Source organism: Amblyomma mixtum, chromosome 9 (assembly GCF_055824585.1).
Source record: "Amblyomma mixtum isolate Tamu chromosome 9, ASM5582458v1, whole genome shotgun sequence".
NCBI lineage: Eukaryota > Metazoa > Arthropoda > Arachnida > Ixodida > Ixodidae > Amblyomma > Amblyomma mixtum.
Genome location: NC_143020.1, coordinates 122,011,702 through 122,083,790, shown reverse-complemented (window position 1 = coordinate 122,083,790; position 72,089 = coordinate 122,011,702). Strand labels below are relative to the sequence as shown.

At 49.1% G+C, this 72,089-nt stretch overlaps 1 protein-coding gene across 1 annotated transcript; it reads left to right on the top strand.

Moving 5' to 3' along the window:
- Positions 1–46,756: 46,756 nt before the first annotated feature.
- Positions 46,757–51,445, top strand: LOC149331043 (uncharacterized). Its single transcript, XM_089560956.1, has 2 exons — positions 46,757–49,025; positions 49,446–51,445. The coding sequence occupies exons 1-2, from the start codon at positions 46,757–46,759 to the stop codon at positions 51,443–51,445; spliced, it is 4,269 nt and encodes a 1,422-aa protein (XP_089417082.1).
- The last annotated feature ends 20,644 nt before the right edge of the window (positions 51,446–72,089 follow it).

Here is a 72,089-nt window from a genome sequence, read left to right as displayed (position 1 = left end):
CAAAGAGACAAACGAACATAGCTGACATAGGCCGAAGTAGGACGGGCTGAACAGGTAGGTGGCACGGGGGGAGGAAGGCTCTTCTCCAATCCCTGCGCGCACACCTGTCACGTCTCTGTCGCTAGCGGCTTTGCGCTGCTGGCTAGGAGCTCCCCGAGCTGGACCTAATCCTTTTTGTCAGGCTTCCATATTCTCGGAAAATCTCGTTTCCCTCTGGAGCCGCCAGCGAAAGCGACGTGGACACGTGGACGCTTCAGTTTGGACCTAAAGGGACGCGGAGACACTGGGCACTTGAATTGGAAACGCGCTACGAAGTACGACACAAATAAAGATTAGGGCGGAATAGTCATGAAAACGAGGCTGCAAACAGGCATGACAGCGTAAGACTTGAAAGCTTCCCGAGCTTCAGCTCCTTTACGTTTCTTATGTAGCCGCACCATGAAGACCCGACGGGAATTCTGCTGAAGTAATTTCAGTTGCCGGAACAAGTTTGAATTCATGCAGGTAAAAGCGGGGCAACGAGAAAACGTACCCCACTTGTTCGTGGGACGTATTTGAAACATTTACTCACCTGTTCAGGAACCCCCTTGCTATGCGGTGGCGCAGTGCTTTGAGGGCTTCTACGTCGCTGATGAATGTTTGGGCTTTTCCTGTTTGGTCTTTGCATTTTAACGGACAGCAACGTTCCAAAAGACAACCTGTGTGAGGTGGTCCTGTGGTTTTTGGTTGGTTTATGGGGTTTAACGTCCCAAAGCGACTCAGGCTATGAGGGACGCCGTAGTGGTGGGCTCCGGAAATTTCGACCACCTGGGGTTCTTTAACGTGCACAGACATCGCACAGTACACGGGCCTCTAGAATTTCTCCTCGAAAGAAATTCAACCGCCGCGGCCGGGATCGAACCCGCGTCTTTCGGGTCTGCAGCCGAGCACCATAACCACTGAGCCACCGCGGCGGCGGTCCTGTGGTTGTGCATTCCTATCCGGGCTTGTTCGCCTCAACATGAGGAGCTGTAGCTGCTCAGTATCCGAGTTTCGTTTCTTTTACGTTGGATGTTGAGGCTTTGATACAGCTTTCGGCCTCATGCGTTCAGCAATAACGTCTCGATTTCATACGTTTGGATAAATAAAGACTCGAGCAAGCCGTAGCGCGCCCTGGTTACAGGGAAATAAATCAGCTGTCATGTTGTCTGAGAAAATTCACAAGAGCAAGCCATGGGTAAACATTCTATAAGAGGCTCCAGGTTACGGCTGCTTACAAATAGCAACTTTCTTTGAAGAATAAAACCAACAACATGCGCGCATGACGGGTTAGTATGCCTTGTTTTAAATAGACCGAAAGCTCACATACAGCACCTGATGCTTTGAGCATTTATTTACATGGCACTGCAGACCTTTTTGGTCCAAGCAGGAAGGGCAAAAGCAAATTGTACAAGAAATGGTTACAGAGCATCTTACGTACATACAAATGTTTAAAATTCATACATGCAGATATAAAAGCACTTCGAGAGTAAAACTGTTCGATTACATTGATGTTTATGCGATGAGGAGCTCGACTTTCTAAGCGCCTTCTATAAGGAACAAGAATTGGCACGTAACACGTTCGCAAGAGCGTGTGTGTTTATGTGAACGTGAGGGAGGGAGGGAGGGAGTCGGAAAAAGAACTCAATGGCGTTCGCTTGGGCGACACGACGGGAATGCGTGAATGGTCGCCATTGAGAACTACGCTCATTGACTACACACCAATTTATTTTTAAGTTCTTTGCATTTTAACTCTTGGCGTCTTTGTTCTGGTCATAAATTTTCAACGCCCCGACATCGGTCATTCTCTGATTTACATTCATAGATCCACGGCAGTCCTCATACCCCTCCTGGCGCAGTGGTGAAGCGGTTAAGCGATGCGCCACTGCCCTGCGATGGCAGGTGCTGCCACCGGTGGGTCCTGTGACGCATCTCACTACCAATCCACTAATTTAACCGCCACCTACCATGGTGGGCAGAGCTTCACTCCTAGGGCTTCACCCTGTTTACTCATCCGCCGCTCTTTCCACGACATGTCCCCTATGCGCACGCATTAAAACAATATCATAAACCAAGCCAGGAAGAGAAATCACCGTCATCAGCCTGTCTACGCCCCCTGTTGGGCAAAAGTCCCTCCCATATCTCTCCAATCAACCCTGTCCTTTGACAGCTGCGACCACAGTATCCCCGCAAACTTCTTAATCTCATCCACCCACTTATCTTTCTTCCGCCCCCTGCTATGCTTGCCTTCTCATGGAATCCACTTCGTTACTCTTAAGGACCAGCGATTATCTTGCCTTCGCATTACGTGTCCTGCCCAAGCCCATTTCTTCCTCTTGATTTCAACTAGGATGTCATTAACCCGCGTTTGTTCCCGCACCCAATCTGGCCGCTTCCGATCTCTTAACGTTACACCTATCATTTTCTCTTTCCACGGCTCGCTGCGTTGTGCTTAACTCTTAACTTAAGCAGAGCCCTCTTCGTTAGCTTCCACGATTCGGACCCATATTTCTTGCGCAAGTTTCCAGCTATTACTCGTTGCTTGTGTTTTATTTTGTTCAATTGACTTTTTTTCTGCGGAAGGACTCCACGAAGATTCGGCCGTGGCAAGGCCTGAAATCCGCCCGTTTACCAGTAAGAATTTCAAGCTCTTAAGTATATGATCAGTAATATAGTTGCAGTGTTTTCCACAGTCATCATGCCGCAGGCGAAAATGAAAACTTCTAACAAGGGTGCATTTTGAAGGGAAAGAAAAAGTTTCACAGGTTCCAGTTTTGGAACATTGACAAGTAAAAGGTAAATAACCCGTCTTGAGCATTGTACACTGCCTTCGTAACTATAAAAATTATGAGAGCACTCATTTATGCACGGTGCCCTATCCCATGAACCTAGTTCTTGCTTCGTTTTTCCAGGCGACTTCCCTGAAGGCAATGACCTCCTATGCGTGGAACAGCATCGGCAACGGCGCTTTACAGCCGGCTGACGCAACGAGACTGCAAGCCCTGGAAGTGAGTTGCCATCAGGTTTCACGAGCACGCTCATTCGCGAAAGCTGCACGTTTAATGCTTCCTGAATGAGACTGCCGAGACGCGCTTCTAGCGCTCCTCAGTTTTTCTCCCGCACTGTTCGTCCTAAGTTCGTTCCCCGCCTGTACCAATTTCCCAGTGTTTTTTTATTCGTCCAGCTCAGAGCGCGGTTGTGTTCTCTCAGGTTTTCGTCATAAGATATCCCGTCAGCCTACCTTGAAACCGAGGATCATTTCACAGTTTTCCTGAGAACTTAAGTTCGAGTTTAAACTGTGGCTATAAAGATGCGAAGTGTTTGTTGTGTGCCCGTGACATCTTGAAATTTCTCGAAGGCCAGAAAGCGCCGTTGCTGCCTCAACGCATCTGAGGCGAGGCACAAAGAGCGTCTGCGCTGTGGCGAAGGTGGCGGCCGCTTAAAATATGCAAGCGAGAAGGATGTGAAGCACTTGTAACCGCTAAAGGAACTACGCCTCGCCTTATTGTGCCACGCGTGCACTCCTTTACTGCGAAGTCGGCTAAGATCGCCCTTTGTGAAGAAAATTGCCCTACATCGCCTTGGAACGAGCGACGTGAGTTCATCCGCCCCGCCGTAACACGTGGCTGAGAACCAAGTTGAGAAATGCGCGGCGCTCACGGCGACGCGACGCCGTATTCGTGGAAATTCAAAGGAAGGCACTTTTTGTGTGCTTGGCTGTGGAGCAATGAAAAAAAGACACGCATACGCGTGCACTGCACATCGCCCAATGCGTTCCTTCTCGCCTCAGCGAATATTTTATTGCGATGGCGTTTAGGATGTCTTCGTGCAAAAACCACTCGCTTTCTCTGCGACGAAATTCTCTGATTGGTTGAGAAGGTCGTGACGTCATCAGCGCCACCAAATTTGAAAATCTGATTAGAATATTCGAGTGCCGTCCATTGGATTATCATGTGGAGTTATACCAACCCGACCCACACATCCCCACTAGTCCGCTTTAATCCTCACAATAATCCCCTAAATCCAAATTAATCCGCCCACTAATCCATTCATATAACGCACTAATGCCCCTTAATACGGCTAGCTGCTTGGGCAAGTTGGTATACCATGACAAAAAATGCACCGCTCGAAACAGGAAAAAACGGAGAAGACACCACGTGCGCTGACTTTCAACTAATTTTTACTGGGGAACACATCACGAGCTATTTGGTTGATTGGTTTTGCAGCGCCTGTGTCTCGTCTCCCCTCTCTGCGTCCTTCGTGAAGTTTGCGCTGTTTTCGGTGTAATTTTTATTGAACGCATGTACAGGTTTTCGTGCTCTGCGAAAACGTGAACATACCTTCCTATAATCCATAAGATTCCCATAAGATTCTTCCATAAGTTATTCGTTTGAGTTTTTTGCCTAGACACTAACTCTACTGTCACGCTAAGCAATAACTGTCTAGGATCAAAACAACTGTCATGACTGTCTTGCTATCGGAAACTGGCCCTTAATTCTACCACGAAAGCGCGCTCGAAAGGCGTACTTTAAAAGCGTTTTTCGTGATAAGGCAGTTCGTTTCAGACGACAGTCTCTAAATCATTCTTGTCAACGCTCGTGCATTTCTACGGTTTTTCTGGCCTTTGTGGCTTCATGCTTTGTCTCAATGTAATTTTACAGTTGAGTAGAAGCCAATCTCCGGCAAGCGATTCAGGAGCCGAATAGCCGGGGGAATTTTCATTCTCGTGAAAAATAAACATCCTTCCTGGCCGTGCTCCTTCCGTGAGGGCTGCAGAAGAGAGAATTCCTTGCGACATGGTCAAAACAAAAGAAAAAAAATCTCTGCCTCTCCCGTAACCGAGAGTAGAGTAAGCATGAAATGTTTACGGGCCTAATGTCATCTCGGTGGACACCCGAACCGCACCGTACAGGAAGGGAGGAACGCCACCACCCGTTCAGCGCGATGCCTTGCCATTTGAACGCAAGGTTTTTTGAGGAAAGGAAATGGCGGAGTAATTCTCTGCCATCTCGGTGGACACCCGAACCGCACCGTACAGGAAGGGAGGAACGCCACCACCCGTTCGGCGCGATGCGTTGCCCTTTGAACGCAGCGCTTCTCCCCCGGGCCCCTGTCCGCCTGCGCGGCTTTGCTTCGATGCGCGAAGCCCCTAGGAGATCACGTACGACAACGAAGTGTATCGTGGCATTTATGTGCTTTTTGCACGCGTTATTAGAAATCGGAAATTATAATTCCGTGCATTATCAAACGCACAGCGACTGATATCTTGATAAACATTGAGAAGGCACTGGCAGCAGTTATTTTTTGTGACTCCTTTGGAGACCAACCGGCGCTTGCATGCCGGTCGCGTAGGAGGGCTTACAGAGTCTTGTTAATTCTCGTTAAGTCTCGTACGGTGCCCGGATGTTCTCGATTCAGAGCCCGGATGACTGGAATTCAGTGCCCGGATGAGTGGATCTCGGTCTCGGCGTGACGTCACCACACTGCCGACAACGGGGGCTAAAAGCATTTCATGCTTAAAAATTTCAGCGGGGCACTTTGTTGACCTAAACTGCGGTGAGGCGGAAGCCTTAAGCGCTCTGTTGCTGCTTGTGTCAATGATGCGTTGTTAAGATGTTAGGCTTCGCCTCTAAGAGTGAAACGCGAAAGCGTCTTGCAACGCTGCCAGGGAGTCCATAGAACGCCATCGCCCGTACGCCTTGCTCGTCGGTAAATTGGTTTTTAAGGAAAGGAAATGTATCAGTCTCGCATATCTCGGTGGACACCTGAACCTCGCCGTAACGGGAAGGGAGGAAGATGGGAGTGAACGAAGACACCGTATTCTCTAGACGCGCCTTTGTTCAGTCCAAACCATCGAGCTGGCATGGCGGAGTGGTGGCGTGCTCGTCTCGCACTCCAGAAACCGGGGTTCGATTCCCGAACTCGACCAATTTCCTACTCGGTGTATTTATTTATCTTGGCTGACTAGAAGGGTTAATTAGGCTAATTGGGTAATTAAGCAATTAACTAAACTCAGTCCCACTTACTCGGAGCAACACTATACGATCCCTTTTATTGGTTGTATGATTACTAGCCAGAGTATAATTGGCCCCGTTTTAAAATTCGCGCACTTTGACGTCACGACCGTTTCGACCAATTGAAAAGCGTGACATTTCTGTCGACAACTTCTGCTTACAACGATGAGGCATTAAAGGCTTCCGCCTTAAAAAATGAGGTTGAGAACCAGTAGTGAAATTTAGCATGGTTTGCCGAGTGCTGCTACCAGTGCAGTAATGGGCCCTCAGCGGCCAAGGCTCTGTGGTGTTTAGCCCGAGTGCAGGCATGAAATTAGCATTTTCATTGATCGTGGACTTGCCGCTTCAGAAAGTCGGCGCCCTGTACAAGACGGTCAGTCGTCTTTTTTGTAATGTCATGTATATTCTTATGTCGGCGGCCGGCATACAAGACCCTTATGATGAAAGAGCGGGCAGTAGCAGAACAGTTTTCCATCACCAGCACAGCGTCGATCCGTCCTCTACTTTTCGGTCTGCGACTGCTACACTAGACGTTAGCGCGACGGTTGCGCACAAAGCACTCTAAAGTCAGCGCTCGTAACAAACCGATCCGCATACAACGGACAGCCGGAGATAGCGGTCGCCATCAATGCTTATTTCTTATCCCCATGCTTTTGAAGTTTAGCGGGATTCGGTTCTAACGGACCCGGTTATGAAAGTCTACAGGCAACATCGGTCTAAGGCTTGGGCAAAAACTGGTCCAGTGTAACATCTGCGGCTAAACTATTCTGATGTGTTACAACTCCTCAGCAAAGCCTTTACAGGAAGGCCCTCTTCCCTGTCATGCGCGGAGCACAAAGTGAATGATGAACATCATCAAGGCAGCAATGGGCAGAAAACAACTCGTGGTTAAACTGAGCCCGAACGATGTCACTCAGCACATCGAATCAGGAATATACGATAGAGCCCACAGCAGAAAGACAACTAACTGCTCTGCTAAAGTTCTGCAGCTTTTACAAATGCAGTGAAAAGTCTTTGCAGGGTCGCTTAAACTATCGCAGCCATCCTTTACCTCGCAGGTTATGTCGCAAGGGACTCCTTTTTGTTCAACTAAGCTGACGAAACGTCATTCAGTGGAACGAGGCAATCAAGGCATACCTAGATCATCAAAACAACCGCTCTGCTGAAGTTCTGGAACTATGTATTCTAAATACAGGCAACGTTACTGCAGGTTCACTTAAGCTACCAATGCCGTCCTCCACTGAGCAGTTTTTTTTTTTAAGTTCAAATTTATTGAGTTCGCTTTGGAAAATACTGCTTTATTTTTGTTCCCCTTCGCAAGTTTCGCATAGAGCGTACTCCTGATAAAACGGACATTTTCTTCTGGACCATACAAGACTGTTGCAATGAGCTTCGACTGTATATTTCCTGGTTTCTTCAGAGCTCCATGACGCAACAGCCACCTGAGAGCATCCCGTCTTGGTGGCAGTCGGGATCGTCTTGTAGGCTGCGTTTCCGCGTCAAAGACGCAGAGTAGCCTGACGCAGCCTGCACGCATGCGCACTGCGGCGACTGTACTAAATAAATGTTTTCCACCACCACCACTGTACTCGGTGCGTTTTGTTCAGATCAGGTGCGAGAACACTGCCTGCAAACAAAATGTTATCTAGAAGATAAAATTGCGCTGCGCCATGGCGGTAATGGCTGATGTAAGTGCCCACGAAGCCAGACGTCGAACGCAACGCAAGAATGAAGAGCAGTAACAGCGCCCGTAGCGGTTGAAGTATTGCCCCCGCTAAAGCCTCCTTTGTTCAAGCAGCGCGCTTAATCGCGTCTGCTCTCGCTAATTAATTAAGACTAACAGGGAATCATTTCCCTTTTGTCTGCGAACGAGACGGGCCGCCGGACGTCGCAATTTCTAATGATTGCTCGCAGCAGCAGTTCTCGACGCCAGCGATCGTGTCTTAGTAACCGCAGCCGGAAGGACGGTCGCGAGGTGAAACTAATGGCGCTTAGCCGACATCGAAGACGGGAAGAGAAGGGAGGGAATACGGTGATGACATATCCATATTGGTTGCTACATGATTGGGTGGTGGTGGAAAATGTTTATTTGCTGTATTTTACAATTTTTTTTTTTGTGGCTTCAGATGGAGTCTTTCATCTTATCATCAGGGTGGGTTCCCCTATTCCAGGGCTCCGCTGAGGGTAGCTGCCCTGCGTGAACGCCTTACTAGTCCTTGTTGGACGTTCAGGATGTCGCTGGATAGCATCCTCTCCCACTGTTCCGCACTCGGGTTTTCAATTATGGGTAGCTTGTCTATTTTCTGGCATGCCCATGTGGTATGGTATAATGTTGGTTTGTCTCCACACCACGGGCACTCGCTCTTGTACTGTGTGGGGTAGATTTTGCTTAGGATGTTTAGGCAGGAGAATGTTCCCGTTTGTAACTCTCGCCATGCTACGGCGTTTTCTCTATTGAGTTGTTGGGGCTTACGCGAGGCTCACGCGAATCCATATTATTAGATTCGCTGCACGAAATACGCTTCTGAAAATTCTCGGCATGAAAGTCGGTAGCTCTGGGGAAATATTCCTGAAAGAGGGCAAGATTTAAAAAAAAATTACAATTCTACTATTATGATGACAATGGGCATGACAAAATCAACAGCTGATTCCATTCGTTTTCTTTATTTTTGTGCTTTTTGACTTAATGTAGCTGCAGTCAGCTTTGAGTAATGCCGCATACACTTCTAGTCATTGCATCTGCCTTTATGATGACGTCGTGGTTCTTTTCTTAATTTATTACATTAGAAAGTATGCTCCGATGATTCCGGTACGAATATTAGGCACAAAACTTAATTTTCTAACTGTGGGCCGCACAGGCATTCGCGTCAAGAACGTAGCATCGACGCTGCTGGCGATAGCTTGCGGTTAATAAGTGTTGCTGCACAAATAAAATTCGCGCTGTGCGCATGCCACACGTCCTGCGCACGGGAAATTTCAATCCAAGACATGTTTACGCAAAAAGCGTACTGGCGCTAAAAGACGAAAACAAAACACACAACACACAGGACTGGGGCCAACTTCCAACTGAGTTTATTCACGGAAAAAACCAGTCCCGTGTGTTATGTGTTTTGTCTTCGTCTTTTAGCGCCAGTACGCTTTTTGCGTAAACGTGACATGCTACAACCAACTAGATCGAATCAAAGTATTGCTCAATCCAAGACTCTGATGGTGTACAGCACTTTGCAGAGAAAGCATGCCGCTGTATGTCGCAAACACCGCGAGCAATGTTTAGAATTGTGCACGGATATAACGAATGGAAAACAATTGGGGTCCGATGGGGTGAGCCTGCACTTTGAATTTCTCTCTTCATTTTTTTTTTTTTTTGCCGGCCTGTATCTGCCACTTGCCCTTTCCTTTCTCGATGAACCGAAGAAGGGGCTTCATTCATTTTTCCTGATTAAGAACTGCAATTACGAGCCCGGCAATTTGAGGCAGAAATTGCGGACGGGGGGGGGGGGAGATGCAGTGGGCGTTTTCCTTTGCACCATTTGTTCTGATTTTCTCCCAAAGGGAATTTCGTTTCCCAGTCTTTCTGCCGCGAGAGCAGTTCACGCGGCGTCGAATCTCCATCTGGGCGGGACGCTCGCATTCACTCGGTGAAGTGTTTTCCTCTGCATGATTACGCCATTTCTCACCGCAGTGATGGATGCGATCGTGGCCCATGCGAAATGAATACTAAATAACCCGCTCTTTTGAGTTTCCCATTTCACTCATGAACATTTCAGTTATGCCTTTTTTTTCTCTTTCCTGCAACGGAAACTACCTTCTAAGGCGAGAGCATTACTAGTCCGATTATGAGAAAAGCCAGCGGTGCATGTTTGTGCGTGGTTGCTTGCAGATAGTACAGAAAATCCGAGCGATAGCAAGGAAAGCAGGATGACGTCATCAAGTGGCTGTATGACGCACACGGCAAGTTGAACGCCATTAATTATCCAGTCCTATACATTTCGTTCATGTATTTATACTCGTCTCTTGGCCCCCGACATGTGGCGCAAGTTTTCCTTACATTCGTGCCAAAACTGTGACGCAACCGTTTGTCGTACAGCGTTTCGGGTGGGGCCATGCGCGCGTGTATGTGTGTGGGCGTCCCAAACATCCGCCTATGTCTTGACGAGCAGCGTGTGTCTGCACGTCTTGCCGTGTCTTGCCTTCATCGCCGTGCAGCGTGAGGGTCCGAACTTTTGCGGTCTGGTACCAATACGCAATACGCAACCAATACGCAAAATATAAAGTCATGAAAAGAACTTTATTGCGTGCATGTGCAAAAATTACGCGTAAACAAGGCAACCAGGGGCAGTATTGCTTTCGCATTTCCACACGTAAGCAGTCTTAAATGTCTCTGCTTAATTTTTCTTAATTAACTACATAATGCCGTATTGGATCACATCGGATGGCTTATCCTTGTTCAGCGAAAGATTAAATATCTTCGTGGTCGTATTCGGTTCATCGAGTTGTGTTAAGCTTTTGTCACTTACCCAAAGAGATTTTCTTCTCTCACTTTATTTGATGCTGTGTGCAGAGAACACATAGTAAAAGAGAAAGCTTGCACACGTAGAATAGAAACGAATGTTTTTCCTTTAAATACCAGAGAATAGTGATTTTTTTTTTTTTTGGGGGGGGGGGGGGGGAATTAGAGAGAAACGAAGAGCAGCGATCGGACGAACAAAGCACCAGCATGATCGAAAGCTTTTTTTTTTTTCGATCGACCTTTGCACAGCAGCAGGCTTCAGTAAATTAGGGGAATAGTTTCCCGCCATAAAGCTAGAACAACGTTATGTGTTATCTGGCATCGAATTCATTCGGAAACTAATACTAGCATAGGCAGCACTGAAAGGCAGCTTGCATGGTCTACCAGGGAAACAAAGCCATCGAAAGCGGTTTGAGTGGTTTTCGCAAAGTACTTTTTTCATGCGCGCTGTTTTTCCATGTGTTGTGCTTTCGTATCCCCTGTTTTTCCCGCCTCTCTCTTCCACCCGCGTTGAAGCTCCACCCAGCCGCGCACGAAACAAGAACTGCAGTCGCGCTCATTCTTTTTGCATCCACTGCTCACTGCCGCACACGCGTGAGAAATGAAAGCTTTAAGCGGAAAGGATGAGGGGAATCAAGAGGAATATGTCCGTAACGAGAGGAAGACAACGCGAAATGAGGGTATGACCGGTTCTGAAAAGGAATGGTAGGGGAAAGTCTGCACTGGGGAGAATTTCAGGAGAGTGCCGGAGTGGGTCCCACAGTAAAAGCTGTGTTTATATTCATAGAATTTTCATCCTATGTTTCTTTATTTTCTTGCTTCCCTCAGTGCAAACCTCTTCCGAGTGCTATGATAGTCAGTACGCGGCTTTCGTCTCCACCAAAGCGACATGTATAAATTGAAAAAAACAATGCACGAAATAAGTAAGGAAACCCGAACTTGGTACCGAGAGTGCGTCGTCGCGACCCTTCGAGCGACGGATCGAAAATTCATTTTCCCACCACGGTGAGGACGCGAGGGAGGACCTTTTCGTCCTCGCCCCGCCATCGCTTTCTACCCACGTGGCCCCCATCCGGCCCAATCTATATTTCATCATCGTGTGCGTCTCCTGTGTGGGCTGGGCTAGCACGGTGCGATAAATCTGGTGGTGTTTTTTTGCCCCCTGTGCTTCCGTATAACTGGAGAAAAATCAGTTACTGCGGTCGCCCCGGCTTTCTTCCCGTATGCCTCTATCTTCGCCTGGGACGCTCATCTGACTACCTCTAAGCTGTAACACTGGTTGGCTTTGTTGAATCAGGCACAGGAACTGCAGAGAATCTTAGTAATAGTCTTCTTTATAGACTACTCTCTCTTTAATCTGTTAACACGGGTAATAATTTTTGGGTCTACAGGAAATGTTAACGACAGGATATTCATTTTATTACCCTTCATATCAGTATCAGTTGAACCGAGGTTTAGGACGATTTCTACACCGGCTGAAATTGATTTCCTGTCTTACTCAGGGCTTCCCCGCACTGCATTATTAGAGCATCACTGTTTATGAATAACTGAAGCCTATGTTATTCAGTGATATCTTTTCACCCATTGTCGTCCTGCGTTGCAGGCTTCAAGCGCTTCCGTGTTGCTTGCTCCGTCTATTCTGCCATTCGTGGGTCTCAGAATTCGATGCCATTGCCGCTTTCACTCCGCTGTTGTGTGATAGTTCCAAAAGTGAAAGCCTTTCAAATTATCTTTTTTTCTGTTTTTTCTTAGCAGCCTACGTGTGTAGTACTTATTACATCCCTTTTGAGGCGTACGGTAAAAATCGAACAGCTTCCAGCTCAATCTTGGGCTTAGACAAGTGCTTAGACTTTCCTGTCTACAACGCGGTGCGCACAGATGAATTTCAAGGATGCGGCCGTTTCGTAGCCGTATCAAGGCTGATCATATCAGAGCTGCGGAACTGCGCAGCGCTCATAATTCGGCGCAAAATTTTCTTGCCACTCCTTTGGCAGGATGAACTTGCAAGCTGTCATTTCTCTCTGTTGTTTCATATTAATTGGGACTGCACACTGGCCGGATTGGGACTCATTTAAAGATAAAAACCTCCAAACAAGCCAAAAGCAACAACAATTTTAAGACAAGATGACCGTCGACGCCATTAAATCGTGCTACAACAGACTCTCTCATAATGCACAAAAGCCTCCATGTGTTTGCAAAATCGCTCCTAGATGTTAGAAAATTATCCACACTTGAGAACCACTTGCCTTGAGACGAAGAAGTTGAATTTTTTGGGTAATGGGTACGGTTTAGAAATATTGGTCGCCGTTTGTTAGTACAAGACGGAGTGGACTCTAGAACAATTTAATACTGCCAGGCAAGCATCACATTAATCTCAGTAGCACGCGCACTACAGATATATCATCCACAACAGGGGTCGTCAAATCATCGTGTTCTCTTTAAGTACGAAAGCGGTGTTAGATAACGAAAATTCCTAAACAGCAAACCGAGAAGGGCACTCTCTTAGAGAATTCATGCAAAATTGAACCTGAAAGTGCACCATTAAGGTGAGGGGGCGTTATCTGCACTTCTAATCGGGCTTCTTAATCTAAAATCGCTTCAAGTGGTCCGGTTTCGTCAAGCCATTTTGTGATACGGTATTGCTGCATCCGAAATGCGATTGCACAATAACGTCTTCTTTAGAGAAGAATTTCGAATTTTGTTAGATCGCAGTGCTCGTGCAACGAATTATGACGTCTTTTTTTCCGCTTTTTTTTTTTTTTTGACTCGCAGAGGAAGTCACGAAGGGTGTTTGGGTGACGGGTACAGAGCGCCACACATTACGTACTTTGCCCTCAACCTCAGGCCCCGATAGTTTGAAGAGTCACTTAACGTATAGTTGCCTTCTCAATATACTGCCATCGATACATTTTTATAGAGTTTGTTCTTTTTTTCCAGTAGACCGCCGCTTTTGTCCTTATTTTCTTGTCTTACTATATTGTTTTGGAATGAAAAAGGCACAAGCTTTTGGCACTTAGGTAAATGTTAACAACAGCCAACAGTGTAGAAAAAAAAACCCATTCGCCTCGAAAAGGGTGTCAAATAAGGCCTCACCCATGCGATGTTTGGGAGCAAGGACGTGGAAGTGCAGGACAAATAACGAGTCTGTTGAACTCATTTTTCATTTCGCCTACGGTCGCAGCAAAGGCATCTTGAGGTACAGACAGGCACGGTCTGCATATATATTTTTTTCTTGCTATCCAGCCCCGCTCGCTGTATCCCGTGCAAATGGGCGCAGTGATATTGATCCACGCCCGTCGACTCTCTCGCGTGGGGTGCTCCTCGAACTCTCACTTTCTCTGCGGGCCCCTAGCCCTAATGGCCAGGGCCGGACAAGAATAACTGCTTTTCTGGTTTTTATACTTGTAATGAGTGTTGAAGAATGATAATTTATGCATCAATTGAGAGTGCAGTTACAAAAATCGTAGCGTGAGATGAGCGTAATGTGGCTGCCGTGCTGCGCACTTATTTGGCTCTTCACGTTATTTTTCGGTAAAGGTGGCGACAAAGTGTAGTCTAATAGGACGCAAGTGAAAAAAAAAAATAACGCCATTTGGTAACGTGGAGCCATAGATAGCGGCGTCCTGTATTACTTCGCTAGGCAATCAGAGAAAATAAGGAGCAGCGTCACTTGCCGTTACATTGCCTGGAAAACAAATGCATGCCTCTCCTGACACATGTCAAGATTCTACGCAAGTGCCGTAACGATAAAGCACGGGAACTTCTCGAGGCATATTTCATCAAAAAGAAAGGAAAAGATTGCATCAGTGACACATCAATCAAACTTTATAATAGAGAGACACGTTTCCTCGAAAACATGGTGACCTGAATCCACATAGTGTTTTTATCTCGCTTTTTTATCCGCCCTATCTGCGTTGATGCCCTTTGTTGCCAGTGCTGACATGCTTATGTATAAACGTCGATTCCTTAAATAAACCTCAGTTGCTCGTATGCGCCCGTCCCGTCTTCTTTCTTGTGATTGTCTCATGTGCGCATCCCATCTTTCTAAAGCAATCAGAGCTGTAAACGAAATCTGCTTTTTAATGTTTGCTTTATTAAACAAGCCAGCTATCAAAATTCCAGAGCATACAGAGCACACATATCTGTATCTGTGAGATTTCCGCGATTTTCTGACAGCCCCATGGTGTGTGGTAGAGAGAGAGAGAGAGAGAGAAAACTTTATTATGGCAAGTGTGTTAGACCCCCCTTGGGCCCCTGGACCACCGCACGGTCCCACTCTACGTCGGAACGTTCATTTGGTGTTTGTTCATGACGTCGGCACCCCGAAGCACCGCAGCAAGCTGCGATGGCGGGTCCAGAGACGAGAACACGACCTTCCAGTCCTCCCAACTTGATAACGCGGGCTGTCCCTGCGGGGGAGGATCAGCAGGGCAGCCTAAAAGGATGTGGGAGAGTGTGGCGTGAGGGTCGCCGCACAGGGTGCATGCAGGGGAGGTGCCACAGTAGAGAGATAGCAGCTGAGGGGATGAGAGAGAGCGGGTCTGGAGGCGTCTCCAGAGGATCTGTTGGGAATGGGTAAGGGAGGGGTGCGGAGGAGGGTAAGTCCGACGGTCCAAGCGGGGCATTTGCGTGAGCTCTGCAAAGGTGTGCGGCCGTTCTCTCGAGAAACCTGGACCGAGGCCGTCCTGAGCCCGTCAAATCAAACCTCGGGCCAATTTATCGGCAGCCTCGTTTCCTGGATTCCCAGAGTGAGCCGGCACCCACTGGAGCTCTACCCTGCGTGGTAAGTTTTTGGAGGGGGTGTTCAACAACTCCGAAGCAGGGGCGGGAATCCTGCCTCTCGCGAAGTTGAACAGAGCCGTTTTGGAGTCGCTAAAGACATAGTTTGCATTGGAATGTACAAGGGCTAGGGCGATGGCGGTTTCCTCTGCCTCCTCAGGCGTACAGCCCAAGGGAAGGCGGTGTGTGAGGGGCTGTGCTAGGGCTGGATTGTAACCAACTGCTACAGCTTCATGAGTTGTGAACGCGGCGCCTACCCAAATGGCGTCCTGGGCTTGTCCGTAATACTTGTGTAGGGCCTTAGCTCGAGCCATGCGGCGAGGTATGTGGTACTGGGGATTAACGTTCCGGGGAAGGGGTTCCACCACGAGAGGGGTATGAATGTGTCGAGGAATGGCTATAAGGGATGTCTGATTAGCCGGAATGTTGATGCGAAGGGAAGCGAGGATATGCCTGCCAGTTGCGCTCGCGGCAAGTCTTAGATATTGTGTCTGAAGGTGCGCGTGTACTAGTTCCTGAAAGGTGTTATACATGCCTAGTTCAAGGAGCTTGGCTGTGCTAGTGCTGCGGGGTAGATTTAAGGCTGCCTTGGTTGCTAGACGAATCATGGCGTTCACTCGCTCTATTTCCATGCGGTTAAGCTTAAGATATGGGGTGGCGTATAAAATGCGGCTAAGTGTAAAAGCATGCACTCCTTTCATGCTGTCCGCTCCGTCTAAACCTTTGTGCAGGGAGGATACGCGGCGTAGAAGTTGCAACACGGATTGCGTGGAGGCCTTGAGTGTTTTAAGGATATGATCGTTGCGTCCGGAATCGTGCAAGTAAAGGCCAAGGATACGGAGGGCAGGGGTGACGGGGATAGGGGTTCCTTTTAAAGCGATTTGAATGGGCGAGTTAGCTGCAGATTTCGGTCTTATGAGGAGAAGCGCAGATTTAGAGGGGGAGCATTCGAGCCCAACAGATGACGCATGAGCGGAGATGGTGTCAGCTGCTAGTTGAAGAGTTTCCTCAATTTCCCCATCAGATCCATGAGTGGTCCATGCGGTAACATCATCAGCGTACAGGGTATGCCTTAGGTGTGGGATGAGAGCGAGTTTATGAGCTAAGGGGATGAGAGCAATATTAAAGAGAAGGGTGGAGAGGACCACGGGAGAGGACCATGCAGATAGATGCACACGAAAGCCCACCATGCTGTGCGGAAAAAGGTGATTGTCTTCTATGTACGTGGTTAGTCGGGCAAGGATTATTGAATTGAATTGAATTTATTTTTCCAGAACAACTGGAAGGATTTCCAGGCAAAAAGCTGCTTTCGCAGCTTGACTGGGCCCGGATGTGTTCGAAGGCCTTGCCGAGACAAGATGTCAGAGAAATTGGTCGTATATCTCTATGTTGATGGGTTTGTGAGGTTTAGGAATAAATATGATTTTTCCATGCTTCCAGGTGGCAGGGAGGGTAGAGTGGTAGTCAGTCTCCGCACTGTTAAGGACGAGGTAGCAGCATCCCACCGCTGCCACCAGTTTGTTAAGGACGAGGTAGCAGCATCCCACCGCTGCCACCAGTTTGTTACGGACGAGGTAGCATGGCCGTGTGCCGGAGAGGGAATGAGGGACGTCTGAGACGAGGCTGCTGGAAAAGACAATTAGAGGACTTTATACAGGAATATTTACAAGTGAGCTGCAGGAACGCTGCATCACGACAGCTCAACAGGAGACCATGATGACAAAAGCTCTTCGGCCGTGCCGCTGCCGGCTTTTTAAGAGTTCTCTTCCCTAGGGTCCCTAGATGGGGGCCGGGTTTCACTGGCACCAATCACCGACACGCACGCACTCACTCACTCACTCCCGAGAGATCACGCCGTCGTCACGCGCTGGGAGAGGGGAACGATGCCAACCACGTAGCGCAGACGCCGAAATGTCCATGAGCGGCGTTCGCGCGCGTTTCGAACGCGCGTTCACACTCGGTGTACGGGAAACGCTCGCTCAACCGGGCAGACGGACGCGGCTTCCGTGGCAATCCAGGCGTTCACCCAACGCGCGTCTCGGGGTTTGTCGGCGTTTCGCTGCTGCCATGTCGTTGTCTTCCCCACGACGAAGGCCAGACGTAACAGCACCAAGAACATGTGTCTCGGTATATGGTTGGGTGGATTTTATTGAGGATAGAAGGGTTTGGGAAGGGGCTTGTCCGCAGTTGCTTCCATGCTGACCGACTGCTCCCTGCAATGCTTTGCATGGCGGGCAAGAAAACTCTTCCTGTTTCCCCTGGGCTGCTCTAGCATTTCGCTGAATGTTTGCCATACCGGATCGGTTCCCACTTCGTCGACAGCCACGAGTAGCAGCGAGCCGTGTCGTGTACGTTTTGGTTCCCGGTGACTCCAGCGTGTCCTGAAGCCCATGTAATGGCATGCTGTTCTCAGCTGGCGCCTCCTTGGTTCAATCAATATGGAGAGCTTTTCTGCTGAGACGACCGCTTGTGTAACTACGACAGGCTGTCTGCAAGTATTGTCAAAAATCTGTGACATGTATTGCAATCGCTGATTTCAAGAGCGATAGCAATCTCTTCGGCTTCAGTCTGGATATAGTCCTTGAGGGCGGCACTGGTGAGCAGATGTCTGGAGTACCATCGCTGCGTGGCTGGGGTAGCTACCCCTTTCTACGTAGGTGTAGTCTAGGTTGCCAGCGCAATGTTTAGCAATGGTTCGGGTCCGTGGCTCTCTGCTGTCTTGGTGGAGTTATAGGTGTATGTGCTCCAGGATGAATGAAACCAGGTATGAATCCGGGTGGTGATCAGGAATGTTAACGGTCTTTTTATTCTAGCGGATGCTGTCCTGGTGCCCCAGCCTGATGAGTAAGGGCCGGGGGCGGCTGGAAAGTGTTGCGCCTCTCTCTCTTTCTACTTGAGTTCGTCCGCCACCAAATAGGGACAGAGAGAGGCGCGACAACTTCCAGGCACCCCACTCTGCCCTTGTATACCTCGAACGTCTATCACATAGACCTGGAACATACCCACTGGTAGGAGATACTAGGGAGCTTTAGAATAGGGGGCCCCGAGCTTTGGGGTCACCAAGAAGTATTGGGCTTCGAAATTCGCATGCGCAGAATCTAAAGCACGCCTTGCGTCTTGGGTTAACGTTAGCGGCCACCGTGGGCGCACGGCTTTTCGTCGTTTTATGCAGAAGTTTTGCCTTCCGAAATTGCGTAGATAAAGAGCATTTCATCCTAATTTCATACCAAGACCCCAATTTGAAATTTTTGAGCGAGTGATTGTCGAAACGTGCGCTGGGCAAGTGCGAGAAAACGGGCCACGGGTAGGTGTGGTGAACACACTGATATCCACGGGTGTTTTCTTTTTTTAAGCGAGAGTACACTGAATGGCTACAGAGAGAATTTATTGGTTATTCAGGACAAGTTACACGCATGCAGTGACAAGCACGAATGGCTTAAGTAACAAAATTAAACGAAATATTGACTGCAGTCACATATCTTGACAAATAGGCGCGACTACTACCGCAAAATAAAAACTTCTTATGAGCATTAAATGGTACAGAGGGAGCAGAAAGCAATGTGGTGGTGTAGCTTTTAACATCTTACATAAATCTCAGTACAAATTGGTTCGGGGATTCTTCGAAAATAGCGCAAAAAGGACACGGACGACAGAGAAGTCGACGGGACAGGCGCTACTGTTCTGTTCGGGACACCCGAAGACTGTGTTCGACCACATAACTAGCCCAAACCAATCTACTGGTTTGGGGGAAGGGGGGAGGGGGGCTCGTGTGGAAACAAGAAATGATTGCACCCGCATACAACACTTGAAGTTCCGTCATGCACCTTACCAATGGAGCGGTACGTGTTACAACGCACACGCACCCCTTTTTTACATGTTAGAGTGCCGCTAAGTGTGATTATGAAAATTAAAACTGCGACTCCCTCAATACTGCGTGGGTGAGAGCGTGACTCGGCTCTCGTGTTGGGAAACGAAGTCGGTAGACCAGCGCCGCAAGAAGCCCGCCTCTCCACCAGCCGACGGTTCTGCCTCCAAGGGAGTTGTATGTTTTGCAGGAGCGAGAGCATGGCGCCACACAGGAAGCTTATACGAATGCCTCTTTGCCACTTTTTCAAGTCATTGGGCATTTGAAGGAAGTTCTTGGCGGGTATCCCGGATTCATGTTGGCGCTCTGACTAGGCCGAGATTCTGCTACAGGCGGCTCTGTGAGATCGCTGTGGTGGCGTGAGCTTTCCGACCTCCGCGCCGGAGGAGGAGCCATCACGGCGTGAAATGAAGACGTCCAGTTTTCTTGGAGGGCGTAGAAAAATAACCAACAGAAACCTGCTTACGGGGGTTGACGTAGCGAAACGATGGGAGAGGAATGAGTGAGCACAAATCGGGAGGGGAAAGGGAGCTTCCCGCACAGAGGCCAGCCTTCGGTACGAACCCCCGCTTCACCCAGGGCGATTGCAATTAATCTGGGAGCCCAGCGGAAAAGCTGCCTCAAAGCCAGCGCCGTCCGCACGCTCTTGGAATCCCCTGAAGCAGCGCTGGCGGAGCTTGCTGTTTTGCTCGCCTTCTCGCTTCCCCTCTGTCTGCCCACTCTGTCTTTCGGTTGGCGGCTTTCGGTTTGAAAAACGACGTGTTTTGAACGGCTAGACAGGACGCAGACAAGCGCGCGGTTTCCACCCTGCTAAATAACAGGAAAAGAGCACGGGAGAAGCAGACGAAAAGCTAGAGATGATGATGCCACTTCTCGGTACCGACCGCAAACAGAGAAAACGCACACCCTGGCGCCAATGAACTGGCTGCTCCGAGGCTCTTTTCGTACAACGAGTTGTTTGTTATTAATGACGCCAGTGCCTTAGACTCGAGGAACCACGAACACACAATACGCTAATTAAGTTGGCGGAGTCTCCCTTACTCGTTTGGCAATCGTTAATACTGCTCATTTGGGAGAGGCGCGGGCGTTTATACGAATGAAGTCGGAGTTTGTCGGCGCGTAAGACCTGAACAAATGGCCGCTCTGCCCGCAGAACGGGGTTCCTCCTTACGGGTGAGGCTCAGAAAAAATGAAAATGACTAGGGAGATAACTACTCCGACAAAACATGCCTACGAACAAAATACGCAGCCTCCCTGAAAACTGTCTGTGCGAAGAACGATGCTTCCGGGAGCTATTCACATGTCGCACACTGGGTCTAAGCAAACCTGGGCTTCACAAGCGCCATCAGTGCCGGTGTTTGAAACAGCCACCTGCCAGTGCAGCGGCGCATCGTGGTATGAGTGCTCGCCGCGATATAACAATGTGACACATTTTGTGTTGCTGCGCAGTCGGAACAGGTATAGAACCAGAATTTGAATAGATTAAGGAGTGAAAGATAATGAGCTCAGAGTTGGAATAGACTGTCAAGTGAAAAACTGATACTATCGCATTTTTTCCGCATCGCTCCAGTTGATCGCCCGTAATTTTTTTGCGCGCCTAGAGTCAGTTACACAAACAGATATAGTGGTGGGGGTCTGAACTCCGCATGCCCTACAAAAGCAAGGTCTTCCTTTCTCTATCTGGGTCATTTGTGCGGCACTGGAGCAATGTTTTATTTATTTAGGCACAGTAAAGGTCCCGAAATAAGCTACATTGCTGTGGCCAAATATAAATTCTTCCCTACTCGCCTAGGTATCTCCGCTCTTCTGTTGTACTCAGAGTTCCATAAAGCTCCACGAAGGTAGGGCAGCTGTCCTTCATCTGCATCCTTGCGTCCCTGCGTACCATGTCCGAAATATGCAACCTTTCCGCGTTAACCATCGATGGTCTGATGAGCTGCGGATACTCAGGCGTCGAACACCAGCGACTGCGCTGCGCACGGACTAATCGCCACTTCGTCAAGTAAGCACCCACCGGCAATCAGCGTCCGTCAGCATCTACTTTTCTCAGATAACTTTTCATATATCGCGTGCTTAAGGAGGCGGCGAAGAAACACGCCTAAGCAATAGCGTGTGCGTGTGAATAAATAATTCAGGGCAATAGAACCATGAAAGGAAGGAATAAATGAGCAGCGCAAGAAAGAAGGTGAGGTAAGTGTTTCAATGAGCAGCTACAAAGCCTGCGCTGAGATAGACTCGGGACCATTCTATGCTTCTCCCTGTCCACACTGAACCACAAAGACCAACAGTTTTGCAGTTTCACAATTTCGAGAAGCTTTTCAAATTACGGGATCGACTATTGCACGTTAATGACCATGCATCTGGGCAAGGCAGACGTAGCTGGGGCGATATTTTTTCTTTTTTAATTCGCGGCCCTTGTGTGGCGCATGTCAAGGCAGTGGACGAGTTATTCAGGTGGGAACGAGAAGATCTACGCGACGGCGTTGGCAGTGCGGACACGTATCGTGCATAGCTGAACACCCGCAAGCCACCGCATGCTTTCTCACGAGCGCAAAAGCGAAACGAGAATTCGGATCGAAATGGGGAAGGAAGACACAGGCCAAATAAAAAAAAAAAGACTGCGCCAAAGGGGTCTGAGAACGCGATAATGAACAGAGCGTTATTCAATTTGCATACCAAATCACAGCTGGCGCCATCGCACGCCGCAGGAACCTGCGAAGCATCCAGCTGTGCGAGTCGGATGACGTGTTCTGCATCCCACTTGCGTGCAGTGGGCCTTGCACTAATGAGCGCGCTGTAGAGAGCAGCAAGAGATGGTAACGCCAACCGAAGGAAGAAAACCCCGTATCTCCCTTTTTCTTTTTTTCTTGTTGAAGGCAGCGCTTTGAAATCTGACTGCTGTTATAACCGTTTTATAGTTGATCGTTTCATATAAACCATATAAACATATGAAAGGTGAACTAAACACCTGCTGTCGCCTTCGTGGGCAAAGAATGATTCCGGGTCTGACACCTACAAGGGTCACGATTCAGTATATGTGAGAACAAAATGTGTGTCGAGCTGGTTGGCTCATAGCAGAAAGGTAGCAGCAACCAAGCGAATACGGCACACACAGAGCACACACAAGAGGCTAGCCTCGTGTGATCGATGCTGCTGTCTTTGCTCTGTGAGAAGTACACTGCCAACCATATCGAAGTGTGGATGTGTCGACTCAAGAGGGATAAATATACCGGGTGTGCCAGCTAAATGTAACCAAACTTTTTAAAAAGGCGAAGTGTCCTAGTCCAGTGAAACCAACTCAGGGTTGTTCATAGTCGCGTGGCCTAGTCTTGAGTATTTTTCGCTTTTCAAAGTTAATTAATTACTTCAGTTTAATTTGCTAACTTTTTAATTATTAACTTCAGGAAGAAAGTGTCAGTACAAAAGTTTTAGATCACCTCGAAAAACCGCTAGTAGTGCTGTTTCCGTCAAGTTACGATTTACGTAGCTTCATTTATTGGCCTTAAAAGAAAGTTGTCACGTGACCAGCTGCTCGCTCATTTCTCTGCCCCAATGTGCTCCCAAAGTCTAATCGAGGAGAGGACTTCAGAAAAAAATGGATTTTATTCTTTAAGGCGCGTCTTGGGACGTTGAAGTGGCACAGTTGTCATGTGGAAACTTTTTCTTATTGTGCCGGTTATGGTTAAAGGCCGGTAAAAAAACTACTTTACGTAAATATTACTTTGCTGCAAATGCCTCAGTAAGCTGTTTCTCAAAGCGATCTACAACTTTTCCATTCACACTTTCTTCCTGAAGTCAATAATTAAAAAGTTAGTTAATTAATCTTAACTAATTAGTCAACCTTGAAGACCAAAAAATACTGCAGACTAGATCACGCGACTCTATACAACCCTCATTTAGCTTCAGACGGCTAGGACACCCCGTGTTTTTTAAAAGCTTGGTTACATTTAGCTGGGACATCTGGTATAATGCGTGAATCATTTATTGCCAGTACACCCAATGTGACCCAAAGCCTGAACTGCTCAGTGTCAGTAATCGAAGAGGAAAGCGAAAACTATTAAAAACGATTTCAGAAAAGTGTTCAAGGTACGTTTTAATGCTGCTTGCGTCTGTCATCACGTCTCATCAAAGCAGTAGGCGCGAAAGAAAGAATCGATGTAAACTGTGGTTTTTGGGGATAGGCAATGACGCAGTAACCGTCTCGCATATCTCGATGGACACCTGAACCGCACCGTAAGGGGACGGAGGGAAGTTGGAGTGAAAAAGAAAGTGAGAAAGAGGTGTTACAGTGGAAGTCTCCGGAATAATTTCGACCACCTGGGGATCTTTAACTCTTTCCTGTCCGCGGGGAAAATGGTGGTTTTCAGGTCATATCATTAATATTTTTTTTTCTTTAACAAAACTTGCTTGGTACAGGAGTGTATGGTACCGAAATGTAGAGGAGAAAATTCTCTTCACATTGTTATTAGTCACAGTCAACATGTTTATTGAGTAAGAGATGAAAAAAAAATTATCAGAAAGAAAATTGTAGTTACAAAGAAAAAACACACAAAAACATCAAAGTTTCGTCACAAAAATAAAACATAAAAAAATTTCAAAATATACATTTTTTACAACAAGGATCGATGCAACATTGCAGCAAATTTTAGTTTCTTGCTAACAGTATTAGCTGGGCTAGGAAAGGAAACAGTAGTCCTAGTGACTATCGTGCCACCGCGCGAAACAGTTCCTGGTTGCCGTGAAGCAGAGGTTGGCCGCACATGTCTCACAGAAAACATTTCTTTTTTGTTCCACCTTTTTTTCTTCGTAGCACAATTTGCAGTTCCGGTACTTTGCATTTTCTGCGGCTTGTGCTGCAGCCCCTGAGGTGAATCACGAGGCGGAAACAGAGGGCGAACATTCGGGTCCTCAGGATGTGGCTCATCAAATCCGAGGAGTTGCTCGATCAATTCAAGTCTGAACGCGAACTGATCAAATCTTGATGTCCTCGACAATTCTGGCGCTTCGGGATGCTCCTGGCGATGCGCGTCAAAAAGTATGAAGCTGTTGACGACCGCGCCGCAGAGCGCCGTGCGGCACTCCGGCGCGCAACGCCGAGGTCGACCCCTGGCTGTCTGCGAGCCGAAAACACGACTCTCTGCGCTGCCGGCGGCAAGTAATCTCGCCCGAAAGACGTTGACACCCTGCAGATAAGAGTTATGACCTTCAGAACACTCTGATCTTTTCCGATAAGCGCGCAGCAAAAGCGGAACATTTCGGGGGAGAAAGCGAAACTTACCGAGGCATAGCTGTTGACGTTCCGGGTCGGTCTGACGCAGTTTCGCTGTCGGTGCAGAAGTCTGAAGAGCCGAAGTCGCCTTCTGAATCCACACTGCTGCTGTTCTCGTCCAAAAACGAACTCTGAGGAGCATCAATTTCTTTGGAAACGCGCGGTTTCGGAGCAGCTGCAGCGCGCGACGTCGACGCCATGGTGGAAACAAGGAGCGCCGGTCAGCTGACTCCGGAGGGGCTTCAAAAATCACCCCTTGGCGGAAAAAGTCCAACCAAAAGCGAAACTGAAAGAAGAGTTCCTTTATTTCACACTGGAATGCGCTAGTTGTCCAGGAACGCTTCAAAAAGCGGGAAAATACGAACTTGAAACCATCGATAGCGGGCTATCGATGGGAATAGGTGCGGACAGGAAAGAGTTAACGTGCACTGACATCGCACAGCACACGGGCGCCTTTTGCGTTCCGCCTCCATCGAAACGCGGCAGCCGGGACCATGTTCGAACCTGGCTGCTCCGGCTAAGTAGCCGAGTGCCCTAATCACCAAGTCAACGCTTGTTGAAGAATCAATGTCAACAAAATGAAAATACACGCAGCCAGAAGTTGCGGCAGCGTGGCATGCAGGCGTATGATTCGGTTGCAAAAGGAAAGGTTCCAGACGCAGACAGCGCAAGAAAAACGAAATGGACTCGAGTAAGTGAAGAATACCTTAAAGTTGGAGATGTTAGGCAGAGGTTGGAGCTTGGCTGCAGCTTTTAAATCATTGCACTTGCTGTCCATCACTGTGCCTCGAGTGGCTGAGCTCGGGTGGATGTCATTGACTAATTACTCCCTTACAAGTCTACTCCACCTTGGGAGTTTCCCCTAAATATTTGACCAACACAGTTCCCACTTCGGGTTATTGATCAATTCGCTCTCGCCCTACCATAAGCTTGCCGTCCCGGTTAGCTCAGTTGGTAGAGCGACTGCTCCGGTGAAGCGGTGGTCCCGGGTTCGAACCCCGGACCAGGACGAATTTTTCTTTGACTACGAATTTTCTGAGAAAGCTGTATAGCTTTCCTTTGTAGCCGTATGGCTCCGCTAGGGTGGATGCCAATGAGTAATTACTCCCTTATTACAAATCTACTCCCCCTTGGGGGATTCCCCTAAATATTTGACCAAATGCGCCTCTAGCGTGCTCCATTTGTTTCGCTAGTGCTTTGAACATAGGCTTCAAGTTTTCGGAACGCTTCATTTAATTCGTTCTTAATTGAAGAGATCGAGGCGGCGCGTCTCGATCTGTCTTGAACGGTTCACGACGCTTATTCCACTGTCGAGCACACATTTGAGATGTTCTGCGGCACATCATATTCGTATTCAGTAGATGACTATGATGGAAAAGTTTACTGATGCAAGGATAGCTTTGATCAGAGCGCCAAGGCACAAAGTGTTTCGCCTGCACAAGGTCAGTGTTAAAGGTGCACTAAAGAGGAATCTGAACTCGTCTTTTCACCACGGGAACTCGATCTACACGTTTGAAGCATTCTTGGAAACTTCGAATTATTGTCCTTTGCGGCCGATTTCCATAATTTAGATCGGGTTAAACGTTCCGGCTCTCGCCTTTTTTTGAACTCGCCGCAGACGGTAGGAGGTGTCAACTAACGCGTGCAGTGCCTTTCGGGCAGTGAACAAATAGATCCAGTCAGAGACTACATAGCCGCAAATTAGGCCCACGTAAGTAAAATTGCGCGTGGCCTCTCAGCTTCCGAGGATCGCTGCATATCACTCTACCGATGACGCAGCGGCGAGCCGCCACGGGACTGGCTGAACGGTTGGTTGACTCCTCCCACCGTCTGCGGCGAGTTCAAAAAAAGGCGGGAGCCGGGGCGCTTAAAACGATTTCAATTATGGAAATCGGCCGCAGAGGACAATAATTCGAGGTTTATAAGAATACTCGGAACGTGTAGATCAAGTTCCCGCGGTTAGAAAGGAGTTTATATAAAAAGGTTTATATAAAGAAGTGCACATCTCGCATAACCCGTAATAAACACACTCGATATGTCGAAGAATTCCGTGCTGCTAAAGATTGCTTTAAATATTTCTTCTTTCCGCCGACCGCACATGACTGGAATCGGCTACCTGATGACGTGGTGTCTTTGGAATCTCGTGATGAGTTTTCGTCTCTGCTTTATGACCATTTGTGTAGTACTTAGTAAGCATATTTTGTTACTGGTTTGTTTGTTTGTTTGTACCAGTTGTCTTGGTCTTTCTACCACTGTACAATGTAACGTTTCCACTCCTACCTTATTCCTGGAAAGGACTGGTAGTATGTAATAAATAAAAATAAGTAAAAGACGAGTTAAGATTCCTCTTTAGTGCCCCTTTACTGAAACCAAGGAAAATAGGGGGGAATGCTTCTATATTGTTTAAATATGTGCACACTGTTGATGAATGGGAAATTAAGTGTGGCTGCATTTTTCTTAAACATATTTGATAAAGTAGGAAAAAAAACCACGTGCCACAGGTGGCATCTGAGCCTACCACCTCCGCATGTCGCGTGCGGTGCTCTACCAACTGAAATATGACAGCGGCTCGTCACTCTTCTACTTTCGGGGGCGCTTATGCTATGGGCAGCCTAGCCTTGAGAGTGTTCACAAGCCCACCCTCGACGACAGCGGCGGACTTCGGGACATCCTGTTGTACTTTAAGTACCACATAGAATGCCATTGAATGGAGAGCGAGGCAGCAGTGCGAGAAACGAATTTTGCTTTTTGTAACATCAATACTTTGAGCTACTCCGGCATTGTTTCTATTTTATCTTATTTTTTCTGGTATTACGGGGGAAAAAACCACCAGAAAAGAACGCTTTCAAAAGAAGGAGTAGACAAGGCAACGCTGGAATCACAAGTGAATATTATGGTCTTTTGTGCAAAGTATCGCAGCTGGGCGGTCTTTTGTTGCAGTGCAAAATTTCGTGGCCTCAGTCGGGGAGAATTATACAGGTGACCTTCGTGTGTTACCTTCCTCGATGCACGGTCGTCGATATTTGCTGTGTGTTTGCCCACGGCCGCCTTGATCACGCGCGCGTGGCGGGGCTTGCTCAACCCCGCCGTGGTTTGCTGGAGGACAAAATTTCGAGCTGGATTTTGGTCATTTCAGACAAATAGTGACCCAAGATCTCAATTACAGTCACCAGTTTAGCCAGTGAACGCGCACAGGATAGGTTTTGTGACAGTAACGTGACGTCAATGACAGTCTGTCGTGATGTCATCTTTTGGTCGAAGCACAGTTTGGATTTCGGTTTCCAGGTTTTTATGTTTCGTTTGCGAAAGCAACACTACGCGAGTCGCCGTGCCATTTCGCGGAGCCGAGGAAAGGCTATACTGCGCATGCGCGAGGAGCAGAGGGTTTTACATTCTGCTTACTAAGTGTAGCGGCTAATTTTTTCTGATAAATGTGGCGGACAGTTTTTTCTGATAAATGTAGCCGGCAATTTATACCAGAACGGAACTTAACGTTATAATACTGCATATATCTCAATTCAGAAAAGGAAAGCGTCAAAAATTTCTCAGAATTGCTCGCCTCTTCTATGACAGCACAGCCCGTCTTTCTTCCACTGCCGGGACATGACAGGCAAGGTTAGTTTATATTCTTTGAAAATCTAGGGTTGGAGCAGCCGCCCATCCTCCTCCTCCCCCCCTCCATTGCCCCTTGCGGACTCCTATGTTTTTTTTTTTATTTGATACCTCAAAGGCCCCTGGTATGGGGCATTACATGAGGGATGGGCATGACAGTTAAACAACTATGGTCCTGATAGCGTTCTTGAAATGGATGGCGTTGATGCGATGCACGGCGTCCTGTGGTAGATCATTCCAGTCCCGGGATGACGTGACGAAGAAAGATCGGGAATGAGCGGTGGTTCTTGCGGTGGGGGCGTAGACGGCCTTATGATGGTTGATACGGCTTGAGAGGCGATAAGCAGGTGATATGACCGATGCTCCTAAAGATGAATGATAAAACATATGAAAGAGGCACAATCGAGAAATTTTTCGTCGCGTTTCAAGGCTGGGTAAGTTAGCTCTAGATTTTAAGGCAGACACACTACTGTAGTACGAACAGTCAGAATAAATGAAGCGGATAGCTCGATTTTGTATTTTTTGTAAGGTTAAAGAGAGGTTAGACTGGTGAGGATCCCATATTGCCGAAGCATATTCTAGTTTTGGAGGGACAAAAGTTATGTATGCTAATGATTTGATGGATGGGGTGGCCAATCGTAGATTGCGCCGTATGAAACCAAGGGTACAATTAGCTTCGTTAGCGATGTTCGTGATATGAGATGACCATGTTAGGTTTTGCGTTACAGTAATACCCAAGTACTTACAGGAAGAGACGGACGATACTTCTGAACCGAAAAGAGTGTATTTAGAAGGAGTATGCATCTGCCGACTATGGAATGAGATTAAACATGTTTTGGAAAGATTGAGAGACATTAACCAACGTTCGCACCAAGTTTGGATTTGGTTAAGATCTTGTTGAAGAATGCCAGCGTCAGTACTGTTAGTGATTGGGCGGTAAATTACACAATCGTCAGCAAATAAGCGGATGGTAGAGGAAATACTGGAAGGAAGATCGTTAATATATATGAGGAAAAGCAAAGGTCCTAGGACTGTACCTTGGGGAACACCTGAAATGACCGGGCTACGTGGAGAAGAATGATTGTTAGCATGGACAAATTGCTCTCTGTTAGTCAAAAAGTTACAAAGCCATTCTAATACTAAGGAATTAAGATTTAGACACGATAACTTTAGTAGCAGTCTTTTATGCGGTACTTTATCGAAAGCTTTTTCGAAATCAAGGAAGAGAGTGTCAGCAGGAACGTTTAGGTCAAGGTTGGAGCTTAGGTCATTAATAAAGAGAGCCAATTGGGAGTCACATGAACGTCCTTTCAAAAAGCCATGCTGGTTAGTATGAAAGAATTTTACGGAGACAAGGAATTTGACTATGTGCGAATAAGTAATATGTTCCATTAGTTTCGAACAGACGCTTGTGAGAGAAATGGGGCGGTAACTTTTGCATGAAACAGGTGAGCCCTTTTTGGGGACTGGAATGATCTCACCAACTTTCCAATCTTGTGGAAGGACACCTGTTAATATGGACTGCTGAAAGAGGTGGCACAATATTACACTTACAGTGTTTTTAGTATTTTTTAGGATTTTAGAATTTATGCCTCTCTTCTCAGGTCCAACAAGCGAAAACCGCAGCGCCGAGCTGCGAAACGTCGCGCCAGCAATGCGTTAAAAAGGAAAGAGCTGCAGCTCTCTTGGGCGCTCAGTGTTAACAGCTTTACGGCCACCTTAACTGCATTCCCCGTTAACGCCCCAGTCACGCGCTGGTACTGCGGTCACAGTACAAAGAAAATTGACAAACAGAAAAGTAGTGGAAACTCAAACCGCACTGCGCAGAACCAGACGACGGCGTCGCAATCTGCCAGAGTGGTTACGGCTGTCCGCGGGCGATCGCCATCGTCAACCCCTTAACGACGATCACTAAGTGGGGATACAGCAGTGATGTGTTAACGCAGGCGAGGAGACGGCCGCTCAGTTTATGAACTGAGCTGGCGCCGCATATTACGCAATCGTGGGAAAAGGGGGGGAGGTCAGTTTCGGTCGCGCCGTTTTCCCAGCAGACCGCGCTGTGAAAGACGCAAACGGGCTTTTCCTTGCGAAGCAAAAAAATAAAAACAAATTAGGCAAGTACGAGATGCGCGAGAGCTTTCCCGCTGTTTTCCCCATCGAAATCAAACGGCCGGAACTATATAACTTCACTGCCGCAGTCGACCTTAGCGCCGTGGCGCGTCGCGTCTCCGGCGCCGTGCCGTAACGCATCGTTCAACCGGCGCCAGCCTCCTACTCGCTCTATTGCGGTCGACACTGTCTCAGCAGCGTTGCCGCTGGCGTGCGCAGCCGCGCACTGTCACGAAGCAGTTCCGTGCAGCACGGCCGCTCATGCGTCACTCGCTCTTGGCCTGCTTAGCGTGCAAGCACGTGCAGATACGGGCACCAAGCGTGCGCCACTGAGTAGCAGTGGTCATCCTTTCGAAATTGCGGGCGCCTGCAGTACACCTATCGGTCGGTCGGCCGGTTGGTCGGTCGGTCAAATCAGGGGGATAAATCTAGTCAGTCAAATCACCCTTATTTCCATCAAAGGTATGCGAACAGGACAAGATTAAAAGCTCATTGGAGGTTGACGATCTCCTGGACCATATGTAAAAAACAAAAGATGCCATAAAGTAGCAATTACAGCAAGACAAGCAAAAATAGACAAAAAAATTCAAGACATGATTAAGCAAAAGGAACCTATCGCCGTGTCTTCGCCCCCAAGAATTGTGAATTTTTTTCTCTTTCCCTTTTTTGGGCATTATGGAGTTGGTTCTGCAGCACGAGGTGAGAGGCCGTGGGAGAGCATTGCATGCATGCCGGGATCGTGCATTTTTCTTTTGTTGTTTCTTCAATAAAACTTTAACGCAGATAGGTGGTCGGTGCGGGGTAGGCAGACGGTGGCATCTGAAAAGAAGTGGAACTAGAAAACCTCCTCTACATCAGAAATGCCACGTTCCGACTTCCTCATAAAGGCAAAGAGAAGTGTCTGATTTCTGAGCACAGCAAAGATTAGGAGCGTCAGAAATGATACTGTTTTTCCCGAGACTGGAGGTAGGGCTTGGCAGCTCTGTGGTTTTTGTCAACTGAACTCTATCTGAACCACGAATCAAGAAGAATTAGCAGACCCGCCAAAGCAGCAGAGACGTCATGTCGTTTGCAATCCTGACAGGAGTGGTAAGAACGCTTAGATGTCGCACATACAGCTCAGCTACAAGCAGTAACCACACCATTTATCATTAGCAATAACGCCTAATCCAGAACTCAACATTATTCTAGAAGGAAATATAACAAGGAGCCAATGGGTGTACTCCTTTTCATATTTTGCGTTTATTAAATGTGCGTATTCATTACTGGGTTTCGCATGCGAAGAAGCACGAAAAACGCCAAGAAACACGAGGTGATTCCGCCAACTCAAGCTTCGAAACGAGCAATTTGCTACGGGTCGTCGCTAACGAAAACACATCGAAAAAAGTGGTGGCGGAGTTAAATGCGCTGGCGCTGTCGTTAACACGGCTGCATTAGTTGAGTTCATGGGTGAGCCCTTCCGTTGCCTTCCAACTTTAATTCCCGAGCTTGGGGTTGCAAAGCCTGGCTGGGCTCTTGTTCTGTCATATGTAATTGCTTTTAATAAATATCTTCTTCAAATGAAATGTCACGTAATTTAGAAAACGCGGTGCGCATTGACGGGTCAAATCAAAGTCTAACCACGAGACTACAGCTAAACCGCAAGGGAGTACTTGTCCGCTTTGTTTACCTAATTTCTTGGAAAATGAAAGATGGTTACAGCTCAAAATGAGCAGCCGCCCCCACAGGTATTGCGTCATCGCAGAAGCGGAGACATCGCTCGCTCGTGAACGCGTAGTGCTTTACAGCGTCTCGTTGCTGCTTAGCCATACGAGGCGTAATTGAGTTTCCGTTGCGTAAAAGCGTAACGGCGCCGTAAAAGTTCCGGAGATATAGTGAGCTTGCTTCACAACAGGGCGCACTGCAGCGGGCACGGCCCATATAACTGCGTGCACATGCTCGCAGCGGTTGCGCCACTGCCCTCTGTAGGCCAAAGAAGACGGCTCTTGCTGTCCCGGGCCGATGGAGGATGATGCGAAGCAGCCCACCTGCAGTCGACCATTTCAAAGAAAACTGCGATTCTCGAGTGGTGCCGCGGGTCATCCGTTTGTTGGGAGGAACATCTAAGTGCAGAGCTGGGATTAGAGGAGCCAAATGGAGGGGTGCAGTTTGTCATTTTCCGTTCGACTGCGCCCATCCAGAGGAGAGTGACAGGGAAGAAATTGAAACCTATGATCTTGTGGTTGTTGTAAGCATAAAAAACACTTTGAAGGAGACTTTGGGGCGTCCTTCTTCAGGCGGTCTCTATCAAGCAAAAACCACGAAGGCTGGCGCACGTATCTCGAAAACGGCGCCATTAAGCATATCGGCGGAGCAAAAAAAAAAGCGAAAATAAAAGCTAGTTGCTGCCGACACGATGCTGAACGTGGGACACATCGTACACTCTGCAGATGAGAAAACGAGAAACCTCCGTCGAGTATACACTCCATGTTACCGCGAGAAAAACATGCTGCGCGCTAAGCAACGACCACACAGAGCGCTAGAGAGGAGTTCGTCCTTTTGCACGCACGGCAGTGCAAATATCTACGTTCTTCCTTGACGGGCAGCTATAGTCACAGCATTGATGTGTATGTGTTGGGTGTTCAGTCTCGCACGCCAGTTCTCGCGCTGTTTTGGTCACCCCGGAGCAGAATGCGAGTTCTTAGTTATCCACCAGGACTTCTCAGGCTGTTTAAAATGCCGCCTACGTATTTTATCTGATTAAGCCGTGCACTTCGACCCACGTTTGAAAGGCACATGCAATATTCCCAACTTTAGTAGCCCACGCTGATGGACAGGGTTTATGTATACCTTGTCGAAGATGAGGCACAATACAAAGGCAGTACACAGAAGAGAAAAAAATTCGCTGTGGCTTAGCTTGGTTAAGCCCGATAATTGCGAAAGCAATATCCGTACCTACGCCATGGTACAGCTGGTAGTGTAGCTGGTGGTGGTGCTTGTGGTTAGACTTGTGGTGATGCATCGGTTATACAATCCAATCCAATCCAATCCATTCCAATGCAATACAATCCAATCGAATTCAATCCACTCCAATTCAATCCAATGCAATCCAATCCACTCCTATCCAATCAAATCCCATCCAATCCAAACCAATGTAATCTACTCTAATCTAATCCAATCCAATCCAATCCAATCCAAAGCAATCAAGGTCAAATGAAGGTCAGTGGTGGTCACCGCCGAGGCACGATGGTGGTCCCCGCCGCGACACGGCAAAGGCGTGAAAGTGCAAGTAGTATTGCTTTCCCGATAAAAAAAAAACAAAAAAAGAAGACATGCGCTTTCCATTTCCCTGTGCTGCAATGCAGTGAGTAGTTATGCCAGCGAATTAACTGAGTCCGCCGCGCGTACTTACGGCATGTGATTATATGCAGAGCCCAAATGATAAAAATGAAATTATTACTAATCCTGCTTTCAGTCCCGCTGCGGTGGCTCAGTGGTTACGGCACTCGGCTGCTGGCCCAAAAGACGCGGGTTCGATCCCGGCCGTGGTGGCCGAATTTCGATGGAAGCGAAATTTAGAGGCCCTCGTACTGAGCGATGTCAGTGCACGTTAAAGGGGCTGCGAAACACTGCTTGGGAGGATACCGGCTATACTTCAGGTGGATTCTTTATGTCACACAGATGCTGACCTAAAAATAATTACAGGAATCGATGCACAGGAACGGGAGTTATTCAATGAAGAAATTTCAAAATACAAGCAAACAAAACGCTGCCCTCAACTCGATTTTGGCGGGGCTTCCCACTCCTATTTCGCTCTCCCAATGACGGCACCTGGCGCAACCAATCAAAACAGCCTGCCAGAACACGTCGCGGAAGTTTGCACTCCATGGTTGCCTGCTCTCTGTAACGCGTTCTTGCTGAGACTGGCAGCGTCGTTTCCATGCCAGAGCTCCTGGTGGTGTATTTTTATTTTACTTGCTTTGCAGGGCTTTTATCTAAGACAAGTTGTTTTTGTTGATCTAATATAAAACATCGACAGGTGACAAAATTTGTCTCTGTTTATTCACACAATTTGCAGTATATTTACTGTTTGTCTAATCATCACGCTCGCGCCAGGTGATGTCATATCCGCTGCTAAAATCCGCCACTGTGTGGGGACACCATCAGAGCCGTGAATTTGTTTTCGGGAGGACATACAATATTAAAAAACGGAATATACGCGGTATTACCGACGCTAATAGCACCATTGTAACTCACTGTATGCGATCAACAGGCGAAATAGTCAACTAAGATTGTGTTTCTGGGCCCCTTTAAAGAACCCCAGGTGGTCGAAATTTTCGGAGCCCTTCACTACGGCGTCCGTCCTAGCCTGAGTCGCTTTGGGACGTTAAACCCCAATAAACCAACCGATAATCCTGCTTTACGTTCACGTGCCGCGTTTGACTTTTCGTTTTTGTTTTTTCATCTTTGTTAGCTATCTTCAGCGGCACATATTATTTTCGTATGTGATGCAGTCTCTGTCTTTATCTCTCTCGTTCTTCCCCCTTTTCCTTTCTTTCTCTCTATCATCCTTCTTTCTTTCGTCCTTGCGTACTTTTGTTTTCTCTTTCATGCTTTCTTTATTTCCTTCTCTCTTTCTTCTCTTCTTTCATACTGCCTTTCTTTCCTCGTTTCTGTCATTATTCCTTCTTCACGAGCAAGAAAGCTTTTCCGTGGTTAAACTACGGTCGTGGAATCCGCTCGACTTCCAAGTTGCCGTCGCTGTACTTTGCTAGTTGCCGCTCGCAATATTAAACCTTCTATAGTAGCCTAGCATGCATTGCACGTATTCGTCGCGTCTGTCATCCACACTTCAACAATATTGTCATAGCTACATTTTTTAACTATGCTACCTATCCTTGTATGTACTTCGCAACGCATGACAGCAGTAAAAAACTAAAAGCGTCTTGTGATGTCCATGGCCGACTACTGGCTGTTGTCATCGGTGCTGTCTCGCAGAACAGCTAAAGCCTGATAGACAGCGTTTGTTCTGCCCTGTGCATGCCGCCTTTTAATGCCATAAGGTTATGAGTGCCGTGAAGGCGAAAACTTCCGTCGTTGTCGGCGGGGGCTGTGTGGCGCCTCCCCATATCAACTGTGGCAAGCGGACAGAGTAATAGCTCTCTCTGCGCTATTAGCTGATATTTGCAAGTCGCCAGACTAAGAACACTCAGCGAAAACGAAAAAATACTGAGAACGAGTAAGCAAAAACGAATAAAAAGTTATTACGAATAGAAATAGAATAAGAATATGATACGAATTGGAATAAAATCAGGATAGGAATATAATCAAAATTGAAACACGATCGGAATTAGAATCGATTGGTGAGTTACACACAATGCGGTCAGAATTATAATAGAACCAGAAGCTCAAAGTACAGATCCTGTAGTTCTCGTCCGGAAGGATCCAGCAGTGCATTCGCGCCAAACGCGCTCGATAATCGATGCCCTCTCGGCCCCATTCTTTCTCCTTGCGTTCGATTTTGGCGCCAGTCGGTTGGGTACGGAGAGCCCGGAACTGCTTCATTAGGATCTCCGCCGTTGCGCGGCGCTGACTCTCACACAGAATCCGGCGCGTCATTCATCATTTGAGCGAAGCAGGAGCGATTGCGTGTGCAGGGGCGATACACCCGTGGGAGCCTTGCAGGCAGCGAGGAGCACGGCTGTTCGCGTCTTCCTCTGCTAATCGCGTTCCATGATCGGCACTAATTGCAGCGAATCAGCCTCAGTTTGCCCGACTTTTTCTCTTCCCCCTTCACCACACAAAGCACGCGTCTAATTTTCCCCGATCAAATCGTCATGCCGTTGTTATTTCTCACACGTGGACGGATAATGATCCTTTCCTTGACAGGCGTTCGCTTACTGTATTATGGCAAAAAACGCTTATTGCAACAGGCACCCGTCTACTTTGTCATAGTAGCGGTTCTTCGGATATGCGGATAGGATGTCCTCTGCGCTGTTTCAAATATCAAAGCTCACCAATGAGCCAAATTCATAGGAGTTTTAATGCTTAGACAGTCATCGCGGACAGCCTGTGGACTGTTTAAAGACTACTTCAAGAAATTTTTGTGAGGGGCAGGAACAAACTCGTGTTCTCGTACGCCTGATAGTGATCAGATGGACGTAATGCAGTGGTCTAACACCTCGACGGCATAAGCCCTGAAAGATGAGTGGCGGATACGAAGGCAGTACTCAGTCTTTTGTAACGTCTGCAATGGGCTACCGGCGTGAGCGTTCTTGCTTTTGGTGCCTTCCCATTGCCGATGTTCTTTATAATAAAATCAGTCCTGGATGTGCAGAAGCCAGGCCCCATCAACAATCGCACTGTGCTCAAGGCTGGGAATCTTGCACACGGCACTCCCTCAGGAAAACCGAGCTGCGCGACTCCCAGAACAGCTGAGGAGCGGGCACGCCGTACGAAATTTAGCTCTATTTCTCGTTCTAATATTGCGATTCCCGTGCGGAGAGTGAAATTGAATAAAAGAGAGTGGCCAGCAAAATAAAACAAACCACGCATTCGGGGAGGCGGCTGTAGCCTGAGATGTGCTCCGATCCGAAACTCCCGTACCATGCGGATTTGAAAACCCACAACCGTACAGGTCGTCCCTGCACTCTGCCAACGTGAACAGGCACAGTATATTTCCCGTCGCCTATGCGACGATATACAAAACGAAAGAAAAGCGAACATACAGAATCAAACACACCGGGAAAAGAATGGGCCTACAAAACTGTCACGCGCCGGGTGTCGGCTTACAAGGCGGTACGAAACTGCGCATGCGCCGAGCATAATACAGTTGCGTTTGCCCGCTCGCGCCGCTAGAGTGTACTAGCTAGCGCCGCCAAGCGGGAGAAAACGTTTGTGTCTCGCGGGTGTCGCGCCATCGCCATTTATGTTTACGTTAGGTTTGGACCCTTTGTGGTGGTTTTGCTTTCCTCGACTTCTGTTCGATGTAGTGTGGTTGCACAGCAAGTGTTTTGTTTTGGTTTTTATTTCGCTCTTCTCTCACCCAGCCACCGCTGAACGCCCTCTGGCGGGAACTTGGTGCAAAGGTGCTGTCATAGTATTTGTACAGATGGCGACTGGGTGCACCACACACGGGCTGTGAAAAGGCTCTAGAACTATAGGCAGTGCTTTGCTGAATAAGTATAGTTCAGAAGCGCGAGAGAGGTTCGTGTGCGACTGTGTAGGAATGGTCGCATCCGCTATTTCGTTCTTTTTATTTCTGATTGCGTCACAAGCCCGGACGCAAACTAAACAGGGTTGTGCATTCTCTTCCATTCATTTGCAAGGCGGCAGATAGTTTTCACCACTGACGGCCAGCTTTCAAAGAGGAAAATAGGGAGCCGATTTCGCTTGTGCGCGACTGCCGTGACGCTGGGAAAGAAGTGCGGCTTCGGTAAAGTTTATTTATTTTATTTATTTATTTGTTTATACAATACTGTAGGTCATTAAGGCCCAAGCAGGAGTGGGATAAATATACAGAGAACTGCGACGACCAGCAGAAGTTTTCAAACGCGCTCGTGACACTCTTTGGAAGGCTCGTCTGTGAGAGCTGTTGAATCTCTGTGAAAAAGCACTTGTGGATACGCCTCCTCTGTTAAAGCATGAAATGCTTCCTTTAGTGCTACACCACACAACTTTCCGTGAGAGATCACCGCGATCCTCGGCGCTAAAAAAACCTCGAAACCTGTCTTCCCTGTCTTTGAGCAGAACCCGCAACCAGTGGCGACTAACAGCAGTCTCAAGGCATAAACATTCTCCCTAAGTCGCCTACGCCCGACCTCGAGGGGATACGACTAACAGAGATTGCTGCATTAAAGCGACCATCAAAGGGACGCTCTGGGTATTTTACATCCTACTTTTATTCTTAGTAAAGCTCAATTGAATTGCTTTTTGTTGGCATGCCGATGTTTATGCGGCAGCAAAAGACGCATTGATTCCCGAGGAAATCGTCATCATCATCATCATCAGCCTGACTACGCCCACTGCAGGGCAAAGGCCTCTCTGCTGCCGTCAGCGAGACCTCGCACTCTCCTCCGTCAGTCTCCGCGTTGCTCCCTTGAACGCCTTACGAAAGAACGCACTTTCCTCGGGTTCGAAGCTTGAAGCGCGAATTTATTACGCCAGTTAAATATAAATGTTAGAGAAGGAGACGGTTCCGGCACCCACGCCCCTCCATGTTGGGAGGCTGGCGTTTGCGATGGAGGATTGCCCAAACATGAGCACGAAAAAGGTTGAAAGCAAAAATCGCAACGCTGGGTGAGGTAGCGCACAAAAAAAAAGCGAAGGCGTTCTCTCTAACATCGTCGAAATGCGTAACTCGCTTTTGCTGGCTTGTTCCATTCCGAGTGTCTGCAGCCCAGTCATCTGCTCTCGCAACTGCGCCTTCCCTTGTTCCAACTGGATGGGAGGAGGGCGTTCGATGGCCGCGCTCATTGTTGCTTTTCTTTCGACACGGGATCCCCGCGTACAGCTTAGTGGCCCGCGAGACTCGTACAAGCTGTTTCGAAACTCCACCGGCAATGTCCCTTAATCCGGCGTGTTACGCAAGTTTTCGTCGGTCTATGACCCGATGCCCGAAGCCGTGGACAGCGATCGACACGCTTTGACGCGTGAAATGGTCCGACAAGTTGGACGTGCATCGACGGGCGCAGTTTCCAGCGCTGCCCAATGAGCTGGGCCGACAACGTGGATTCTGTTTCTGAATTGGCAGCTGCATCGCAGAATAAATTTTCTGATAGTGCATTTTTCACTTTTGAAATAAGTTTAGCGCGATTGTTAGGCTGATATTGAAGCTCTCACAGGATTTCTGCGAGGTTTTGCGCGAGAAGAGTCGTAGTGTTATGACTGAATTCACGTGTCACGCCCGGCAATAAGCAAGCTAAATGCAAAGACCTTATCTTCCCATAATTCCTTGTTTCTAGAATTCAGCCCTTCTTTGTCTTCGTATCTTTTTTGTGCTCTGTCCTCTTCCTTCTACACGCTGCTGAAATCGATGCAACACCAACGAACCCGACAGTTTGCCCGGCATTCATTTGCCCTTCTATGGGGGATGAAGTGAACCGCCGTCTCATTTCTCTATAGGTAATATTGAGAAAATTTATGATGTTAAGGATGGCAGGCCCCATTATGACGCGACTGAAGAGAAGGACACGAGTCGCTATAGATGGCGGTGCGGACTAAGTGAAACGGAGATTTCAGTTCTCCACTTGAGACTTGGGGAGAGATGAAGCCAAAAATCTTTATTTTAAAATGGCAGATATAAACAGAGGAAACCTCTATTTTACTCCTTTATTCGTGATGAGAGTAAAAAAGCGCATTTTATTTATTTTCGCTTTCTACTTATGCAGTAAATTATTCCTGAAACGAAGTTTAAAGAGCAACGGCAGCCGTTTGAACTCCCATGGGGGCTGATTTTGTTTACATTGCGATGTTTCACGCCAGCTCGTTCAAGGTGAGCTAAGAATGAAATTAGGTGCTTTATGGTAATAAGCGGCAAAGTAGAGGTCATTTTACATAATTTTAAGTTGAATCAACTACCATGACTTTTTCAGGGGATACTTTGGAGAAACAACTGCGCCTTGGCAGCAGACTTCCTTCTCACGGCGTCAGCACACGGAACAACGTAGTGCCTTACACTGACAATGATTACAGTAAAAATAAGTAATAACAGCGCTGACAACCGTATAATGCCGGACGTATATTTCCCTCGGTGAAAACAAAAGAGCGTAAGAGTTAACAGCTCAATTACTTCGTGCACCTCTCGCTTCTGGAAATGTGGCGGCAGGTTTCACTTAGGTCGTTCTCACACTGACATTTTTCTGTTCTTCGATGAAGCCTTCATGCATTTAGATAGTTACCGCGCTTCCCTTTCACACTAAAAGGTCCCTTTTTCTTCGTACCTCACTTCCTCGAGTTGCAAAACAAAGGAACGCAGTTTAAATGACTCCGCCACGAGACTTTCGCTGCAGAACTTCCGTAAATCGCTTCCATGCCAATTTCGATTATATGAGCCCTCTAGCACAGGTTCTTCTCTTTGATGAGATAAATAGCAATGAGCAGTGTGTAGTGAAGGGTTGAGAGAAGTAGTCACTCAACGCGTTGCTCTTGTGCGCCGTTGGGCGACTGCTTGCATTGAGGCATTTTGTGCAACAAGCCATCCTTGCTGCTTATTCCATTCCCTCACATTTACCGTTCACCGTACTCTATAAGCCTGATCACGTTATTGGAAACCACCGGCATTTCACTTTGGATCTTAGGCATTGTAATTATTATAGAACGCCCTACAGACTCATGGTCGAAAGCACGTAGGACGTATAGAAGTCAAACTCCGCCCCCATTAACTAATTTTGTCGGGTTTATTTGCGTCTCAAAATTAACCAGACGTAGTGGTAGCAGTACGAATCAAAAACTCACTGGCGAACCCTGTTTGCAAGGTAGCCATGGCAGCGAGTTCTTTTCCCTGTTCCAGAGGTTCAGTAGCGATAGAAGCTCCCTGAAGGGGTGTATAGAAGACCATTAATAATGGTAGCGAGGAGCAGTAGTAGTCGGTAGCAGAGCTCAAAAGCAAACGACAGTAGTCGATACAGGCGGAAGTGTTTACGAACGCTGATTACGAGCCAGTTCCTAAGTCGACGAGTCGGAGGAGTGCGCTTGTAGGGCTAAGAAAGAGCACGAGAGGACGCAGTGTGCATCGCATTGGCGGCAACAAGGTGCGAGACCTGGAAAAATGTCGCAGCACGACGCAAGAGATATGTCTTGCCTAGCGTAAAAGGTGGCTTAACATATGGGTGGCGTGGGCTGAATAGGCGCCGATGAAATACGGAGACAGAGGCTGAAGGGAAGAGCTCTATCTTCCCGTTTTCCTACCAGCGTGAAGCAACGGAAGAATTTCTCGCCGGAGCCAGACGAAATGAAAATGTCGTGTAAAGACAGGATTCGCTCATTAACTTCTGGAATTTCGACGACAGCGCTCAGTGAAGAAAGTGGATGCGGTTGGGAAGAGTAACACAGTCAATTCGAGCGTAGGATATGCACAGATTGCACTTCTATAGTGCGCATGTTGCCTTTATTGGCAATTCGGCCTAACAGTGCCTCCCACTCAGATTCCACTTTTCGGCTCTGCTGCCTTGGCAACCATTGTATTCAGACTCACGAAGGCGCTGTTGCGGGCTTGTTGGTTAAACATTGCTTAAAAGGGAGCAGCGCAAGCACAGGACGGAGGAACGTACAACACAGGCGCTGAATTAAGACTGAAGTTTATTCGAAAGGTGCACGCACATTAAGTAGTCTCTAGGCAAGCTATCACCTAAGCCAACGTCAGGGGCGGTGTAAAGGGCCGGATAAAAGCGATAAATTCTTAAAAGATATAAAAATTTTAACAAGCAACGATGCGAGTGGGAAGAGTAACATGAGAACATGAAAACAACAAGATGCAGGTGAAGGATGGATAATGGGCCTGCGGTTGGGTAAAAGAAAGGAACGTAGCTAGCACTTTATGTAAAAGAGTTAAAAGGTATAAAAGTGCTCTACGAAAGATAGGATCAAAAGAGACTGCCTATCTGAGAAAGCGATCCTACCGGAGCCCTTCGCTCAGGGGTCCCACATGGCCAGCGTGCAGGTTTGGGGCCTTAAACAGCATGCACCATTCCAATTAGGTGCATAAGTAGTCCATCAAGACGTCGCACTACCTTCGCTCGACTTTATCATCAAGGAGACCACGAAACCTAGAAGGCAGTGCACGCTCGCAGCACCCATCCTGGCAGCGGGCGCACGCGAGGACAGTGTTGCGGTAGCTGGGACTCGGCAGTATTTTTACGCACTCCGGGCACCGGCGCGGTGACCTGAGAACTTTCGACCAACCCTTTTCGTTGTAAAAAAAAAGTAGCCATATTTACGCAGGTGGGGCTTTCGTTTGGGAAAGACGCTGTTTTGAACGGAGACTCGTGGCAAGGCCCAACGGGACGCAGGTTTGGCCGCTTGCTTTGCTGCCTAGCGCTACGGAACACTAACTGAAGCTGTCAAACCCCTGCGCTGCATTTGCAGGAGACCGCAGGATGAGACGCATGTCAAGTACAATCAACCACGGCTAGGAATTCGAGTATCACCTTTTTTTTAGCGTGTTCACAAAGAGCTAGGTCGATTGCAGCGTCATACTTTGGAGCACTGCTCTTTTTTTACGTAATATTGTCTCGTAAGTACCATTTTAACTCGGGTTTGTACAAAAGCTGATGCTTTATTAGGCTCATACTGGCTTTCTCAAAGATGGAACCCGAGCTTTTTCATCGCAACGAAAGCATGGCGCGCACGCACGCACGCACACACAAACACGCACACACACGCAAAACATTAAGCACGCTTTTTTACCGCACCGCCATGGCATAGTAATACTAAGGAGCCGTTAAACCGGTTGCAGTGCAGGCACTCTCTGAGGTATACCCCCCATTTTATGGAGCCTAGTCGAAAGAAAACCTGCCATGGAACGAGTCCTCTTCGTCAAAACGTTCGCTATATGACTGAGGCTTCTCCCAGCCCCTTGTTCCCTTTCATTTGCGCCGCTGTGAAACACTTACGGCGATAAATAAGGAAAATAACTGAGTACAATCGGATAAAGCTGAGCCAAGTTGCCGGGACCGGCGGAATGCCTCAGAGCAACGGGGAGCACCAAGTTTAAACTGAATTCAAAGGAAAAACTGCAGCAGAAGAACGGGGAATGACACCACGCGAACGTTTTTCGCACAATGCCCTTTCGTCAAATCACGTAAGGGAGCCCCGGCCGCCTTCGCCGCGCGTATATTTTAGTCCCTCACTCCGCAAGCTCAAGAAACCGAGCGCTGCAGCATAGACCAATGGATTTCACGTCGCTTGTTGAAACCGCCACAAAGACAGGCGCGTGCAGGCAGAGGAAGGACGGCCTGATGCAATTTGTTGTTTTTTTTTTTGTCTTTCAGTGCGCAGACTACCGCTCGCCTTGTAATTTCTATACGGCCAGAATGCTTGTCGTGTAGCGCATGTTTCACTTCCTAGTTTGTTTTGTCTTTTACCTGCAAACATCCCAATGTAGAAGTGGCGAGGTGGTGGGAGAAGCCACCCTCTCCCTTTACCCTTCTATTTCGCTCTCACCTGCCAACCTATTTCCTGCGCCTCTCTGATTTCATCTCGAGAAAGGAACGACCAACGGTTTGGTGGCGTCTATTTATCTATTTTCCGCGCTCTCTCTCTCTCCTCTTGATTATTCCCATTTACTCGCGCCGCCGCGGCTTGCACTTCTTGGTGCTACGTCTGTCTCTCCACCCTCCTCACCCTCTTCTCTTTTCTGGGATTCTCTCTCCGCACCCCGCAGCAGCACGCTACGGGTGCGCGGCATCAACTTCAGACTTCCTTTTCCCTTCGCCAGTACCATGCCCCATTCTCCAACCAAGCCCTATTTATTTCTTGTATTCTTCATTCCCTTTACCTAGCAAACCAGAATTGCGGTGATCCATATAAAAGGAGGCAGTTACCGGGCTACACTTCCCCTACACTTTCAACCACCCAATCCCCTAGCATGTCCATCCAAATAAGAAACACTCAACCATTCGCATCAGCCCCCGAACACCACCTGCTTCCGTCACGGCTGTAGTTGACAGCGAGTGTACTGAGCACCCTCAGAGACGCTTTGTAAACAGATTTTCTGCTCACCATTCCCCCATTTCCCCAGGAATCTCGTGACTAAAAGCCCTGTACAGTCTTTGTCAAAAGTAACCAGGCTGCATGGTTTGCTTCTCATGTGTATAGTAGAGCCTTTACGACTTTCCTTAAGGTCGGAAAGTTCTTTGAAGGTGATAACAAGGGTTCTCCTTACCATACAGAGACTTAGAGCTTGAGGGCTGGCATAATAGTTTAAATATACGACTGAGAAGCAAAACCTTGCAGCCTGGTTACTTTTGACAAAGGCTGGACATCGACCTCCCCATCACTGCCTGACGAGCCTCCGGTGCTAACACCCTCTCCACCTCACCAGTCACAGCGCAGCAGCAGCGTGGCGTCGGTGGCGTCGTCGTAGCGTCGTAACGAAACGGCGGCTGGCTCTGCTGCCGCCGCCGATTATCGACCGCGAGAGCCCAGATCATCGTCTGCTGTGCAGGGCGGAGGCCGTGTGCGTTTTTCCGAGGATAGAGAGGAGCCTCCCCAAATTTGCGCTCGCAGCCGCCGTGTTGTCTTCGAAAAACGGGATACTTACGCTGCTTCTGTTCGTTCTCCCTAGCGAAGCTGCAGTATGTGTTGTTCCGTGAAAGCGTTTTGGATTGCATACCGTGCTTTCAGCATCGTTCTGCGCACTCCGATTCTTCGGTGCCTAAGGAACATCCCACTCTGCGCAAATCGGAACTGCTGCTGCTGCTGTCCGTCCGCGCCTTTACCTTCCTTCCGGCCAGCCCAAACATTCACTCCTGACGAAGATCGGCAGGGTACCTTCTTTCGTACGTAGCGAGGAGGTCCGGTTTCATGCAAGCGGATTCACCTAAGAGTGCCTGCAGAGCGGAGCCGTTTACTAGCTCGTTCCGCGTATTTTTTTTGCGTCCGGTGTGCGGCTTCGGTAACATCAAACCGATGCCTTCTTCCCGTGGCCGTTTGATATCGAAGACCGTGAATCCACGGAGAGCAACTCTGCCAAGCCACGATCCACAACGCATTGTAACTGTTTTCCAGCGAAAGGGATTTTTAACCATGAAATGCTTTACGTTCTCGTTCTGGGCCATTTCTAGGAAACATCGTTCAGAAACTACGGAGAAACTCGAGGAGAACATGAAGCCGAACCTAAAAAGAACTTAGCGAAACTTTCTGTCCAAACGCTGAAGCAACAGGCGCACCGCAAGCGGAAGCCCTTCGGGTGCGCTTTGGAGGGTGTCAACGGAAGGCGAAGCGAATTTTCTTCTGGTCAGGGGTGGAACACGTAACCCGAGCGATCTCATCGCTCTAAAGCCTAGCGCCAGGACGACGCGTGTGTCGAAGGGAGGGTGTGATGTGCTCCACAGCTTGCGACTAAGGGGCGAATAAACGCGGTTTGTCTGTATAGAAGAGTACTTTGCATCACAAACGGTCCGTGCCGTGGAATCATGTCGTGTGAATTCGAACACTACAGCACAACTGCCAGGTCAATACCATTGTCCCTCAAAGCGTGGAATCAGCGTAGGAACACTCATCAACTGAAGAAAACGTCTTTTGTAGGCAGCCGTCCTACAGTGCAGTTAATACTTGCACTTACTGTCGACGACGACATAAGTTGAGTTTCTCTTCACCTCCAGTATGTACGCGCTTTATTTTTTTTGCAGACGGGCGGTGGATAGCTGCTTTACATGTTTGCGGTGGTACTGTAAGTCATCGGCGTGGTATCGACTTTGCCACAAAATAATTTTGCGGAGACAGGCGGCTTTATGAATCTAACCAATGTTTTTTGGATACGAGGTCATCGCTACGGGATATGCGGCTCGCCATTGTCGGCGCATGGTGGATATACCTCACTAATAAAAACGAGGAATACGTTCACAAGACAAGGACGAACACATGGACGACGCTGGAAACCACCAACAAAGGTAAACGCTTATGCGCACAAGCAGCACCATCAACAAACGTAAAAGGCAAATAGCTATCAGTGAAGTACAGAAGCTGAAGCATCATGCACGTGGCCAACAGTGCCACAGTCATTCCTTAGATTGGTTTGCACCATTCCTTGAAAAGATTCAGACCCTTCTAAAGGTTGCCATTTGGCGGTAATGAAGCGCAGGAAGCAATGATGCAGAAGGTCAACAGGAGATCTATCTACAAAATGCACAAGAATAAAATCTCCAACTTACAAGTGCATAGGCACATAGTCAAGTGCACAAGCTTTAATTCCCTTTGAAGCAAATATTGCATAGAGAAACAACAAGTTCACTGAAACATTAATTAACATTTCGCAAGGCAATATACCGGAAGAAGTCACTCTATGTAGCTAAATGATCTCATTCTTTCGCTCCAGCCATTGCCAAGGGACGGTAAGATGAAAACTACTGACACTAAATTTGTTATATCTAATTCGACAGTTTCAGTCAGATCAATTGCGACGCTTTATGCCGAGAAGCAGTGCCCACTCTCCATATCTTCTCTTCTTTGTTTTTTTCTTCACGCATATTTGCACTTTAAGAGTTCGCATCCACGAAAGGTTGTTTGTTTTTCTTGACTTCAGAAATGTTTACGCGGAAGCTGCCACACACTACTTTAACAAAAGGAAAACCAACCGACCGCTGAACACAGACTAGTTAATTCGGTCACACATTCAACGTTTCGCCCAGCTGATAATTTTCGATTCAACCTATATTTCAGAAAAAGAATAAGGCGAACTTTTTTCAGAGTTCTTCGATTTAGATTAACACCACTCAGTCACAGTTACTTACAATTGTGGCACATTGCGCAGAACTCAGCAGTAGACAGTGGCTTCAGTCGCCCGCGAAAAGATTCTGAACGAGTGAAGAAGAGGAGGAGAACAGTTCTGCCACGCACCGCTGCAAATCTGCACGCCAGAATCGCACAGCTCGCAAGCAGTGATGAATTCCCAGCTGGCACCACCTCGAAAAACCCGAGAGCGACGGTCGACCGACTCCAGCCAGTCGTCTCAATCGAGGTCAGACCTAGGATGGAAGCAGCCGTTCGCGAGACCCCGCGGAGATTCGAGGAAGAGCAGCGGTGACTCGCTGTCAGCCACCGAGGCCGCCTCCAAGGGTTCTGGGCGTTCTGCAAATGCGTCAAGCTGGCCCATCCGCGGGAAACAGAGGACAAGGAACAAGCAAGGCTCTGGGGTTAAAGAAGATGGTCCCCTCTTCGACAGTAAAGAGCCTGTGGCTCCTGCTAAGCCTCAGCCGAAGCGCCGCACAAGTCTGGCAAGGGACACCGCTCAGACACCGATCAAGGTCGACGAGGCGCGGCCGCGAATGGATGACGAACGCATGTCGATGGCCTCGGCACACTGCGCCAGGGAGAGGAGCCGACGAGGCTCCCCTGGCAGTGCAGTGAAGGGACAGCACAGCGCAGCCGGAAGCTTGGATGGCTGGGGAAAAGAAGGAAGGACAGCAGCGCCGAAGGAGGACCGCAAGAAGCTCCCGAAAGCTGCTGAACGACGCAAGCTGCCTGCAGTCAAAAATGGGACGCCGCGACCAACGTCAGCAGTGGTGCAAGATCAGGCTGATTTTCATAAAGTCACTACCCTTCGGACTCCGGTACCGGCTCAGAGAAGGCGCTTTTCTTCGACGCAGCGTTCTATCGTACCCCTGATCGCCTCTGGGCTTGCTACACCCACGGACGTCGATGACCGAAGCTGCCTCGAAGCAGGGAGGGTGCCTACTCCTCGTCGTTCACTAGCGACAGACGGCCACGAAACACTGGGCAAAAATTTGACTGGAGCTGCGACGCCTCAGACTTGCCCGCTTCCGAAAGATGAGCAAGGCAAGCGTGCTGTCGTACCAAAGGACTGCTGTCCGGCGCCTGTGCATGCACCTCTGCAAGAGAATATCGTCTCGTGTAAGCAGGATGGCCTCCTGGTCGAACGGTCAACTACGACGCCAGCCGTGCCGAATGATGGAAGACTTCAGCCCGTGCCGCTTGGCCAGTGCATCATCCGTTCCTCAAGTATTGAAGCTTTTTCTTCTTCATATCCACCAGGGCCCGATCGAATACGCGAAAATCAGAGGGAAAGAGCCAATATGAAAAGGTCTGAAGAGGAACTCGGAATAACCTCCATCACTGAAAGACCTTGTAGCCGGGAGTTGACACCGCTTACTTCGTCTGAGGTCACAGTGTCCGCGGAGATAACTCTAGGGTTTTCTCACTGCGGAGCCACCGAGGAGGCTGCCTGCAGGACTACCGGAGACGACCTCGAGCGGCCAAAGCATGCTGCTGGCAATCGCCAAATATCGTCCTCTCCCAAGGGAACAAAAAAAAATGTTCATTTGATTACAGGTCGTCCTGATCCGCTCATGATGAAGGCATGGATGCGCAGGCCAACCATAGAGCACACAAGCTGCGCCACGGCTCTTCACCTCGACGAGTTTGTGAACGACAGCTTGGAAGGCATTATTAGGCTGCCCTTGGAAGGCCCAACAGAGAAGGACAATCGGGATCAGATTACGGCGCATAATACCACCAACACATATTCAGAAAACTATGACGCATCGGAAAATGGAGCAGATAGTACCGTTACACGAACTGAACTCAAGCAGATGAGTGCTCAACATCCTGCAGGAACAATAGAGCAGACTTCTAGAATAGAAAAATTAGAAGGGCAGGCAGGAATAGCCGAAGAAAGCAGGCAAGTCACGCGAGAAGAAAAGCGCGCAGAACCCATGGCAAACTCCAAAATGGCGTCGCCAGGGGAACAACGCAATGAGCCTGAGAGACTGCAACAAGCTGTTAACGATTCCGTTCAGGAGGCAGGTTTTCTACAGGGAAATGGGACAGTTATGGCAAGAGACACTCCAGGTGAAACGAGTGCGAAAAGACTGCCGATACGTGAAAGTGAGACTAACAAGATGTCAGGCGTGCACTTGCCCTGTCACAGGGTCAGCATGGCGAATGTACTACTAATGGGGGAACAAGCGAGCAATGCGAGTGTTCTCGGAGAGTCTAAAGTGGACGCACCAAGCGATGTCCAGAAGACGGCAGGGATAGGCAATGACGACGCAGAAAGACATATGACGAAGGGCGATGCCGCCGGCCAAAAGGAACACGAGCATCGTCCTCCAGCTAAGGCAGTAAAAATTGCGCATCGAACTTCACTTATTGAGAATGAAGAGGTCCTCGAAGCAACACAAGCTTTGAAACGTAAGTTCTTTGAACTTCATCATGCTTTGACCATGGCGAGCAAACTAATTTTCCGAGTTAATAATAATTTCCCTCAGAATTCGCTATTTCCCACCGATGTGTCACAGGAGAATAAATGACAGGGGCTATGACCGTATCTTGTCTCCTGCAGAGCGTCAGAGGGATCGAATGCGAGAGCGGATACTCTTAGCTTTGGGGGTGCTGTTAGGTACATAAAAATGAATAAATAAAGACACTAGCAAATCAAGCAAATCAGGATGTGATATTATTGAGGTAAACGCGCTCCAAGCTGGTTTTTGGGGATAATTATTTTCCGGGCATGGCCGGCATTTTAAATGCGAAATTCACAACAGAACTTGGTATAGGGGAAAAATAATTACAAGAACTGATATTGGTGACGATGGCTGCTTCTCTACGCAGGGCGCGAGGTTAACGTATGGCTCGAAGACTGCCGGTTGGCTTGCGAGAATCTGTCCTCGATAACGGCCCTCGTCTTCGTCGTGTTAATAATTTTTCACGTTGCTCGGCCAATGTACATTGGCGACACGGTGCCCGAAGTGGTCGCTCAGCACGCCTGCTACGACCAGTGGTGCGACAGGCTCGGGCTACAGGTGCTGCCCAACAAGAGCAACCAGGGCAAGGACCCGTGCGGCAACTTCTACCAAAGGGTTTGCTACGAGTGGAACGTGGGCCACGAGAACACCGGCTTTGTCGGAAGCGTCATCGACTCCGCTTACGGCTACACGCGTGATAGGATCTACAGAAGCCACATGCCTACGATTGTCCGAAATGACCTGGACCATTTCGTGGTCTTCCTCAGGGTGTGCCTCGAGGACTCCCACTTTCACGCTCCCCTGTCAGAATGGATGGCGCTCACACGTTACGAGTTGCGCCACGATTTCCTCGTGATGCCGCGCTGGAACTGGTCACGCATGATTCGGGCCGTGATCAAGAAGAGCCTTGTCGACGGCCTTCAAACGATCGTCGGTGTCAGGGTTGGTCGCCAGGAAAAGTCACAGAAAGCCGGTCTATTCCTTACAGTAGACGGGTGTCTCTTGAGCCTGTTATCGGTGAAGACCAACGAGACTCGGGTCGTCGCCCCCTTGCTCGCAGAAATCATTGACGAGCTACCAGAATTCCGCGACCGAATCGACCTCGCTGCTGAGGTGACCCGCATAGCACTCGCCATCTCACGTGAAAGAAAGAATGTGGTCAAGAAAGAAGCTTACTGCGTGGAGCTGGCCTCCTTCGCAACGGGCGTTGACGCCGCCACTTGGGTGAATGAAATCAACCGGCACATCCCTAGAGACATGCGCCTCGCAGGTGACTGCATGATGATGACATACGAGCGAGTGAGCCGCAGCCGCCTCTTCAACGCGCTCGAAGAGCAGTCGACAGCAGCGAGAGCGCTCTACATCAACCTGCTCGTGGTTGGCCAGGTGCTGCGATTCCGGTACGGCCTCGTCGCGAGCGCACAGCCGAAGCTGCGCGTCTGCATGCAGGCGTCTCGTGCAGCCTTCCGCCACCTGTGGGTGAGGCTTATGATGGACGTGGTCCACCTGCACGTGCAGGTGAGGTACCTCAAGGAGCTTCTCGAAAACATCAAGCAGGGCATCGTCGCCGATCTCGAGAGAAGGGGAGGCTCGAACGTCACCAAGCTGGCGGTGCTGGTGCTCGTGAACAAGACTCAGCTCAGACCGATCAGCAGGGCCAGCGTCGTGGATGAAGCCGACTACGGGGGTCCCCATTTGGCCGTCGGCTACCACCTGCCCCAATACTTCTTGCAGACGTTGGCTTTTCAGACCAAGCGTAGCGTGAACTTTCTGGTGGACGAAGAGAGCTTGAAGGACGACGAAGAGATGACCTCGCTGCAGCCTGTGTACATCCAGAGAGACCTGACCATCAGCGTGCCTTTCTTCTTCCTCTTCAGGCCCGTGTTCTTCGTGTACCACGAGGAACAGTACCACAACTTCGCCACGGTAGGAGCGCTCCTGGCGGCCCAGCTCATTGAGGAGGCCAACAGGCGCTCCCTGCTCGACATGAGCGCAGCGAACAAGGGCGCCCTCTGCCGAACAGAGCGGTACCTGAAGACGGCGGGCACAGGAGGCGACCAGCCGGCCAGGCCCCGGCCACCTTCAGTGTTCACATGGGAGGTGGCGGTGAACGTGGCGCTCCGGAGCATGGAGAAGTACGTTCAGCGCAACATGTCACCTATGGAGAAGCTCAAGTACACGGCGCAGCTGAGGCGGCTTTTTTTCGAGCGTTTCTGCATGCTCAGCTGCGCTCTCCCACCGGTGCCCAGCATCAGCAACATGCAACGCTGCCTGCTGCCCCTGATGAACATGCCCGAATTCGCCGACGCCTACGGCTGTCACTCTGGCAGCAATATGTTTCCCAGTGAAAGGTGCGAGGAAATATGATCATGTCCCTGTTTGCTCGACACAATGCTGCTCGCTGCGAGGATGCTGTGATTGTCCAAAGCAATTCATACAGGATAGAACTAACAACTTTGATTATAGCGGCTGTGTCACGCCATCATATCAAATTTGGCGTGTGAACCTAAAGTGATAATATGGATAGGTTAACATCAGCCACTGCTCATGCCACCCGAAGGATTTTTTTTTTTAAATTAACGCCGAGAGCCTTATTGAGTTATTTTCCATGCCGTTGTCTTGCGCGCCGGAACTATGCAGCACGCGCGTGGTGCGTATAAATCCCATATCATTTTCACTATATCTATAGATGCGAATAAATTTTAATTAGAGCTCACTAGTTTTCAAGCTTTGCCGATACGCCCAAATGAGGAAACTATATACGGATCACTGAAGATCTACTGACACGGAATCCCGCAGGGTGGAGTGCAGAGTTTTCCGCTTTTCAGCCTGCAACTTTTTGGCCTTTCTTGCTTGTTCCGTTCCGCGACCGTGCTCTCTTTATTTAAGTGATATCTGTAAGTGTCACGTGCCCAGAAATTTGAGTGAGATGAGGCTTCAAAAGGCGGCAACGATGCATCTTCACCTTTCAGCGCTTAGCCTTCGAGGTTTAAATCGATAAATATTCTACTGTTGCGCTTACACGCAAAACATCTCGTTTTACACCAAATTTATAAATGCTAAAACTTCTCCGTAAGAAGGAAGCCGTCCCTTTCCTGTGGTTATCGTGGACCGGTAGGTACCTTGGAGATGTCTTATCTCATATGTACATATTCAAGAGAGGCTGCAATTTTCCACATTCTATCGGTGTCGTGCGGCGTGTCAGTGCATTTGATGCTGCAACTAATTCATTATCTTTAGGCTTCCTGCGGTACAGTCAAAATAACTGAGCCATTTACGTGTGTCAAGACACTCCAGGCGTTGTACACCTATAGCAGAAGAATGGCGATTGGAGTTATTTTTATAAAGTTGATCTTGAATACATTTTGCTCTTCTCCTCTGTCCTTCGTTTGCGCTGGTTTTTGTTTTCAAGATGTCCTAAAACTGCTGAAATGTGCCTGCGCGGTGGAAGCCATCGACATCGCGCAGAAAGCATTGCACCCGCACATATAAGACAGCTTAGGCGCCGAGAATAGATATTACGCTGAAAATTAGTTTTGTTTTTACCGACATTGCAAGCTTTCATGTTAGCAAGTTTCGCACGGCGTAACTAAAACACGATGACCATCATGAATTTTTCCCATCGCAGTTTGCCCTTTTATCGAGACTCTCTCACTTATGGAGCCTGCGTCAACAACTAGTGCTCCTTCTTTTGTATGGCAGCAGAAAAAAATTAACCAGATTATCAACAGCTGCTCTAAAAACGGTCACCATAAAATTTTTGCACTTTATCCTCGGAGACCGATTGCAGGTAAACGAAGACGGCTCACTTAATTCCACTGTTTCTGCAGGGTCTAGGATCCTCCTGGCTAGGTATGTTCTCATAAACATGAAAGCATCGTATCACACTTCCTCGACACGTGCTGAACTTGTCGAAGAGATCCCACCGGACCGGCACGTTTTTTTCCTTATTGTAAAGCGGTCCCTCGAAAGCCTTCAAACAAATATTTCACCGCGGATCGCATGCAGAACCTGTCTCTGAATTCCGGACATTACCCGAATGCAGTGAAACGATGCCTGCACGCATACTGCGATACCGCAGTGAAACAGCGTGGGCGAAGCTGGCCGGTCTTCGCGCAGCGAAAGTCGTGATGACGCCATTCTTATCTCGAGGGTTTACAGCCAGTATAGCTTCACATGCTTTCGAGGATGCTCACGCTTTCCGTATGAAATTCACGCCAGTTTTTCTACTCAGACCTTCGTATCATGGACCGTGAACTACAGCTCCGTCTAGCGCCACGTCTATCGCGACCTGAAACAACTTCTTTGCATCTTCTGTTGCTCGTCTTTGCTATCGCAAAGCAGTGCTCATGGAGAGAGAGAGAGAGAGAGAGAGAGAGAGAGAGAGAAAAGGACGGAAAGGCAGGGAGGTTAACCAGGCGATGCCCAGTAGGCTACCCTACTCTTGGAGAGGGGAACACAGGGGAAAAAAAGGAAAAAGAGCAGCAATGAAGTGAGTTTTCGAAGTGTCCAGCGATCGCTATGTCACGGGGACAGAGGGCGCGCACTGAAAACTTAAAGATTATAGACGGGAATACAACCCCGAGTCCCTTAAGAATCTCAGGAGCGCTTTCACCGCGTCTAGAAGAACGTCAATTTGGGCTAGATGGCGCATTAGATGGTCCTGTGTCAGTCTTTCTTGTGTACGTCTTATTGCAGCGCTATTACCATTTCTGTCTCAAATTTCACCGCGTCCAGAGTCCAACGTTCCCGGGCCTCGGACACAACCTTCCTCACAAAGGAAAGCAGTGCTTATGGAAGTTTTAAAGTTTATTGAGGACTTCAATCAAAGTTACAATCGTATACAGCGAGAGGTCCCATGGTACAAGACCGCGGGCGGGACCTCCCGCGGGACCTCCGCGATTGCTCATTGTATGGCTGTTAGTCCCACCTGCGGCACCGATAGCTGGAACAGAACAGATGATGGAACAGATGGAACAGAACATATGGAACAGAAGAACATACTTGCGTATGCGCTATGTGTAGAGCTGAAATGCAAACGCTATGCTGTGCTCTATACCGCCGCGGTTCTCGCCACCTGAAGAAGAACAGAATCCTCAGGCGATGGCCGCAGCGATGGTTACTGAGCCCTGAAGGTCTGCAAAGCACTTCTATTTCCAGAGTAGCGTCGCGCTTGCGTGTCATGTTGTTACTATGGAACCCCCATTTCCTTAAATGAAGCATTCCCTTATATAACTAAAGCATTCCAGAGCGACTGAGGCTACGAGGGACGCCGTAGTGAAGGTCTCCGGAAATTTCTACCCCCTGGGGTTCTTTAACGTGCACTGATAGCATACAGTACACGGGCCTCTAGAATTTAACCTCCATCGAAATTCAACTGCCGCGGCAGGAATGTGCTCCGTCTCGAAGACACGATTCATAAGCGACTATGGTGTCGCGCTATAACACTCTCGAAAGCTTTGTTCTGGCCAAGTGACTCAGTTAGAAAGGTACGCCTTTCTTCTGCTTCTTTCTGCCACTGTTTGCTTTGTAAAATCCCCTTAGCAAGCGGCCGGTACTTCGGGACATTTACCTTTGCCTCGACCCATTCCAAACATTCCTAGTTTCCTTCTCTGCTTGTTTGCTAGCGGCAGTGGGTGCGTGTAATAGCATGGAAAGCCAAAGCACGAAGTGAAGGTAGACTCTAGGGCCGTTCTGAGCGAAATTTTTTACTTGGAGAAGGCGAGCCAGCTGCCTGGGCGACATGGTGCCAAGTCGCTCTCTTTTCGCATTCACTTTATGTGCAGCCGTTTTGGAGAACTCACTAGGGCGGTTTCTTGGACCACCACCATGATCCCGTAATCTTTCGCCGCGCTGTGTGGCTCGGAGCAGGCTTGCTTTCACTGCTAGTCGACGGCGGCTGGCTAGGATTATTAGCCTTTTTGACGAAACGCCGTACAGGCGATGAAGGTGCCCTCGTTGTCCCTTTCCCATTGCTTTAGTTTCCGTCCGGAAGAAAATTGGCTAACGAGCAGCGGTTGTCCTTCCACATGAGCGTCCATTATCCCGGGATCGTCACAGATATATTGTTAAGCGGGGCTTCTAAAAGAGACTGTTTATTGGGCTAACTCCCACCCACGGAGAACGGAATGACTTAACGGCGGCGATAGCCAAAAGCATGCTCGTCGGTCGCCGAATAGAATGCCTGCCGCTCTCGACTGCGCCCCATTTAAAGCTCCCATCGAGATAATTTGCAAAAAGCTACTGCGACTGTCTTGAATAAAATGGAACCACTTTCGGGCGGCTGTGATCATTCCAGGTAAGGTTCGTCTCATCTCGCATCAGAGGCGGATGATGAAGCCTAGTGTGGAGGGCTTTGAGCGTCAACAAACAGTTAGTACAAAGAGAGTTGTGGCAGCATTTAAATTGAAAGAATACACGGCTTAGCTTCTATGAACCAAAAAAAAAAAAACGTCGAGAATTTTTTCGTGGCCAAAGCAAAGATCAAGGCTGGGATAGAATTGGGGTGGCTGCTTGCTGGTAAGGTGGGCGGAGGTCTGTTCTCCCACCCTTCGAAAGTAAATCGGTAGCATTCAAGGAGGTTTTCGTGCCAATGCACACACACAAAAAAAAAAGGCGTGAATTTTGGTAATACGCTGCCGGTTTATGAAACAGCAAAAGCAACGCTCAGCAATACTAACGGCGCATGAACCGCGTTTCCTTCCGGGCACACAGCGCAGACACAGAAACAGTTATCAAACATTGCGGCGATTTCGAGCTCCGAAGAACGAACCCCGGTCGAGAGAGACTGCGCCATCCCACCGGCAGAGAGCAGATCACGTAATTTCATTAAAATTCTTCACTCCTGCGCAGAACTTCTGTAAAACACAATTGAGGTTGTCTCAACCTACACCTGCGGTCTGCACTCAATTACGATGCATTCCTTTCGACGTTCTTCTGGAGCCGAAACACAATCTGTAAAATAGAAGCTAGCCCCCCCCCCCCCCTTTCCTCATTTTTTAATTGTAATTTCTTTAAAATTCATCGCTCCTGCGCAGAACTTCTTCAAACGCAGTTGAGGTCATCTCAACCTCCACATGTCGTCTGCACTCAATTACAGTCATGCATTCTTTTCGACGTTCTTCTGGAGACGAATTACAACGTGTAAGATAGAAGTTCGCACCCCCCCCCCCCCCTCAATTTTTTTATGTTACCATTCCTACATTTTTTTTACCTAAGTTTCTAAGTATTAATAGCCACCGTTCGCGCCTTTATTTAATTGAGCTTGCAGCTTTGTCCAGGCTTCAGTAAATGATTCCTTCAGGTACGGCTTCGACATTTGGCCCTCTACCAAGGCAATGATCAAAAACGTCATCTACTAAGTCTTTTTACTAGCGTGTACCCAATGTATTTGCTAGGCGCGTAAGGTACAGGTTTCATGCTTTGCTCGTATGAAAATGTGGCAGACAAGCTGCCCAACCTCATATTTACTCACAACAGTTTTGTTCCCTGACTGTGACAAGCGCACAATGTATCCGATTCTGCGACAGATGGGCGTGGAGTGCTGGCGCGCATGGGTTGCAGCAACGCTTGCTCCCCGTAACATACGTCCGAGCCTGTTCACCTAAACGGACAGAAGAAAGCAAGCACACGTTACAATAGGACGCACAACCGCACGAGGCAAAGCGATATCGCCAGAAGACTCGATTAAGTTTCTTTAAATGCGGATCCGTGTTTGGAGATGTCGCCTCTAGAAAGTAGACTATAAAGCGGGGACAGCAGGAGAAAATCTGAAAGCGGAACCTGAAGAACCCTTCAAAAAAACAAAAAGACCGCGGGCAATGAATTAGCAGTGTTACCCTCAAAAACACAAGAGAATGAAGGATTGAAGGAATAAAGGAAGAACGGAAGAAAGGAAAAGAAAAGCGAATGGAAAGAAAGTGAGCACGACCGTGGCGGAAGTTGAAGAAGAAGTGGCTTAGAGAAAAGGATAGTCAGTGTAAGGGGCATAATTTTGGATTTATTTAAAATTGGCATACTCACTTCCTTCTCCATTTATGGCTTTTTGATGCTTGTCGCATTTTTTGCGACGCTGAAAAAAGAAAGGTTCCACGGAGACCCTTTCAAACGGAAAGTCCGGACGACGAAATGCCTCTGGCGATCAGTCTCTTTCTTGCTCTCGGGACACAAGACAAGGCGACGCAGAAAGAAGGCCTGCAGTGACGCGACGGTCGTACTACATTGTCTCCCTCGCTGGCGGACGTAAACGAAAGGCAAGAAGAGGCAGCGGAAAGTACGGCTCCGCTTTCAGGTTCCAAGAATGCCGGGGGCTCTAAGAGGAAAACGGGCTCTAAGAGCAGATTCTATTCTATTCCATTTTTTTTTTGTTCGCGTTTTCTGTTTTGGGGATCTGGGCGCCCGTGTTAGAGTACGTACAGCTCTGAACTCGCAACACTTTTGGATACCTCGGTAAGAAGGCGAGAAAGAGAAACATTGTAAATAAAATGTACTGAGTTTTGCTTACTGCTTTATTTTTTTGTGTGTGGAAAATATGAGAACTTTTGCTTTCAGGGATTCCATGAAGTGTGCCATCGCAGTAACATAGGCCGAATAATGTAACTATTGATTCGAAGCATTAACATTCCCATTACGAGCAGAGCCGGCGGCTTGTGTGTGTGTGTACTCCCAGATTGTACAGAAAAACCCAGCGATGACACAAAAAGCAGGATGATTTCATCAAGTGACCGTATAACGTACACAGCAAGCCGAGCGTCGCCCCTTCAGACAATTCTATGCACGTTGTTCGTCTATATACAGTGTGTTCAGGCTAACTTTAGCCAAGGGTTAAAAAATAAGATATTTGAGGTAGGCCAGGGAAACCACTTACATTCAGCTACCAGCCGGCTTTCGCATATAGGCAATTTTTTTGTTTTGCAATTAATTAAGGAGTAATTAAGATAATTTTTCTAAATGCGTAAATATTCACTTTAGACAGCAGATGTGAATAGCAAAGTTGGAAAGGACCTTCAGAAACCCCATTCTGTTTACCTGCGATTAAGAAAACCTCACGTTTATCGTTTTTCAGAGCTCCAAAGAAAGTCTGTGAAATACAAAAATATCACGTGACTAGCGCATTCGCGCTCCACAATTGTGCTGCTTTAATCCTGGCTTGAGTGAACGAAATCAGCTGCTGATATGGCGCGACGGCCGCATTGCTCCGGCAGGCCGATGATGTGAACGGTGGTTGCGACACCCGCGCGAGCCAGCCTGCAAGCGCGACGGCGCAAGTTGCGCCGCAACCACCGTCGACATATCGGCCTGCCGGAGCAATGGGGTCGTCGCGCCATACCAGCAGCTGATTTCGTTCACTCAAGCCGAGATTGAGAGCAGCACTATCGGGGCGCGTGAATGCGCTAGTCACGTCATTTTTTTGTACTTCGCGGACTTTCTTTCGAGCTTTGAAAAACGATACACGTGAGGCTTTTTTTATTGCAAATAAATAGAATGGGGGTATGTGAAGGTGCTCTCCAACTTTGCCATTCACAATTGCTGCCTACAGTCAATATTTACGCGTTTAAAAAAATTATCTAAAAGGTAATTAATTCCAAAACAAAAAATTGCATATGATGCGCATGCCGGTTGGTAGGTGTATGTAAGTGGTTTCCCTGGCCTACCTCAAATATTTTATCTTTTAACCCTTGACTAAAGTTAACCTCGACACCTTGTACGCTTGCCACTGGCCGAACTCCATGCGGCTCCAGTTTTCGATACATTCGTACCAAAACTGTGACGCAACCGTTTATAATACATCCTTCGGGTGGTGCCATCCGATTTCTCGTTGCATATAGCTTACAACTGCTAGTTAAGTTGGAAGCTAGCTTTCGACAGAGATTCGAACTGGCACATATGCACCTGCCTCTCCTGACTTTCGTATCGAAATTGTGACGCAACTGCTCGTCGCACACTGTGTCCGGTGGTGTCATACTCTTGTGTGTGTGCGTGTGTGCGTGTGTATTTAGGTTTATGGGGTTTAACGTCCCAAAGCGTCTCAGGCTATGAGGGACGCCGTAGTGAAGGGCTCGGGAAATTTCCACCACCTGGGGTTCTTTAACATGCACTGACATATCGCACAGTACACGGGCCTCTAGAATTTCGCCTCCAACGAAATTCTAGAGGCCCGTGTACTGTGCGATATGTCAGTGCATGTTAAAGAACCCCAGGTGGTGGAAATTTCCCGAGCCCTTCACTACGGCGTCCCTCATAGCCTGAGACGCTTTGGGACGTTAAAGGCCAGAGCTAGTCCGCTCGCCCGTAAATAAATAGACCAAGATGGCTTGCACATCTAATAGGAATGATAAAAACCTTGAAAAACTCCAAATCGTCCGATGGAACTGCAGGGGTTTCAGATCTTGAAAAAAACGGTCACACCTCCAGCTCTACCTGCAGTCCCTAGGTGACATGCCGGCACTCATTGCCATGCAGGAGCCCGGCATAGACGCTAAATTATCAGGCTACAGCACCTTTCAGGGGGGCCCCTCTACGTTCATCCTGGTGAATAAGGCTTACACCGGTGTTCAGGTCGACTAAGACTTGAGTACAGAGCAAGAATATACAATGGTCTGGGTACTGCCTCTCAGACGCCGCGACCCGTCAATACATATCCTCAACATATCCTGCCCTCCGCATAAGCCGCGCGTAACTTTTAATGAAATCTTCCTTCGCGCGATAAAAATGGCAGCCAAAGAGCCTCTAGTGATCGTTGGAGACTTCAATGCTCCCAGCCTTCATTGGGGCTACCACTTCGAACAGGCAAGAGGACGTAAGCTGGCGGAGCTCATCTCCACCCTCAGCCTCACGTTGCTCACGGACCCGGCGTATCCCACCCGAGTGGGGAATTCGGTAACCCGCGACACGTGTACAGACCTTTCTCTCGTTAAAAATGCTAGAGCGGCTGCTTGGGAGAACTTGGGAGATTGTCTAGGCAGCGATCACCTCCTTCTCCGGATTACACTCATGACGAAGGCAGCGCGCAAAAAATGGGGTCAGGCCAAGCTGACCGATTGGCACACATTCCGAAATCACACTATCCCTCCCGTACTATTTTCCGGCGGCTACGCGGAGTGGGCTAACCACATATACAACATTCAGAAACAACACGTCACAACACTACAAACCACCGAAGAGATGCCCGCAGTGGACACCCACCTCCTGCATTTGTGGGAGGCGCGCCGGAGCTTAACTAATCGATGGAAAAAAGCAGAAAACTAACCGCAAATTACGCGACCGCATAGCCAAACTCACCGAGCAAGCTGCAGCGTATGCTGCCGAACTCTCAGATTCAAATTGGATAGCACGCTGCGACGCCGCAGCTCATCAGATGAGCTCGAAGGGGACGTGGCGTCTCTTTCGCAGTCTAATCGACCCCTCCCAGACGAGAGGGGAGACGCAAAAGCAGCTCCGGAGGGCTCTGGAAAGGTATCAAGGTACGACGGCGCAACTTGCGGACACTGTGTGCGACAGATATCTTTGTCGTACGAAGGACCCACCTGGGCCTGAGTGCATATACTCTGGCAGGCCTAATGAAACACTTGATACCCCTTTTGAGTTAAACGACCTTAAGGCGGCCTTAGCAAAAATGCACCGGGGTACGGCTCCGGGACGGGATCACATAACAGTGAACCTGTTGGCGAACCTACCGGACTCAGCCTACCTCCATTTATTAGAATACATCAACCAGATCTGGGACGGGCGTCCACTCCCTCCCGAGTGGAAAACGTCACTTGTGACGTTTATCCCTAAAACAGGTAAGGCCGTGAATACGGACAACCTGAGGCCCATATCACTTACCTCATGTGCGGGCAAGCTTATGGAGACGATGGTTCGGGATCGCCTGTCTCCATACCTGGAGAGTAAGGGCTTCTTTGCAGTCACCATGTTCGGGTTTCGCCCCCACATGTCTGCAAAGGATGTCCTTCTCCAGCTCCACAGGGATGTAATACGACCCACAACTATGCAACACAATGACAAAGCCATCTTCGCCCTTGATCTAAAAGGGGCTTTCGACAATGTTAAACACGGAAGCATCCTGGCCAACTTGAGTTCTACCGATTGTGGGGCTAGGACCTACGCGTATGTAAGAGATTTCTTGACTAATCGCCAGGCCTTTCTTCGGATTGAGGGCGAGGAATACGGCCCTTACATGATGGGAGCACGGGGTACCCCTCAGGGAGCAGTGTTATCACCGCTCCTGTTCAACATTGCTATGATGCGCCTCCCAAGCCAATTGGCCCGGGTGGAAGGCATTCAACACGCGTTGTATGCAGATGATATTACAATTTGGACCACTCAGGGGAGCCTTGGGGACATGGAGGACCGCCTTCAGCAGGCTGCTTCCATAGTCGATGCGTATGCTAATGACTGTGGTCTTCAATGTGCTCCAGCGAAATCAGAGCTTTTGCATGTCAGAGCGAACCCAAAGGATAGGACAGCAATACACATCTCTCTGTCAGGAGGTCCTATTAGAGAGGTGGAGGAGCTCCGTATTCTGGGCCTTTTCATTCACCACAGACTCAGACCGGACTGCACCATTGTGAAACTCAAGAGAGTAGGCGAACAGGGAGGGCGCATGATCCGCCGCCTTTCTAACAAGCGGGCCGGTCTGCGGGGCAGGGACGCGCTTCGGCTCGTCTATGCCTTCGTGACTAGCCGGATCCTCTACGCTGTGCCATATCTCCGCACTACTAAGCAAGACGAGGCGCGAATAGACGCCATCATCCGCAAGGCAACTAAGCGAGCGCTGGATCTCCCGGTGGCTACCTCTAATGCCAAACTCAAGGCATTGGGGGTGCTAAACTCCTACCAGGAGCTGCGGGAGGCCCACCTCGTGAACCAATACACGCGGCTCATGCAGATGGCCCCTGGGCGCCGCCTGCTAAACCGCTTACACATGCAACACGACTGCACTCCAGAGGAGGCGGAGCGTATCCCAGTACTGTGGCGCCATATGCTCTGGGTCTCCCCGCTCCCCCGTAACATGGACACCGACATGCACGTAAACAGGCGACAAGCGCGGGCTCGGGCTCTTGAGAGACAACACGGCTCCCGACCCGGTGTATATTATGTAGACGTAGCAGGGCCATCGCCCACGGGATTTTACACGGCCGCTGTCGTTCACCAGGAAATGCACGTTGATGGACTCTCTTTTCGAGCCTCGAATTCAATGCGAGCCGAGGAAGTAGCGATAGCGCTTGCTGCCGCCCACGCCAATTCGAGAATCATCATTACGGACTCCCGAAAAGCATGTGATCATTACTTGGCAGGGGAGATCTCCCCCTTAGCTGCTTGTATTCTAAGACGGACTGCCACTGATCCAACACCCAAAAGAATCATTTGGGCTCCTGGCCACCAGGGCTTACGAGGTAATGAGGCCGCTGACGCGGCTGCCCGAGCGCTTACTCACCGGGCTCCTCATCCCAGCTCTTCTGGCTCGGAGACTAACCAGCCGCTGCTGCGATTCAGGGAAATTATAACGCATTATAGCGACGTCCACCGCCTTTTCCCGGCCCCTGCAGAGGGGCTGAGTAAGACGGAGGAGCGAACTTTAAGGCGCCTGCGGGCAGGTACTCTACTCTGTCCTGCGATCTTAAAGCATTACGATCCTAACACGGATGGGCGATGCCCGCACTGTGGGGAGACCTGTGATATCTTCCACATGGTGTGGGCATGTACTCAAATTCCCCACCTCTCCCCTTCCCCTACCCCTTCCAGAGAGGCATGGGAGACTGCCCTCCTCAACTGCTCCTCGCTTGAGTCCCAAAGGGCTCTGGTGAAACGGGCTAGAGACGGGGCATTGTCATGCGGTGTCCCGGACTAGGGACGCCGACCATGTAGCGGGGCCACTCTGTGTCTCCCAAGCTCTATTTCAGTAATTAAAAGTTTTCACCACGACCACCTGCGGCGACGCGTCTGTGTGGGTGCTGTCATACATTCGGCCAAAGGAAATAGCGCAGACACTGGAGCGCACTGCCTGCGTTGCGCCATTTCGTCCATGAATTTCTCTGCGGCCGGTTGTCTGTGTGCTCGCGCAATGAACAGTGAACCGTCAACGCTGTCGCATGCCCACGCTTAAGGAGTCTGAAGTGTCGCTACGGAATTTTTCTTTGCAAGGGGCTTCCCTTTAATATTTGTTATTAAAACATGCATGTGATCATTACGGCTGATTGCCATATTTGTGGAGTTTGGAGCGCGTGCTTCGCTTACGGAGTTTTTCTCTTTTTTTTTTTTGCTGGCTGACAGTTATCCTCAGACTTTCTTGAGACTTTCTTTGGTACCAGTGCACAAATGTGTTGAGAGGGACACTAAACCACATAATCTGGCAATGCCCCTACTCACCTGTAGCTGCCGTAAACATTCGTAATGAGGAAGCTTGGGAGTATCTCCTTCGAAGCTCGAAACTCGAAGACCAACTTGAAACCATCCGCCTGGCGAGTGAGGCCTCGAAGAACCGAGCGGTTCGCCACAGAGCCCCCTTCTGCCTCCCTGGTCTGCGTACCTGAGTCGGGAAGTTAGGGGTGCCTCTTAAATCGTTGTACAATAAAGTTTCTCTCTCTCTCTCTCTCTCTCTGTGTTGACACCGAAAACCAAGCCTGCAACTTGGCAGAGAAATGCGTATGCTACGAGTCGTCGAAAATAAAGCGAAAATAAAAAGTTCTGGGCGTGAAGAAAACAGCAGGTGGTCGGCCTTAGCGGGCGTCAGCATGCTAATCCGTATCATACACAGATATCAATGTCTGCAAGTCACATAGACGTATTTCATCTGCAGACGTTAAACGAGGTGGAGTTCGTGTTCAGGATATGGCTGGCCTGGCCAGCAACCCAAAAGACCTAAAATGCTGGCTGTTCTTCGTCGCGCGTTTTGGGTACTTCCTTTTTTTTTCTTATAATGAAATGGGGCACAGTAATCAGTACAGCTTGAGGAAATCATCTAGCCGCTGAAACTTCAATCACCGTTGATCATTTTTTATCCTGATAGCCCGACTTGCCTTGTGAAATTTGAAAGCGACGTCTAAATTCCGGAGAGCGGTTGCCTTCTGCAAGCGGCAATAGGCCTTACCTTCGATTACTTTCAATGCAGGGAAAGTCGAAAAGTAGATATAAAGAGTAGCTGAGTGAAGATGTAATTCTTTGTATATTCACGACCGTATTATAGATCTTCTAGCATTCGCTGAATGGATCGTGGATTGATGAAGCAAACAACAGAAGAAAGTTCAACTGCGAATACCCAACGGAATCGGGAGACTCAAGAATGTTGGAGCGTAGTCTGAAGTGGCTGCGGGGGCCTGCACTGAATGGAGGGACGGCAAGGAACGCCGGACGGCTGTCGCTGTCGTTACGCGCATCACTGAGCACTCGCTTCGGGTCAGCCAAGCGTAAAGACTGCTCGCGAGGAACACGGCAGGCCTCGTTTGTGCTGCTCAGCTGGACACGGAGGGGCAGTTGTGAATACGTTGTCCGAGTCTCGCTTCCGGGCAGGAGGACTTGAAAGGGAAATTGCGTGTCGGATGAAAAAGCGAAAACCGAGACACGTTACATCCAATAAATCTGCTGCTTTCTCGCTAGTAGCGAAGTTTTGTGCACAGGGTTGAGCTCACGTTGGCAAAAAAGTGCGCGGTTTACTCTACTTGGCTTCGTACGATTTCAGGTTGATTTTCATGTAAGGTTTGGTTTGGTTTATTGGTTTATTCGGGTTTAACCTCCCAAAGCGACTCAGGCTATGAGGGACGCCTTAGTGAACGACTCCGGAAATTTCGACCACCTGGGGTTCTTTAACATGCACTGACATCGCACAGCACACGGGCCTCTAGAATTTCGCCTCCATCGAAATTCAGCCACCGCGGCCGGGATCGAACCCGTGTCTTTCGGGTCAGCAGGCGAGCGCCGCAACCACTGAGCCACCGCGGCGGTGCTTTTATGAAAGGCACTGGTCGGTGGCTGCATCTGCTGTCTCCAACGAATAGTATGACCCATCTGGGACGTGCCTCAGTTGCGCTCGCCTTGAAGCGCTTGTACCACGCCAGGGCGGTCCTCGGCTGGAGAGCCAAGCACGCGCGGCATTTTTTTTTTTCGATGCCATATCCAAATAGCAGGTGGTGAAAGCCCGCACGGAATACTATCTTCTCTGACTCTGTTTCATTGCTTTTAGCCCTCCTTATTCCCCGCTTGGAGTTTTTTTTTTTTTTTGTTACCAACAAAGCGTAAAGCTTCGCAAGCGCTTCCGAATAAAGTCTCCAGCTTACCATTCTTTATCTGGTTATTGCTTCAGTGCCATCGGTAGTGACGTAACCAGATACTGCACGCGGTGCTCTGATACATTCAGACTAAAATGATTACTCTCAAGCTGCACTGTGGTGTAGGAGGTGCTGCGGTATAAACAGGCGCGCAAGAAAATGGAGCTAGGGCCGCGTGCTGAGTAAAAATGGCGGAAAGAGAAATAAGTTGCACTGAAGCTGACAGTCCACCTTTTCGGGAAGGAGGCTGTAAACAAGGCTTCGCGACACCTACCAAAGAGAATGGGCAGGCAACACGGCCGGTTCGTCTTCTGGGCCTGGCCACACACGGCGTTGCTATACTTGCAGCCCCAGAGCGGAAACAGCCCGGGAGCGGACTGCAGCTGGTCTCACTCGCGAAGAAAACTGGACCGCGAGGTACACAGGATTGCACTAGCCCTGACCTGGTCGTTTGTTTTTGTCCCGCTTCAGACAGGGTATGTGTTTCTCGTCGCCCTATCTCCGCCCTCTCGGGGTCGGAGGGAACATGCTCGAGCACTCCATACATCGTCCTCTACGCTTCAGCTGAGTTTTAGACCAGACTGGCGCACGTACGTCCCATCTCTTTCGGCCTGCGAGAACAAGAAGGGGGCCAGATTCAGACATGGAGAAAATATTTCTCGAGAAAAAAAATGGCTGAGGCTTAGCTAAGGTTAAGCCTAGTCAGATGCAAAGCATATTGATGGCTAGGCTTGGTAACACATGGCTTTCCTTGGTTGACGTTCATCCCGCTCTTCATCGGTCTCTGTGGCACGCTGAAGCTTTCGCTTCTCGTTCAAATCAGCCCTGCCTCTAGGCGGCATCCCAACACCTGGCCGCCTCGTAAGTGTCCGGAAAGCGAGGCAAGCTCAGCTTAATACCGCTGTTGTAGCGTCACGTGGTCAGCTGCAGCGCCTCTGATGTGGAGCCTCCACCGCCGCGGCCCACCGCGCGAGCCGGCAGCCCATCTCTCCTCTGCTGTGACGTCATGTTGTCACGTGGTGTCACGTGGTCACGCTAAAGGTCAATGGTAGCACCACCGCCGCGCTCGACGGGCTGTAGTGTAGCTCTAGTAATATGCTGCGCATAAAAACAACGCCACATCAGTTTGTTCCTGGTGGAGAGAGAAAGAAAAACGGGACAGAGAGGGCTCGAAAACATGGGCTCTATATTGTCGCCTGCCTCTCTCCCGTGTCTTTTCTGCGGTTTTTGTTGTTCATAATGTCCCATCAACAGGCCTTCAACTATGCCGTCCTAGGGAACCTCCCGTCGTTAGTTATTTTAGCACCTCACTGCTCCAGAGCAGCCATTTTCATGGCGCCTCATCGTAACTCCATATTAAAGCTCTGGGGGTGGTCTTGCGAACCAGGATCACATCAGAACTCATGAAGAGTAGCGCTCTCCGGCCGCCAATGCGCCAAGGGAGTGAGAAACAACAGCGACAGAACGGCGTGACGCAATTTCAAATAAATGAAGCTCAGGTGGACAAGCTGTATTCGTTGCTAATGTCATTGCTTCTGTAGCAATAAAGGGTCAGCTTGAGCTTGAACCTACATCTACATCTACATATCTCTCGGCTGTATAATGGTCTAGGAGAAATGGGAGATAGAGAGAATTGATGAGGAGAAAAGGCATAGTGGTTGCCTCGCTCTTGGTGAACTCCCCAACCGGAGCGCGAGGGACTGAATGTGGGACGGGGTGAAATAAGGAAGAGGGGGCGTAATGGAGGGCTCCAGAATGGGCCGCAAAAGTTTTTCAATGCTTTGGAGGGCCATTTTTCATTACCCCAAGACAGTAGGCACCCGTTCGCAATGAGGTATGAAACTGTGAGCTGCCGAGTGCTGGCGACATGTCCGCCATGTCAAGCCCAACCATACATAAATATTGCAACGCGGCGGCCAGCCGAAGAATGAGACGTGGTGAACCATGGAAAAGAGATGATTTTAATGGCCGCTGGCCTAGCGCGAGCGCTCCGTCCCGCGCCACTGCCAGCTTCGTCTTCCTCGTAACATCACCCCGGGGCCCCCGAGCGATCGTCCCGATCGTAAACTGAGGAAGACGTGGACGAAGGGATGCGTGATTCAGCGATGGTGTTCATTGCAGAAAAGAAGTGGCGAGGTGATGAAGTGCTGGCCGCCACAGTAGATGAGATGATCGAAGGATGAGTCCCGGTCCACGAAGCATCCGGGCCGGAGGGTGCCAGGAGCTGACGGCCGAGGTCCGTGGTCGCACCGGACGGCAAGGGCAGGGGGGCGGTGTCCTCACGTGTTGGTCTTGGGTCTTGGGTCGGTCGGGTCTCGGGTCGGTCGGGTCTCGGTCGGTCGGGTCTTGGGTCGTCATGTCTTGTGGTCCGGGCGGGGGACGGGGCGGGGGTGAGCGGCGAGGTCGGTTCAGGTCGGGCGGGCTGGGGCATGGCCGGGCGGCGCGGACCAAGCACTCACGGCCGACGCCCACGGCAGGCGCAGGACACCGAAGCTCCGCGACCAGGATGGCGATGAAGGGACCCCAGCGGTCGCGACGGACTACTCCACGCGCTACGCTATTACGCGAGCGATCCCAACCAGCTGCGCAACTGATGTCGCTGACTTTCTCCTGCACGACGTCATACTCCACCACGGTGCTCCCCGTCACCTGCTCACCGATCGCGGCCGCTGCTTTCTTTCCAAAGTGGTCGCCGAACTGCTCCGCTTCTGCTCCGTCCGTCATCAATTCGCCACGGCCTACCATCCGCAGACGAACGGGCTCACTGAACGTCTGAACCGTACCCTCACCAACATGATTTCCATGTACGTCTCCGACTATCACCGCGACTGGGATATTAGCCTCCCATTTGTTACATTCGCCTACAATTCTACGCGTCACGATACAGCCAGTTTCTCCCCTTTTTATCTTCTCTTTGGCCGCGATCCTTTGCTGCCCTTCGACAGTGTGATGCCCGCCACCGCCTCCACGAGTCCTTACGCTCGGGACGCCATCGCTCGCGCCGACGCTGCCCGTCTTGTCGCCCGCCAGCGGCTGTCAGCCTCCCAAGTCAATCAGAAACGACGTCATGACTGTCGCCGTCGTGAAGTCACCTACTCTCCTGGCTCTCTTGTTTTACTCTGGGTCCCTTCCCGCCGTGTGGGCCTTTGTGAAAAACTGCTTCCCCGATATACAGGCCCTTATCGGGTCGTACGTCCGGTGACCGCGGTGACTTACGAAATCACCCCGCTACATCCGCCATCCCCGGCCGCTGCACCCCGCACCGACATCGTCCATGTGTCCCGCCTCAAACCTTACAACTCGCCGTCTAGCTGGCCTGTGTAGTGCGCACCGGGACGGTGCTTTTGCCGCGAGGGGGGTCATGCTACGGACGCTGGGAGGACGACGAAGTGGTTTTGTTACGAAGACGACGCTGAGGTGCGAGCTTGTGTGCTGTGAGACTACTCCAAGCCGTCGGTCCCTTGCGTAGCAGATTACCTCTGCTGTTTCTATTGCTGCTTCTAGCCGCCACGTATCAATATTAACCTTATTAGACAATATTGGTGTCTAACATGTCCTACTCATAAAGCCCTTTACGAATATCCATTAGTTAGATCATGACGTTATCGGTTAGCTAATGATAAGCAGTTAAATATAAGCATAACCATAACTAAATATTAACTTAGTTAATTTTGGTATCTAACCGGTTCTACTCATATAGAGAATTCCAAACATCTAATTCGTTTTATGATGCCTCATTAATTACTGAGTTAAAACCGATTAAACATAGTCATGTGACTAGTTAATTATGGCGTCACAAAATCAGTGACGTCACAGATCACCAATTCGATGTACTAATGACATCACCAATCAATCGCCAATTGGGTTGCTCTATCGATTTGCTATGGGGCCCGGCATCTTGAATTCCTCGGACTTAGAAAATTTCATGCCGAAGGGAGGTGATAGCAGACCCCAAGAAATCGATAAACGTGAGTAAAAAAAAGAAAGGCCCCGCAGAGGAGAGAGAGAGAGAAACAAGTTTATTTGCTCGAGCTAAATACGACGTCTGCTTAGACGCCGTCGATGGGAGTGGTTCCCTCTTCACGGGACCCATATGCATCCCTGGCCGCCTGGCCCCTGGAGATCAGGACGAGCTGGTCTTCCACGGCGGGGCTGGTTAGCAAGGTCTCCCATCGCTCGGTAAGGGAGGATGAGGGTTGGGGTGGGGTAGTGGGGCAGGTAAGAGGTGGGGGGATTTCCTTGATGAAGTTGCATACTCCAATGATATGTTGGGGCGTGCGTAACTCAGTCTTGCAGAAATCACATTCCTTCTGGTACCTTTCCGGGTACATCTTGTGTTGAAGGTAAGGGTGCGGGAAGGATCCTGCCTGTATCTGCCTGTAGATCGCTTGCAGTTCTCTGGTAAGCGATTTGTGAGGATCGGGGTAACGTCGCCTCTCCGTCTTGTAATAGTTCGTAATTTCCTTATAACTAATAATGGACTGTGGCTCACCTTCCTCTGCCCGGTGTTCCATCTCTCGGGCGAACTGGTGGGCAAGCTCGCTGCCCTCCAGCCCAGAGTGAGCCGGTGTCCATATCAACTCAACTTTCCTTTCAGGAAAGTCGCGTTTACTTTTGAGAATTCCTAGTGCCGCAAGAGACACCCACCCCTTTCTGTAACTGTTATACGCCTTTTGCGAGTCGGTGAGAATTCTTCCCACTTTGGGCTGCGCGAGTGCAAGCGCTATCGCGGCCTCTTCTGCCGCGAATTCGTCTGGCGTCCTTGTGGTCAGCAGTCGAACGCAGCAGAATACAGAAGGCCGAATTTCATGCCGCCTTCGCCTTACCAGCGTGTCAGTTCCATCTCTCCTTTGATGCGAACTCTGGCACTATACGGTGTCTCTATGCGAACACATTAACGGTAAGAAATACGGAAAGGTGCGCCACAGGCTGTACAAAAACTGCGCCGTGTAGTCGTTAATAATCGAGGCCCCAGAGTAAGTCGCCACGTGCACCACTCCACGATTTTCTCGGCGTAGCAACCGGCGCAGCTATCAAACATTTAAGCTCTTTTCGACGCCGGTAAAGCGACAGCGCTTGAGAAATAGAGGCGCAGTGCTTTCCGACGGGCGCTCCCTGCTCCCTTGTCAGCCACATGGGTGCATTTTAATGCCATTAAAATTCAGCACACGCACGCTCTTCGGCACAGACCTCGAGAGCCGTATTAACCGCCCGTCGATGCTAAACACACGGGCCAGTCTGCGGGCGCACTTCGACTCGTCTGCGCGCACCCCTCCAGGAGGAGAAAGGGCTCATACTAGTTAAATAAACGAAGAGCGAGAAGATCTTTTAAAGGCTCGCTTTTTCTGTTTTCAGTTTCTTCTCGCTGTCTCCAGTAGCCATTTCAGTTAGTTGCCTAATGTTATTGTTCACTTTTTGTTCACTCCGAAACAGTGGGCTCCGAAGGTAAAGACATCTACCACATCACGAGATGGTGAAACGGAAATCCACGGAAGCGGCGTTTTTTCAAAAGTGCTGCTCAGCCGATGATACAAAAGAGAATGAAATGAAGCTTTGTGTCGCCAAAATTAATAGTATAATGCAACAATCTGCACATTTCTGCCACAAATCACAGTTCTCGGAAAAAGAAAATTCCTCTTTCACTTGCCCTTAGGCCGCCAGCGGTACTGCGGTTTCTTTTGAAAGTGAATGCACGTGTCGTAATTGATGCCGAGGACCGCATAGACTTAAATTGGTGGCCCGAAGTAACGTTTAATGGCTATCGCTGCGGTCTTGTGCTGGAGTTTGTCTTGTCGAGCACGAAAGGCGCGCATCGGGCGAAGCTGGCGACATAGCAGGAATGGCTAGCGTGTTTCAGCACACAACATTAATGTTTACGTCGGCAGTGCAGCCCACCATAGCGAGACTGGAAATGCGGGCCGTTCGTGGCTCGGGGAAGCGGCATGTGGCATTTTTTTCTCCATGTTCATAACTGTGTATTCCACCATAATTTTTTAGACTGTCCCCTGACGCACGTTTCATTCATTGTTTTCCTCGTACCTGCAGGAAAAAAAAAAAGCATGCAGCAGAAGCTCCGCGTGCTGTGTGGTAGGCAGACCAAAGAAAAAAAGGCAAAAAATAAGTAGCACACATGGTGCATAGTATAATGATGAGAAAATTAGGCATGACGAGAGTCAAAATGCTGGAGAGATAAGCAGAGAGTGCGGGGGCGGGCTTTGTGGATTTCGACGGTTTTCGGGGCAGCAAGCGCAGGCAGCGCGAGAGAAAAGAAGTGTGGTGGCTGAGCAAAGGTGGCTGCACGAGGCATATCTGGAATCAGAGCGGCTCTGCGTATCGTCGGCTGCTCTGGTAATGGTTTTCGGGAGTGGTAATGGAAACAACTTGCAAAACGTCTTTGTGCTACGCGAGATAAAGAGTATCTTACGAACGCTGTCGCTGAAGGTAATTTAGTCAGCAATGTTCCGGCGCTATTTTGACATTTTACCTTGGAGGGACGAATGCTTTCAGCGTGTATCTTTGGCATCAACTGCTCGGACTCTGCACCTGTGGATACTGCGATATAGCCATCTTTATTGAGGTGCATAGATGAACGTAGAGTCTTTGTGCCCGCGTATATTCCTGGGATTAAAGCAGTGGGGACTAGGAATGCATTTGAGATGAAAATATATTTTTTTTTTAGTGTGGTGGTATTGGTCGTTTTGCCTTGTGGGGGGAAGCGATTAGTCTGCATTTTTGTGTATGCAGGT

Excerpts from the sequence above, each read along its gene's own strand:
- LOC149331043 (XM_089560956.1), top strand. The coding sequence starts at position 46,757 with ATGAATTCCCAGCTGGCACCACCTCGAAAAACCCGAGAGCGACGGTCG. Across the intron at positions 49,026-49,445 it reads AGCAACACAAGCTTTGAAAC|GGCGCGAGGTTAACGTATGG; the intron begins GTAAGTTCTTTG and ends TTCTCTACGCAG.